We start from the raw sequence: 65,978 nt of genomic DNA on the forward strand, positions 1-65,978 counted from the left end.
CTGCTATTACATGCCTACTTGTTATTCGTTTAATTCAATCATTAATCATGAAATTAAAGGGGCATTCAGAGATCTTATAAAACATATTGACTTACCATGCAAGACCTTTCAGGTCGTTACAGAAAGCTTACAAATTAATATCGCATCTGCACAATAAAGATACATAACACATAACAATTTTTTAAGTTAATGATATGATAAAGTTTCAATCAGTATCTTTTACAAAGTTTCAACGTTTTTTGGTGGATATTATTAACACTGATTAATCAATACATATCTTTCTCAACAACAGACTCGCGAATACGGAAAATACCTAACGTCCTACTCTTAAGCTTTGGTTTCTGCTTTTGTGTCTCCTATTGCCGAGCCCGAGAATGTCTTTGCAAACCTCATAAGGGACCGTTCACAAACACTTGTAAGGGGGCCTGGTGCAAAAGGGGGCCCTGAAATTTTTGACCCTCCTAAGGGGGGAGGCCTGAAAAAAAAAAAAATTCCTGGAAAAATTGAGTTTATATGCTTTTCTATGGGGTTGACCCATAATTTTCATGTCAAAAAGGGGGGCCTTGAAATTTTCGATGTCTGTAAAGGGGGGCCCCCGAAAAATGTTCGTGATAAAATTTGTTTGCATCAGCCCCCCCCTTACAAGTGTTTGTGAACGGTCCCTAATGTGGAGGTTTTCGTTATTGGATGGCAAATTATTTCGCTTAATTGGCAAATTATGATACAGCTGAATACAAACAGAGAAATTGAGGCAAGTTACATTTAGGCCTAATGATCAATCGAGGCTGACTTATCAAAAATTTGTTAATTCACTTCAAAACATCCATTTAGAATAGCCATTTTTCTCAGTTGCGTAGCCATGGGAAAGGAGGACAACTGTCCCGCTCCTATGGAAAACCTTGAGTCCACTGGGATGGTGGCCGCCGTATTGTTTGTTGACAAGGCATACCAGCGAGTGTAAAACGTACTCTCCATTTTGAGAAAAAAAGTTTCACAATTTTTGAACAAAAAAGAAAAATCACACTAATAACAATTGAATATATTTATGGTTATAAATTAAAGTCAAAAGTACTCTCAAAATTCTGATGATTTATATCTCAAGTGCAAAGAAAATACGTCCTTGCACTCTGCTGTTTATGGTCACAAGATGTTATTACTTCGCTTAATTCCTGGTTTACAAAATTCGCCTGACGAAAAAGCTAACAGATTACGTTACATCTAGGACGCTATCCCTGCTTACATACATATAACCTTATTTATATAGCGCTTTTACAAGATAGCAATATATCATTTAGAAACAACAACTATCCAAACATTTGGCTACAAATGAGTCTTGAGATTAGATTTGAAAACAGTTTATTCCCGAACACCTATAAATATTAATCTGGCGGCACGGTTTTGGACTTTTTGTTGTTGACATTTTTGTATATCCTGTAACTAAACACCATAGAGCAGACTAGAATACAAGTAGTCCAATCATGAAATGATATAAAGCGACCTGATACCCCGCCTGATACCATGATTTCAGGTGTCCTTGTTGTTGTATGGATTCTTCTCATGTTGCGAAATTGAAAATTAAGTATTAAAGCGGCAGAGAGGTGTGATATGGTATGACATATGTTTTAAAACAAATGTTTTACTGTCTCAGTGCAGACGTGATGCTGCTGCCACATTATGTCAAGAGAAATAGTGTCGAGGAGCTTAAGAATGCGCTAATGCTTTTTGAGCAAGCAATGAATAAAGAATTCTATTCTTCCGTAGTTTTTTCAACTATCCACTGTTTAATTATAGGCTTTGGTGAATGATTTCGATGCACCTCTTGAGTTTGAATAGAATAAAGCACATTCATAACCTCATTAATATACGCGATACATGTGATCCAAGCATTCTTATTTATTTGCCAAAACGCAAACGCTAAACGCGGTTACTAATATTTGACAGTGGACCTACGCGCCGTCAGCGTAGATATTAATAACCACAGCGTGCGCCGTGTTGTGTGTCGAACAAATTGCGAGAGCGCTGGCCGCCATATTTGGATTGCGCGCTACCATATTTGCACAGATTGTTTTAGCCTGATCGATTTTTGGAAAGGCAAATGTAAAAATTGTTTATTTTAAAATCTAAACATTTTGCTTTGGACCTCGGAATATCCCTCGGGGCTGCGATGCCCTCCAACATGTCCAAATAAGCGCGATGCGCAGTTATTAAGCTCTAAGTAATACCCCAGGCTCTCGGGTTTGGATTAATGTTATGCTTAAACACAATTACATTATAGCCTTTGGTTAATCAAAGATATTCTCCTGTGATATTCCAAGCGAGACACTGTCCCAGGGCTAGGATTGTGATTTCATAATCGTTTGACGGCCGATTGCAGTAAGCAACCACTCAACATAAATACAATGATATAACACCAAATGCCCCAGAAAACACCAAATGAAAATTTGTTACTGTCACTACATTTTCATAGAAAATAAGTATTTTGAAAATAAGAAACCCCGTGATGTGGAGGTGGGAAATAGAAGCAGTTAGTTTTCTGTAGAAAACGGAAATGTACAATAGACCTACAGAGTCCATTGGTTTGGTGTTTGGTGTATAAAAATGATGTTACAAAAGAAGTTGTTTTCTTGCTGTGGTGGTTGAATATAGCAACTGCTTTACCATTCTGACAAGGAGAAACACTAGTTTTCTGACGGCTGTAACTAAGCTGTTTGGGGATCACATAAAAGATCGTAGGTAATTCCAGGCAAATATTTCATTTGGTATTGTTACGGTTCACAATGACCCAATGCAAAATACACTGTTTGTGTAAGATTGTAAGAACTGTTTATTTCTAAATATGGTATTAATGGACAATGGGTGTACATAAATCACAGATCTTATTACAACAGATATTACCAGCTTCTTGTTCTTATAATAAAAGTGTTTTTTAATGTTACGAAAACGTTTTATACACTTTATATACCCTTTATATAACCCGACATTTAAACGTTTTCTGACAACCTTTTATAACCTTTTGGGAATGATGTTTGTGTTTGCTCGGTCTGGACAAGCTTTTACCCAGTCATAAACTGGTCGAGCTGGCTTGAATAGCTTAAAGTAAGACCGACTAGGGGAAAAGCTAGTCGAGTGACTAGCCTAAGCTAGTCGACCGACCAGCTTTAACTAGTCCATCTTGCTTGACTAGGTAAAAGCTAGTCCAAATAGGCACCAACTTGAATAGGTTTTACCTAGTAGGGCTTTCTAGTTTAGGTTTTCAGTGAGTAATGGTTCTTCAAACTGTTCTATCCGTCATACAATTCTTGGATACTGATATTGGACTCATTTTTGACATATGCTTTAAAAGTTTTCATTCAGCGTAGTGATGTTTACAATCCTCCGGTCATATGACCACCCGATGATCTTCCCTATCATCGATACTGATATCATGCCTATGATTAGCTTTGTGGTCACCGACTGCTGTTCGGGGTGGTGGTTCTTGTGCTCTTACATTCGAGGCAGCTAATGTTGTAAATTACACCGCATTTGTTGAAGAAAGATCTGATGCGTATTGATCGGTTTGTGGTAAGCCTTGACCCCGTGGTCACGGAAGATCTTTGTTTTTGGAGTTTTAAATATACAGGACTTCTAGTCGCTTACCTCGCGCAGTTGAGTGCAGATTTAACATAGATCGTTTCCTGTTGTTTGTCCTCTTCTGTGGTGACCAATTTGTCCACTCTGTCCGTAAGCGTTCCCGGGAAGCGTTCTGACCACTGACCTTTTCACTTGCTCCAGATGGGGCTGGGGGCAAAATTCAGGTATTGCTCAGCGTGCGTTTGCTTTCTGTATTATGGTGACTTTGATGCTACCGTCATCCTCAACATGGATACATGTGTCTAAGAAAGAGATTACTCCTTCTTCAGATTCGTTGATGAACATGTTCTTGTCAAGACTTTTGATGTGCGCTGTAAAACTATCAATGTAATATTCGTGGATGAGGACGAACGTATCGTCAACATAACGAAACCATTTCGACGGGGGCGAGGGGCCGTAACAAGTGCCCTGGCCTCGAAACTCTCCATGTGCAGATTGGCCACAATAGGAAACTGGTGAACACATCGCCTCACCACAGGTTTGCTTGAAGTATTGTCCTTTGGGATGTTCAGGATATGCTTAATTTGGAGAAGAGTGCGATCATTTAGCGCTGCGTCCTTCGCCAAGTTATTATTAACTGCTTCAATCGCGTCCGGTACGGGAATGCACTGTTCACATCTTTGTCCCGGTGGTATTTCCAAGCTCTTAATTTCTTCCACGAACTCATACGCATACTTTCCAAGTTAGTAGGGTTTTAGCTTTCTGATGTTAATTTTCTTCTCACTATTGGCAGTCCATGTACCTAGATATTTTACACTATGTTTATTTAAAAATAGAGTTTCCTTTTACGGCGTTACTTTGGTCTTCTAAGTATTCATCCCTAGTCTGTGTAGCAACTTCAACAGGATGAAACATTTCTACTGCATCTGCAATTATTTTTAAAAATACTTTTTAGGCACAAATTTTACAATTTGAGTTTCTGTGGTGTTGAATATGTATGTATTTCATAAATTGGCAAAAATAGAAAATATTGACAAGTTGCATGGAATTCAAGAATCCGTTGTGTATAACATATAGTTAGGACGCTGGACTACCAATTCTTTAGAAATGCTTAGTCGCGCTAGTATTAGCCTAAGATTTCACGCGTGGATTTGAAAAATTTTCAGCTGGTAGTCAAAAATTATGGAATCAAAACGGAAATTCTGACAAAACTATGATATATCGCTCACGGTGATGTGCGTTAGAAAGTTGGAAAAAATCCTTCTTTAGCGAACTATATTACTTTGAAAAGATAAAAAATTGATCCAAAAAGGCTCGCGGGCAGAGTTGAAGCCTATCAAAATCGAAAATCTTACACTAAATGACTGAATTTCACGACTAAGTTTAACACTAAGATTTGAAAAAAAATACAGTATCAAGCATTACAGTTTTTCCTGACATTTACTGAAAAATGAAAATTATTGCTTTTCATTTGGCCGAGAAAAAATTTTTACACTGAAAAGGTGTAACTCAAAATTTTGTTCATTTGAATACCAAATTCGATCGTTTGTATTGCCTTATTAAATGACTGAGTGAGCCTTGCAGAACAATAACAATCGGTAGTCCAGCGTCCTAACTGATAGTTGTGTTTGAAATATTTTCATGTTCAGAAAAAAAAGCGAATGGTAAGGATTCGTCGCAGAAATGAATCTATCAAAGCTCTCTGTTTATCCCCGGTGTTTATCCACCTACTCTACAGCTTTGGGTTGCATAATATCGTATTAGGTGTACATTGTCTGGTTGTAGTACATTGTTATCATCCATTGATCCTCATAGTTATCATGTGCCATCGGAAGTCGTCAATGACTTTATATAACCTTTTCAGTCAATAGAAGCCAAATCTAACATGAACGTAAACATAATGCAACATTCGAAAATAGCTTAATACTTGAAAAAGTTTTGTATTCGTGGCATAAAAATGTAAATACATAGGTCTGAGGTTGTGTTTGCTCAGAGACGTAATACTATAGTCCCGGACTACATGTATAGTACAACCTGATATCGACAATCAAAACTCTATAGACGTAATCCAACCTGACAGAGACAATCCAAAAGATTATGACCAAGTTTCGTGTTTGAATGTCAGCAGTCAAATTGAGATATAAACTTGGGAAATGTAAGGATTTCAAAGTTTTTTGTCACCGGCCGGTGTAAAAGACAGAATTCAGAAACGACATAATTGACAGAAACGAGATAAACGGTTAGAATATGTTGCCAGAAAACGTTTAAATGTCGAGTTATATATGAAGAAACAAAGCGTTTTGGAAAAGGAAAAATGCAAGAGGGAGGAAACATTAGGCAGAGTCACGAATGTGGGATGACAAGTCATTCCATAAAACAGGCAAATGCTCTGTCACCAGCCAGCTTGTGGAATCTGAAATGAAAAGGCAAGTGGCAGCATTAGAGCGCAATGAGTACCCGGAATGAGGAGTGTGGAGGATTTGATTTGATTTGATTTGATTTGATTTGATTTGATTTGATTTGATTTGATTTGATTTGATTTGAATTTATTCAGCATACATATCATCATACAGCCAATAAACATATTGCACAGAACATACAAAAACACAATTCTTCTAAAATACAAATTGAAAACATACAAAATATTGACACTAGTAACGGTTGCCTTTCCAAAGGTCTGTATTTCTACGCTCACCTGTAATAGGTTTGAGCACTCTTAATTCCAAAGGTAGTCACCTGTGAAATAATAATTGTTATATTACGCCCCCACTATTTATAGTGGTTGGGCTGGTTAGATTGCTTTGTCATGTTTTTGACACGACAGAATGTATATACATGTATATGCATTTCTGTTAAGTTGAAATAATGACAAATTTATCCGTCTGATGATCGGTATACCCAATGATCGTAAGTGAGGGTATGCCGTGAAACTATTAGTAGGTATGTCACAGTGGCTGCACAATAATTCTGCTACACTGTGCATGCAAGCATAACAGTGAATTGAAAAGGGCGCGCTTCAAATTTGGCCAGTTTTAGAAAACATCCATGTCGATAAATGAATTTCCTCATCATGCTTCATTTATCCAAATTGTTTAAATTTTTAATATATGGTGTGTGAAGCCTTTCCGAGGCTAACAGCGGGTCCTCAAAAATTAAAAATTGTTTTGTTTAAGAGCTACTGCCTGTTTTTATTGATTTTTGAAGATCGCTCATAAATCAGTAAATATAGGCCTATTGAAGTAAAGGAACTACCACCATTTAGCTGAAATACTAATCTTTCTTAGCATGTAAATTATTTCCGTAGACAACGAAGGAAGCACTTCCCTAAAACTAGTTGAAGCAAAACATTAAAGGCCCTTTCAGTGATTTCACAGGAACATTAAAAAAATGGAAATTTGTCAGAGTTGCTTAGAAATAAAGAATAAGTCTACAGAATTTCATTAAACCACTTTTCCCTGAATACATCGACAAATTAGTCAAAAAACAGAAGTTTTAGAAAGGTTTTCTACTTCAACTCAGATCGACTCGAGAAAATCGAGATTTTCGTACAGTGCGCCACCAATCGACTGGAAAAACTTCCTAGTCCAGTGTTTCTAACACGGGGAAGTAGAGTCTAAATTGATTTAAAACAGACGCTTAATTTTTGTAGTAGAAAACAAAATAAGCAATTAAAGGTCACCGAGGCAAACTAACGGTCAATTCAAATATGAAAAACAGTTAAAATTGTGTATTTTGTTTAAAATAGTAGCTACTGATGTAATAAGTAGTAGAAACAATACGCAACGCGTGTTGGTACGTGGAGAGTGAGCTTCTTTCGATCTCGAGTCGGACTTTTTGTACTGTCAGTATCAAAAGTCCAGAATCATGCAAATGCTTTATTTTGTCTAAAAATACACGGCTTTCGACCGAACCACTAGCAGGCTATGTTAGCACATCTATGCCAATTACAAAGGTACCAAAATCTGAATTTTGATGATTTTTACGATCGTCCGGATGAGCAAATCACTGAATGGGCCTTTAATAAATGCTATTTTTAGGGAGTAATTTTCCAAACCACAATAGCTCTAAGCCATTGTGTGTGTCCAAGGCCATACTATTTTTGTATACGCGGTGCAGTAGAGTGGGTGTTCATTTTACCGATTGTCCTCCCTTGTTAATCCAGATGACAAAATGTTAATTTAAAGTCTCATTGCAACTGAATTTTTATTTTTACTTTTCGGACTTGGCTTTGAGTAATGGTGACACATACCATGTTTACAGTAAAATGAAAATTATATTCAGACACCGTCAAAATGTCAAACTTTTTATTTTTTTGCATTGTTTTAAATAATTAACTGCAGTTCATTTATTCAACCTCATAACAGGATCATACTTAAAAAAATTATGATGAATGAACAGACGTTCATTAAATATAGAAAACAAAACAAAATTACTCATGCCTAATTTGCATAATAATATCATAAATACATAATTAGCAGTAATTACCTAATTTGCATAATTAATTACTTTTTGTGTATTTTTAGTTATCAATTGAAAGAACTTTGTATACATATGTGTGCAAAAAAACCGCACCTTTATATCATGTACGGTTTTCTATTGGCATCAATTTTGCATATTAATTAGCTGAACTTGGTCATTTTTTGAGATTTAATTTGTCTGCAGATTGGCCGAAATTGCTAAAATAGTATATTTGGTTAATTTATTATAATTATTCAATGACAGATTTTTAAATTTTGTTTTCTGTAACGATGTCGGGAAAGATAGGCATTTAACATGTGATATTTAAATTAACGCTGCTTTTTCAAGCAAGCGTCCAAATAAACCTTCAAAATCTCAAAATTTGCCAATTTTGTCATTACAGCCATTTGTGGCAGGATTTCATTCCATCTACGAGCATCTTTAAATTGACACTACATCACAATGCATTGACCGATTTCAATTCTGTTTTTTGATTTTTGATGCTTTAATAAAGCTTAATAATGTAGGAACATTAAATAACGTGTTTCTGCTGCGATTATTTTTGAGGTGATATGCCTACTATTAGTAACGGTTGCCTTTCCAGAGGTCTATACTTTGACATTTATTTTACGCTCACCTGTAATGCATTTAAGATAGTCAGCTTGTTATTTATATATTTATACAGTTTATGAATTAAGAAGAGGGAGGGTTAGCTGGGGGATGAGGGACACGTCCCCTCCCCCTAAATGTTTCCATGGGGAGGTCTTAATTGATAAAAAGAATTAAAGCGGTATTATTGTCCTGTGCATTTTCTTTTTAAGCCAAACAAATTCCAACAGTTTGCGCGCTTTGGCCCATCAGATGCCAAAAATAAATCCACGCACTCAAACTTTATTCTGATGATTTATATATCCAGTGCAAGGAAACACGTCTTTACATTGTGCTGCTTGTTTCATTTCAATCCTAGTTTCCAACATTCGCCTTACGAAAAGCTAACGGATTATGTTTATGCAAAAACATTATTACATTATAGCCTTTTTCAAAAAATATGTTCTCTTGTAATATTTCACCATGGAAACTGTCCCAGGGCTAGGGCTGTAATTTCATCAAGCAAAGACCAATGACCTTGGTCACCCCGGGCTTGGACATTGCAATGTGAAATGAACATTTTCAAGTGGTGCCTTTAATTTTATAAAGAAGTGCAAGTATTTTAAAACTATGCTCTCACGGTAAATATATTTTACTTAAGAGTTAAAGTAGCTTTGTGGTCTTACGCACATAACAAAATAGCATACTATAAACCATGCTAACTGTAGGGCCTGTCTTAATTTTTAATTTATGGTAAATATAGAAACACTCGTACTTATATATAGAATAAATAAAGTACGTTGTTTGAAAGCAAACTGTCCCCTCTCTTTCGCTCTTCTTCTCCCCCCGGCCCACCCTCTGTTTGTCTCTCCTACTCTCTTCCCTATCTCGTTTCCCCTTTCCCCCCTATCTCATGTATCTCCCACCATTATCTTTTTCTCCCTGGAAGATACACAAAAATGTCTTTTCTCTTAATTTTTCTTCTCTTCTATTTCCATTCCAAGATACCATTTTCTTTAAGAGACATTGAAAGTATTTATGTTTTTGTTGCTTTGTTGTATGGTTGGTAACAAATATCATGAACTTTATTTATATTTGTATCAATATGATATGTAAGTATGTAAATCAAAATTGCGTTTTAAAGGTTAATCAATACCTTTTTCATTGGTTGAACCATACCTACTTCAAAGATGACTTAACATATAAAGTCATTGCCTGTGCAAATACCGATAGTAATCCAATGATATATGTATTACACCCTGAAAATCCATTCAAATACTCTCTTTCTCTTATCTTGTTGCAGTCAGCGACATCGCATCTTAAATTTGGATTAATAGATTCTTTTTAGTAAAAGATGGCATTTCTATTAACTATTAAGTTGAATTTTAGCACAATAGACGACTGCAACCAGGAGGGGTTCAGACTATTCTCCTACACAGCCAGCTTGTGTCGGTCTGACACTCGTCGATCCTAACTAGGTTCAAGCTTCAGCTTATAATCTAGCCTTTACGACCCGTACAGGATGAATCAAAATGATTGGTACCCATCAGTTTTTGGTGTTTGCTGACAGGCCTGCTCCAATATGCAATATTGATCCTCTTGAAATGACCAGGATTTGTTGTTTTATGACCTTTTATATAACATTCATCAACAAAATAAGGTAGTTCCGATGTTGCATTTTGAAGTGGTAGTCTTGTAATATAACACACGTTTTTGTGTTTGCTGGGAAGGTTCAGTGTCCAGATTGCACCATCTAGGGAAGAATTTGATGATTTTAGGGAAGTCAGAATAGAACAATTCCCAATTAGTTTTCGGTTATATAAAAAAAAGTTTCCGGGTTTGACATATACCTATATTCCGTCAGAGAAGGGAGGAAACAAGAAGCAATAAGGGCAAGAAGGGTACATAATATGTAGATAGCAACCTGGGTCAAATTCTCCCTTTTGGGTCCATTTCTGTGGGAGTCGAGATGGGAGAGAATCTAGGGAGCATGCGACTACAGTGCAGTAGCGTGAGAGATTTTTCTGAAGAAATTTTCTGGAGAAACAGACACCCCTGTTTTTGAAGTCAGCTACTTCACCATGTTTGTTTGATTCAGAGATACACTACATTATTTTGCTTAAGTATCAATTAAGCATGGTGAAGACGGTGTACAATATTTCTTGTAAAGGATGCGACAAGTCTTTAGGGGAGACTGGAAGACAGTTCGGGACAAAGCTAAAAGAACATGAAAAAGACTCTGAAACAAAGTTGAAAGAAAGTTCACGAGACTACATAGCTCAAGAAAACCACATCACACATCGTCTACACCAGGTGAATAATTATTTTGTACGGGCAGTAAACGAGCCAATATGAATACGCCCTGCAGCAAAGCATGTGGGTCTATAAAATGTACCGCCCGGCTGCTGATAGTGCCTGCTGTTACAAAATAAGCTAAGCAGTGAGCGATTGATATTTGGTAGCTCGCTTTTCCCGGAGCTCTATCTCTTGGCCAAAAACCATATATCTGTATAGAATTGAAAACTTAAGAGGGTACTACACCCGTTGCTAAAATTTGTGACTATTTTTGCATTTTTCTCACAAAATAATAACACACTGGTAACAAATGTATATTATAGGGGCCCAGTTACTACACTGGAATTCCAGTGACTCAAGACAAGCGGTACGTTATTTATGATAAGAAAAGAGGTACTGCTAGAATGTAGCTCATTTCTTATTCATATATAATGAATCACTTGTCTTGAATCACTGAAATTTCAGTGAAATAATTGGATTCCTTGCCCCTATATAATATACATAACATTTGAGAAATATGCAGAAAAATGCAAAATTAGTCACAGCATTTATCAGGGGGTATAGTATTACCTTAGAGCACATACCTAACCACATATGGCATTAAAAAAATGAATTGAGTGACCGCCACTTTAAATCATTTTTGGCAGTGGCGTAGCCAACACTGTTTCAGATGGTGGGCAAATGGGGGGGGCGAGGCAACTTTCAAGGGGAAAATTTGACTAAAAAGTACAAAAAGCATCCAGCAGGGGGGGCATCTCACAGTGGGGGCAGCTTCCCCCACCCCCTTGCCCCCCCCTTTGCCCCATCCCCACAACACCCCACCCACCCACCCACCCGCATCCCTGGCTAGGCCACTGATTTCTGGTATTCATTCCTAGCTAAAAAGAAATTAAAGTGACATGTATGTATGGTTGTGTATTTTTTTATTGATATTCAATGTATGATTACATCTCGACCTGGTTAGAAATCCTTCAATTTCTCCCGTTATTATTGGTATTTGTACAAACCTATTGTTAGACTTGTAGTTGAATATAAATATGGTAAGCTTCTGCCTGTGCTTTGAACTTCCAGTCTGATCAAAGATGACAAAAATAGCGGAAGATGCGTAATTACTATGCGCAGAACAAACAAATGAGTCCTTCAAGCCGATGGGTGGAAAAGAAAGGTACCAAACTAAGCCTATATTCCTCGACTTCAGTGGAACAAATTCGCCATGCAATGGCTGTTGAAGAACTAGTGGATTCGTTCTATAACGGAACACGAAGATATCGGAATGATGACGCTGTCCATCATAGAATTGGAAGGGGCAGCAATCCTCGATAAGGACTCAAATACATTATTCAGAAGAATAAGGAAAGCAATCTACATTCACAAAAAGGGGGCCGAATCAAACAACCGTGATGAAGGTATCGTTTCTCTTGATCACGTATACGATCCACTGCTCAAAACAAAAACATCGTCACTTCCGGGAAATGTCAACAAGCCGGGAAGAGCAGTGGACTAAGTCACTTGTGATAAAGCCATCAGCCCTGATGGTGAAACAGTGGCATAGATTTCTTTTTGACATTTGGGATGGGGTTGAAAAAAATTCTTGAAGTATAGTGAATCCAGCACCTTTTGGCGACAGAATAAGTTTACGATACAAATTTGAAATATTGAAGCTAAACTGATGAAATATTGTGCAACAGTGGAATAAACTTGCGCGAATCGCGCAAATTTTGCACTTTAGGAGCTAAAATGGCCAAGAGGTTAATTTGGTCAAAATTTCAAATGCAGGCGTCAATATTGTATCCCCAACTTAAGCTTTCGCCTCATAGGCGTAGATCTAAATCCCCCCCACCCCATCCCCGGGATTTACGCCTATGTCGCGAAAGCTTAATTCGATTTAATGGATTTGTCAAGCAAAATGTTTGAATTATTTATCTACAATCCTACAAATGCATCTATTTACTTAAAGATTTACTTACAGATTATTGAAATAATTTAGAACATTTGTTGAAGCCCGAATTTTTCTGGGGCACTTTGTATAGCAAAGAAAATAATATCAGTTATACACAGCATAGTTCTTTATCCATTCATTTCCATTAGTTGTGATTATTTCAGGTTTACATTATAGCTGAGAACCTTTCAGGGCGGTTTGGTAACCATTCAGCAATTTGAGGTACTTCCTGCACTCGTTGTCGCAAAGCTGCTAATTTAGGCGTATCCTTGAAACAAGACGGGTTCTTTGCCAAGAAAGGTTCTGTCACGACGAATAAATAAATGTCAGCCATGGTTAGCTGCAAAAAAATACATTTCCATTAGTTGTGATTATTTCAGGTTTACATTATACAGACTTGACATTTAATATGGAATATTTTTTCGCAAAATTCCACGACTGGTCTGGTAGGGGTCTACATAAACCGCACGGGCTAAATACTAATTGGGGTGTGTCAGGTTTTGGTGTAAAAAAAATGTTTGACAGAAAATATACTTTCCATTAGTTTTAATTATGGCGCTCATAATGTAATGAATTAGCCTTAAATGGCGGATTTAAGGAGACTGAATTTGATTTTTGTGGGGATAAAATTTCTGAATTTGAGCAACATTATTCTGATATTATCAAATTTATTGAGGTTTGATGCGATTTTACTAAACCTAAATACCAATAAGTGTTCGTCAGAACTGAAATGCACTTGTAATCTACCAGTTTTGAAAGTAGGAGGAGCTTTGAAAATATGGCTCTTAGAAGTGGTACGCACTCAGGAAGTCTGAATGGCCCCCTGGGGCCAAATGTTATAAACGTATTGTACACGAAGAAACAAGCATGACCCAGCAAACACAAAAACGTTTTAAAAACGTTTTAAATAAGTTATATTTTGGCTTTTGGTTTAGGTAAAAACGTTTTAATAACATTAAAATGTCGGGTTATATAAAGGTCATGATAACGTTTTAAAACGTTTTGTATGAAAACACACTACAACAATATTTTTAAATGTTTTAAAAAAATATTATTGCAAACTATTTTTGCAAACATTTTTGCGAAATATTGTGTCAATACTTAAATAACATTATGTTAAAATATTTGAACCCAGCAAACACAGAAATGTTCTTAAAATGTTTTTTTCAAAACCTTTTAATAACATTTAAATGTCGGGTTATATAAAGGTCATGAAAACGTTTTTAAAACGTTATTGAAAATATTTTGGGCAAACATTTTTCGCAAAATATTTTTCAACCCCAAAAGAACATTCTGTTTAGAATGTTTTGTATCAAGTTTTCAAGATTTTTTTTGGAATGTTATTAAAACGTTTTTATACCCTTTATATTACCCGACATTAAACGTTTTCTGTAAAACATTTTTGTTTGTTGAGCAGTAGATTATCAAATAATGTTTTTTAAGGTTATGAAAACGTTTTATACTCTTAATATACCCTTTATATAACCCGACATTTAAACGTTTTCTGACAACCTTTTATACCCTTTTGCGAATGATGTCGAAAACGTTTTGTGTTTGCTGGGGAGTTCATTGGACAACAAGGAATCCGCCCAGTTGTTTTGTACCGTAAGTTTATAACATTTGACCCCAGTGGGGCCATTGAAACTTTCTGAGTACGTACCACTTTTAAGAGCCCTATTTTAAAGCTCCTCCCATGTTAAAAAATTGGTACATTGCAAGTGTATTTCAGCTGTGATGAATGCCAATTGCTGACGAAGTTTAAGAAATATCACCTCAAACACCTATAAATTTGATAAGAACTGAAAAATGTTGCATAAAGTCCGAAATTGTGTCCCCCACAAAGCTGAAATTCAGCCTTCCTAAATCCGCCATTTTAGGCAAATTCACTGCATTATGAGAACCATTATGTAAACGTATGGAAAGCACATTATTTATCAAACAATTATTTTACACCATCTCCCGACACGGCCTAATTAATATTTAACCCGTGCGGTTTATGCAGACTACGTCCAGACCAGTCTTGGAATTTTGTGAAAAAATATTCCATATTAAATGTCAAGTCTGTAGGTATGTCAAGAATAACATTACTTCGTTTTACTGTTTTTCATCAAATTTTCATTTAAACATATAGCGGGGTTTTTTACGTGAGTGACAAGAACAAAGACAATGTTTGATCGAAGCACTAAGATGACCTTGACAAAACAAAGAGTAACGTTCGCAAATTCGACTATTGGTCGAGTCAAGTATCGACCCCACTTCGAAATTTTGATTTTAAAAATATTCCCGGCTTGCAAAATAACAGAAGCAACTTTACACCTTCTACTCACAATCTAGTGAAAAGTCGCTACCAACACTGATAAAGAAAAATATTTTATGTTATTTATTCAAAGGAAAGTATTACCTTGTCACCAACAAAGAAACCATCACCTCCATTATTTTCAACTAAGAACGTTTCAAGAAGCGCCAACGTTTTTAGGCTCTCTTGTTGGAAATGAGTTTTCATCATTTCGTCCTGAAATAAATGTTTGTAAACCGGTTAACTTCATTCTGGTTAATCTGCATTGTTCAACGTTACCTAATCACTTTTTTTAAGATTCAACAAATAAAAATAAATATATCGCTGAATGAAAAACAAAACACGTTTGAGAAGGAGAACATAATAATGTGGTGAAAACGTCGGCTTCTCTCGAATTGAAAAGCACCATTCATGTTGTATTAATCTCAAAAACCTGCTGTTTTATATAATGGATACGAGAATTGTACCTCCACGAAGTTTGGTGTACGTCATGTTTGTTCTGAAATTGAGAATATCCCAACAACACGAGGCAGTTCATTGAGAAAACTCGCAGAAATTATAGACAATGCAAGGCTCATTTGGAGTTTGTAATTACCTGATCACTTTGATTTTTCTGCCAGTATGCTTTCATGATTCCCATCATTAAATCATCTGCTACATCAGTAATCATGTCCACTCGGGCTTGCTCTATGTTGTCTTTTCCATATTGGTCTGAAAATAAAATTATTGGACTGTCACATGACACGAATTATACCCACATCGGTATTACCATAAGTAATGAAATATAAACATTGCACTAAAACCTATAAAATAATAAAGTAAATAAATGTTAACATTTATATAGCGCCTTTCACATGTATCAAAGCGCTTTACATTTATTCCGCCGTCGTATGTCAGCTGCCATACAATGCTCAAAAGGCATGCTCATACCTTTGGGCGGCGCTCAATGGACAATATCCCTAACAGCTCCCCATTTCACCCCTGGGTAGAGAGAGACGAGTGAGGTAACGTGCCTTGCCCAAGTGCACAACACAATGGCACCGCCGGGGTTCGAACTCGCACCCCTCCGATTGCGAGGTAGAACCCGTACGGCTGCGCCACCGTACCCCCATATAATAATGAATATTGCTGTTGTTTTCTTTAATTCTAAAATAAAATGTCATCTAACGTATCTATCTTTCCAACTTGTAGGCCTACATTTCATAGGAAATACAAATCATTAATTTCACATGTATTTATATAAACGCATTGCTGTCAAAAACAGTTGTCAAGAATGGCTTCATGTCGGAACAAAAACGCCAATTCGTACTTCTACTTTGTCATACAAGATTCCACATCGTTATATGTATTAAATATTAATGTATTATTGTGATATGCAGTAAAAGCAATGACACACAGCTTACTTGTTTCCTTTGCCACATAGCGTGCTATCGCTCGGCTTTCACTCAGAGTAGTACCGCCAAATTCTAAAATTGGCAAGCGGCCACACGGCGTCTCTGTATATTCAAATCATATAAAAAATACACATCTAATGCATCAATGCACAATATACAGCCTGTCTCAAGCAAGATTGTCCAAGTGAATCGCGCCCTCTTTGGAAATTAGAAAATACTGTTGTGATAATGGTGCTTACATCAACGTGAAGGACGTAGTCTTAGCTTTACTTGTTTTAATCTCGAGATTTGTTCAGTTAACAACGAAAGGGTCAAATCACAATTCTGCCACTTTTAGTAGGGAAATCAAAAGAATGCATCGATTACACAAAAATACAAATTAAACTAGTTTTTCCTGTTTGTACTGTTTTGTCATGATACACGTATAATGATTCTATTTTTCCACTTGAAATAGATATATATTTCACATTCTGCTGTAAAATGAAATATATGTACATGTTAATGATTTTATCATGGTAAATACTGTTCTGCTTGTCACTCAAGACATGTTAAAAGACAGACAAATATTACACACATTTCAACGAAATATTGCATATCGCATACGTTTGGAATTTGACTGAGCAATTGTTACATAATCATTTCTAATCTTACAAATGAATGTTCTTTTATTAACTGTACTGTACAGGTATTTGGATATAACATTCTATTCAATTTTCTAAAAAGTGGCACAAAAGGGTTTTTCGTACATGGTTATTAAGTGAAGCAAATCTTTGGATTGCCGAAACCAAAATGAATGAAACAAACGATATTTGAAAGCTAGGACTGCCCTTGACGTTGATGTAAGCATCATGTCACAACTGTGTTTTCTAATTGCCAAGATTGCACTTTCTACTTGCACAAATATTTTGAGACAGGCTGTAGATGCCATAAGCAAAATACATTATAAAAATGAATAAGGGTCGCGGTCTGTTTTTATTACTAAATACTAATATTTCATTTGAAAAGACATACGACTCTGCTGTCTCTGTGTTTGTGTGGTGATCTGTAACAACATTGATACAAATGAAGATTAATTATGGGAAACATTCAATATTCAAACCTTCAAATAATATTAATTGTGATTAACGTGGTGGATATAAGCCGTCATTCTTTTTATTATATGCAAACACGACCTTTTCTATTCTAGGAAATATATATCGTGAGCGGGGAAAGCAGAGCTAATTTACAAAACATAAGTGAGTTGAGCACAGACATGGCAAAAGATGCCATAAGCATGACAAACGTCAGTGATAAACATTTTTCAGATATAACCATACTGTCCTATGAAAGCTATGTTTCTTAAAACAAGCTCATAAAGCAATAGGTTGGCAAACTTGCCAGCTTTATCATACATGGAAAAGGATGCCGTCATAAACATGACAAACGTACGTCAGCATGGTCAGTGATAATCATCATTGTTATTATTCAGAATTACAATTTTCTAACCCTATTGTCCTTTGATCCTGTTTCTTAAAACACGATAATAAAGCAATGGGTTGGCGAACTTATTTTGAAGTCTTACCAAGAACTATTAGATTATTGATATTGCACTTTCACTTGTTAGTGAGGGCCGTTTAGAGGAGCTTAGAAGGCGCCTTCGGTTTCTTATTTTATTCGGCATAAAACAACCATATGCAGTATTAAAGGGGCATTTCGTGATCCACAGCCTCATCCCCCACTTTTCTCAAAAAAAGTTGAGATTTTTATATCACTGGAAACCTCTGGCTACATAATGTTTATGTACAAAATATTTCTTGCAGATTAATTCGTTTAGCAAAGATATCGTGAAATTTGAATTTCGTTCTGGTGCACCAGAACGAAATTACAACGTATTGTCTATGGAACAGTGTAATACACATAATCATGCATAACTCGCAAACGCAATATCGGAATCAACTGAAATTTTGGGAATATGCTTTTTTCGTTGATATCTACTGAAAAATGTCATAAAAAGAGGATACTAGGATCACGAAATACTCCTTTAAGCAATTGCCCTGATTTATCTAACAATGGTGTTGTCAAGTAATAAGGCTATACGTTCTCTTTCATCAACAAGTTGGCATTATTTACAAGGTTCTAAAACAAATCCAATAAAGAAGGTGATGTTCACATATACCTCAATGACGTTTCGTGCTGTAACACAGCACTTTCTCAAATTGAATGACCAGATTTGACCTTTTTCTCGTCTGTTGCTTCCTGTTAGTAGCTGACGTAGATGGCGCTGTTAGTAACTGGTCATATGTGCGGATGGAAGTAGTGCCACAATCCCTGTTGAGTGTATTAGCCTGTCTCCTCTTTCGTATCCAAAGCTCTTCGCTTTGTGGTTACCTCGAGTGGGTGTTCAAATCTGTTAATATTCCCAGCAAGCCACAGGCCAAAGATCAAACACAATCCAAAAGCCGGGGTTTTGTGTGCCTCCCATATAAGCAGGGCGTCTCAGAAACGACACAAGAAGCACGGCTATCAGACTAATTTCAAACCACACAAAACACTCAGAAATAATAATAATAATAATAATAATAATAATAAAGCATTTGATAAAGCGCTTGATGCCGAGAGGCCCCTAAGCGCTGTACAATAAAAAAAACATCAAAGCAAAATCAAATTATAAACATGCATAATTAATCAGAATGAAATACAAGCTTAAAAGTACGCTTTTAAAAAGATAACCTATAACAAACTACATCTTAAAAACATGTTAAAAACCAGTTGATACAAGAGTCTATAATACACAGTTGAGTTCAATGATAATACACAGTTGAGTTCAATGTTAATACACAGTTGAGTTCAATGTTAAAAATTCAACATATAAAATGGTACAGATCAGTAGCATATCTCATGTGCACCTTGTTCACCCCAAAGACAAACGGGATGTCAAAACTACTGCAGATTGTGTGTACGAAATCCCCTGTTTAGGCTGCTCAAAATCGTACATCGGTGAAACCTCAAGGCTCTTTGGCACGAGAATGAAAGAGCATAAATCTGAATCGGATGCAGCTTCGCTAAGACATCGGTTGAAAGCAGACTTGTACCGGAGTCCAGCTTGTCCGAGTCCGAGCCGAGCAGAGTCCATTAGTATCCGAGTCCGAGCCAAGTCCGAGTCCTTTTGTGTCCGAGTCCGGACTCGAGTCCAAGTCCGGGGGTGCCGAGTACGAGCCAAGTCCGAGTCCAACAAAAATAAGACCCGAGTCCGGACTCGAGTCCGGACCGAGTCCGGACTCGGTCAGAGTCCATGCCCAGAGGTAGAGGGGGGGGTCATTCAACTTTAATGTGACATGTATCTGCCTACTGGCATTGCTTAGTAGGAGCCTATTTGTACAAAAATGGGTCATTGGGTATAACACGATGAAAAAGGGGTAATTGGGTATAACATTTTTAAAGATGGGGGTCGTATAACTTTTTTTTTAAATGGGTCATTATTTCCAAAAAATGGAGCAAAATTTTATATTTTGTTTCTAATTTGAAAATTTACAATACAAATTTACTGAAAAAAAAGAAAATTTCAAAGATTCCGCATAATTTTATGACATTTTGATGATAAAATTGTAGAAAAAAAGAAGGTCAGTGGTCACCATAGCACACACCGCTTTCCCTATACATTGTACACACCCACCCTACCAAACCAAACCCACCCCCCACCTCACACAGTTGACATTTTAAAGACTCAATCCAAGCATGGAAGAAAGAGATAAGAAGGAACCACAACGAACGCATTCACTTTGTCCACTCCCTTTACCGACATTTAGTTGACATTGTTATTCATGAGGATTTACTTTGATCAATACCCCGCGTTAAATAGGTGATTGGTATTGTATTCCATGTATTTGCATGTCTTCTGGAGCGTGTGTGAAGGATGATTTGAACTAATGACCTTCCGTGCAAGCACCCTATAGGATTTTCTTTGGTGACGTGATCATCGGTCATTGATGGCCTACATCTTTTTCTTCCATTTTGCCCAATTTTTCCGAACTTTGATGACTTTTTTCTCAGAGTTGGCAGTCTTTGGCACTGAAACGAGTTAGCTAGTTACGATTATACACATATAAACTATTAAATTAAACAGGTTTTATGTACCGGACTCAACCGGAACATTGTGCATTATTTAAGAACATTTTACATCTATTTTTCATCGAAAAAGTCACCAAAATCTTACCTTATTTGCTAAAGATGAAACTCAGCAAAAAAACGGCCGATTTTGATTACCTTTTCGATGTTTTATAGGACATTTTCTACACAACACGATCAAGAAAACAGTTTGACTGTAGATCCCAAAACAAAGCTACTATACATGTTCAGAGCATCAGTGAAATTCCATAATCTTACTTCTGGGTAGCGTTTGTTTGTTCGTGGATGGGTTTGTTATAACTTTTTTCCAGTAATGATTTTGCCAAGCATCGATCGCGGTAAATGGATCATACATGAAAGTAAGTACCATCGATAGCTTTTCTTTTCATGCGTCAATAGATAAGCGGATTAAAACTTGGCCGATCGAAGTCGTTGTGGTTCCTTCTCATCTCTTTCTTCCATGATCCAAGTAAACCAACCAACCGTACACACAATACTACAAAGACCCATACATGTAACACCTGAACGTATGGGGAATATACGGTTTGACCCCAAAAAAATTGCAACAAAAGGTTTTTTAACTGATTTTGGTACTATGGGACCTCAGGAATAACAGAAAAAAAGTCCTGAAAAATCGGGCTACCGGAAAGGGGTTTTCCAAGATGGCGTCCAAAATGGCCGCCAAAAAATATTAAAACTACTATAATTCATTTATTTTTCACCACAGAGTTTGAATTTTGGTGTCTAAACCCATGTTTTGGGAGTCAATGATTTTATTATGATCAACAAAAATATTGCAGAGTGATCAGATAACCTAGAAATCCAAGATGGCGTCCAAAATGGCCACCGATACCCTTATAATTGCTACAAATCACTTATTTCTTGTCATAGAGCTATCATTTTGGTGTCTATTCCTATGTTTGTGGGTTCAACACATCCAATGAGACCATTAAAACTTTCATCAAGTGAGAGTATCCATCATGAATTTCAAAATGGCTGCCATTTCTGATATATTTTGCCAAAATTGCAATTTTTTGAAAATAACAGAAGCTATACATTATATTTTTAATGTTTTATAAAACTGTTTTATTAAACAATTAAAAAATAATACAAAACAAATAAAATGGAATCATTAATTTTATTAATAAATGATTTATTCAATATATTTCCATCAATAAGGATATTGATATCTTATGGGAGCTCTCAAGCAACTCCTAATTGGCCAGGAATGATGCACACTATCCATAGAGGAAACGAGCACCCGGGTCAGTCTTTGGTTGTGTTTTTACCTATGATAGACATGTATTCAGGGGATAAGACCTGTATTCTTTCCACATTGGAGTTCCTTTGCAGTTTGGCAATTTGTCACCAATAGTCATATTTGACCAGCCCCTATGCTGAGATCATCCATGATGCACTGGAGAACAGCCCATTGAAAAGGATCGTCTTGCTGCTGGGTTGTTTTCATACATTCATGAATTTACTTGGAGCAATAGGTACTCTAATGCAAAGGACAGGACTTCAAGACATCCTAGAATCTGTGTATGGTGAAAATGCTGTTGTGCTTATGTTCACTGGAAAGTCTGTCCAAAGAGCATTCCAGGACCACCTGCTGGTAGACAAGTGTCTAAACCAAATTGTATCAGATGTGCTGCATGATAATCCCCAATTTGTGACATTGATGGATGAATCTGAAGATGTGTACTCTTCTTTGATGGTAGGGAAACAACATTGGAGAGTATTGAGACATCTGATATATTGGGCAAGATCAAGCTAGAACTTGAAGATGTTGAGAGTGGCCAGAGCTTTGATCATGGCAGATCGCACCGGATGTTTGTCCATGTACCTAAGTGCTGTTGCTGACTGCCTTCCAATTTTTGCTGCAGCTGGACATTACAACTACTTGAAATCGGCATATCTCTACATTCAAGAGATGAGTGAGCTTGATACCAAACATCCAGACGTTTTCCAGAAATTCTCCAATGACTTTTATGTCATTCGCCGCAGTAATCAGTTTTGGGCAGGCCTAAGTTCAGATCTAGTAATCGAAGTAACACGTGAAGCGGTATGAACGAAGAGCAGCAATCACAGTGGATGATAACAATGCCATGCAGGAAATCAATCGCCTCTCCGACTCTATAAGTGAGCAGCATAAAGAGTCCGCTGAATCAAGGATCAATAGAGATACATTAGACTTATCCAAATTAAGTTCAAAGTTTGATACTTACTCACACTTCTCTTCAGACCCTTCCTTAAGAAATGTTGTGAATGGTGTAGTGGCCGATGCCGATGTTAATGTTCATGAGTATGAGTCAGTTGGAATGGAAATCGTAGCCAAAATGCATGACCAACCAGCCTTTAAAGTATCATTCAAGCTCAAAGACAAGCAAAATCCTTGGAGATTCGTCTGCTGTACCAATTGCTCCATATCAGACCATTGACCCCGCCCTCTTATTTCAACGGTTTGTAGTAGTGTAGCAAATAGGAGAGCTTTCAATGCAAGAGGTTATGGATTACGACCTCAGTACATTTCCTCCCACCTTGTTTGAGACTAGAAACATTTTCCGAGAAGCAGATGAGCCTCAAATAGCTACCACTATCACTGAACATTCAAGCAACATGACGTCAGTTGATTACGAAGTCCTCAAAGAGTCTTATCCAATTACTGATCATTACTGGAAACACCCGGGTGGAAACAGTTATGGGTTGATTGCACAGTCATATGCAGATTTCACTGTTTTCCATTATGGATTGGCAACTGTGGTCTTTGATGATGGGTATGGTGGAGGTCCGTCCATCAAAGACAATACACACCAACGACTCAAAAACCATTCTCCCAAACCAGTCAGGGCAAATCATTGTGGATTTTGGTAGCAAAGCTATGGCTGTTATGTTTGGCAGCAATGGGGAGAGTTCACTTGCAATCCTGCGCTACAACATATTTGTCAAGAAGATAACATCTGCAAAATCGTTTGTCACTCCTGAACGTTTGCCTCCTACTACATCCTCCACCAAATGTTACTGCCTCAGAGTTTACTACCAGATTATGGTCTGGATGGGGACTAACAATGGTATGGATGTCTTGGACTGGGAATAGACAGCAATCAGATGTTTCCGATCATGACTGACATGAAGGCTGCTCCTGATAACCCACTCAAAATGATCCACTGTAATTGCAAAAAGTGCCCACCTCGCTGCAACTGCCAAAGATATACGGACTACCATGTCATGCTGGATGTGGACCCTGCCAAACTGACTCATGTGACAATTCATAAAGCAATCAAATAGTTATGGAAGATGATTGTGATGGAGAGTGAAAATGATGTACTATAGCTAATTAACTCAATTAAAATGATCAGAATTTTAGTCCTGCCTGAGTAAGGGACGTCATATGATACTGAAAATAAAGGCTTCTAGTAAAACATCATTATCATTATGTGCCTATATGTATGACTGAGTATACAAAATATTGTATGAACTCTTTATGCCTATTATGTCTGAGTCTACATAATATTGTATGAACTCTCTATACCAATTATGTCCTAGTCTACATAATATTGTATGAACTCTTTTCCAAATTAGACTCTTTACAAGCCAATGGGATTACGCCTCTACCTAATTTTGACTAGCCAATTTATGACAGCCAACATTTGACCTGCCTATTGTGTCTCACCAATATTGACTTTTATCTTATCATTGCTGAAATTGGGCAATCTATTTCAGCTAAACTAGGAGACTTGTCTCAGTACTCCTGCATAGGGATGGTACTTTGGTAGGGATATCAGCCAACCAACCAACCAACCAACCAACCATCGCACTGCATTTTATTTCGACTCCATCAGTGCTGGCAACTTTGGCTGTTGTCTTTACCCACTGGGAAGTACTTTTAAGATAATATAAATACAGTTCAAGTCATTTTAAGGTTTTTCTCACTTGACCAACCAATCATAGTGAGACACGTCACTACCAACCTGAAACGACAGGTAATATATACAGTATAAAACAATTTTTTGGTTGGACCTCCAAACATGGGTGTAGATACTAAAATGTCAACTTTCAATAGATCATTATTGCGTTAAAAACTATCACCTAAATACTAGATTTTAGGCAGCCATTTTGGATTTATAGCTTATCTGATTAATCTGAAATATTTTTGTTAGTCAAAGAAGAATCCTTGACCCCCAAAACATGGGTGTAGACACCAAAATTGCAACTCATGGGTGACAAATAAGTATATTATAAGGTTGTTGTTTTTTGGCGGCCATTTTGGACGCCATCTTGGATTTCTAGGTTATCTGATCACTCTGCAATATTGGATGATCTCAGCATAGGGGCTGGTCAAATATGACTATTGGTGACAGGTTATATTCCATTGCCAAACTGCAAAGGAACTCCAATGCCCTGGCTCCAATGTGGAAAGAATACAGGTCTTATCCCCTGAATACATATCTATCATAGGCAAAAACACAACCAAAGACGTTTCCTCCATGGATAGTGTGCATCATTCCTGGCCAATTAGGAGTTGCTTGTTTGAAGTTGATCGAGAGCTCCCATAAGATATCAATATCCTTATTGATGGAAATATATTGAATAAATCATTTATTAATAAAATTAATGATTCCATTTTATTTGATTTGTATTATTTTTTTAATTGTTTAATAAAACAGTTTTATAAAACATTTAAAATATAATGTATAGCTTCTGTTATTTTCAAAAACTTGCCATTTTGGCAAAATATATCAGAAATGGCAGCCATTTTGAAATTCAAGATGGATGCTATCACTTGGTGAAAGTTTTAATGGTCTCAATGGATTTGTTGAACTCACAAACATAGGGATAGACACCAAAATTATAGCTCTATGACAAGAAATAAGTGATTTATAGCAATTTTAAGGGTATCGGCGGCCATTTTGGACGCCATCTTGGATTTCTAGGTTATCTGATCACTCTGCAATATTTTTGTTGATCATAATAAAATCATTGACCCCCAAGACATGGGTTTAGACACCAAAATTCCAACTCTGTGGTGAAAAATTAATGAATTATAGTAATTTTAAGATTTTTTGGCGGCCATTTTGGACGCCATCTTGGAAAACCACTTTCCGGTAGCCCGATTTTTTGGGACTTTTTTTCTGTTATTCCTGAGGTCCCATAGTACCAAAATCAGTTAAAAAACCTTTTGTTGCAATTTTTTTGACGTAACCCCCCCCCCCCCTTATTTTCATATATTCCCCCGCAGCAGTCATGTGGGGAAATTTGTGTGGGGTGTGTGTGTGGCACACTACATGTAAACTTTTGCGCCCAGGAACTAGAGAAGCATACATGTACATGTAAATGAATTGCATTGTATTCAAAATTTGAAATTTTACATTACAGAAATATAAGATCATCATCATCATCATCACCTTTTTACGTCATCATCGTTATCATCATTGTCATAATAATAATAATACTAACCAGGGCCGGATTTACCATAGGGCCAGATGGGCCCGGGCCCAGGGCCCCCAAATTGTGGAGGCCCCCAAAAGTGCCCTATGCAGTGTGCATCTTAATTTTAGCCGAAAAACACCATGTTTTGTGCCAAAATAGCCCACAAAAATTGTAAAATTTTGAGCGCTTCGCGCGCACTGGCCTGTTTTATAGAAAAATTCAGCTTCAATTCAGGCCAAAATAGTCTAAAATTTAATTTTTTTCGGCGGCGAACGCAGAGGGGCGCAAAAAGGGGCGAAAAAAGAAAAAAAAAACGGGAATGGAGAAAGAAAAGGAAAGAAAAAAATGAGGGCGGATAAAAAGAAAAAATGGGAGGGATAAAAAAATACAGAAAAGAAGGAAAGCGGTCGTGGGCAGCAGTGGCGTATATAGCGACGGGGGAGTTGGCAGGTGGGGGCACCATCCTTAGGGGCACGGAATTGACCAATTCAGCATCGATTCTGCGCCCCTCCAAGTCAAAATTTTCGCGCGCTTCGCACGCATTTCACTACAAGATCACTTTAAAGATCAATTAATAATTAATTACAGCCAAAATTTATTTGTGGTAGACCCTATTTAAAATCAATCAATTGACCAATTCAGCATCGATTCTGCGCCCTCCAAGCGATGAAAGTCAAAATTTTCGCTCGCTTCGCGCGCATTTCACTTCAAAATCATTTTAAAGATAATGAAGAATTAATTACAGCCAAAATTTATTAGTGGTAGGCACTATTTGTGGAAATTTTCGCGCGTTCAGCGCGCAAAAGTTTCAAGAATCGGGGTGAGGGGGGCGTCACAAGCCCTAACTACGCCTAGCATCCTCTTTTTATGACATTTTTCAGTAGATATTCACGAAAAAAGCTTATTCCCAAAATTTCAGTTGATTCTGATTATGCGTTTGGGAGTTATGCATGATTATATGTATTACACGGCTCCACAGGCCACTGTGTGTAATTTCGTTCTGGTATACCAGAACGAAATTCAAATTTGACGATATTTTTGCTAAACGAGTATAATCTGCAAGAATTTTTTGGTACAGGTTTCCAGTGAAAAAAGTGGGGGATGAGGCTGTAGATAACGAAATGCCCCTTTAAATAAGCACATATTTCCAAAATAGAACCAATCTACAAAAAAGCTTCGGATATGTTATAATTTTTGCTAGCATGTGTTCCTGTCCATGTCTAGAACGGAATTGGTTTGTAAGCTAATTCAAGTATTCAATTGATACACAGTTTTAACCCCTTTGCTTAAGAATTTCTCTCGGGAAATTTCTCTCATAAATTATAAATAATGCATTTTTGGTCAAATAATTACACGTCCACAATAAACTTACTCAGTTTCAATGCTGGCCATTCGTCTAATGATATTCTGATGTCCTCAAATTCAATTCCAGCGGATACAAAAAGAAGACGAATTAAATCAGCACGGCCTCGAAAATCAAAATAAGTCAACTTATAACCTGCCATGGTGGTGGTTGTTAGATCACGAACAGAACACATATAGAGATATGTTCAGATCACACAGCTCTGTTCTTGAACTCTGTACTGTGACCGGATTAAGCAAATAAGCTCCGAAGCACGCAATTCTCTACCAAGCCCCGTGTACAGCAACATACGCCATAGGTTAAGTGTTTTTAAAATGCGTAAAAAAAGCAACTTGATTTTAGTTTATTGCACAAGCTAAGGAAGCTTGATTACCTTTTTCAATTAAATATTTTTTGTGTATATTGATACTGAAGCATCCTATGTATACAAGAATATATAAATTTTAACTGCACATCATATATAATGATTCGTGATACCCAATAAGCTTTCTCGAGATATGGCGGACACAATAGGACACAAAAAGTCTTTTGAATTTGTCAAATTTTACCCAGATTGAAGACTGTCCTCCTTTTGTGTACGCCATACTTCGAAAAGGCTAATTGTGGTACAGTTGATGTCGTTTAGGAGGCAGAGAATTTTATTTCAATTTTATATACGCCAAAGTATTTTTTGAATTTAGTGATATAATGAATACTGAAAATAAGGTGACAAATTTATGCAAAAATCACAGGTTATCCGCCAAAGATTACTGTTTCATTTTTATGGCAATCTAATCTATTATTTTCTGAAATTAACTTTGGGGTTCTATGTAGAATGTATATAAATGGTAAAACCCAGAACGTCTATACAAGAAAAACGGTTGGCTCCATACAGGCCTACTGATCTATACAGTCACGTACAGTCAGGCGAGTCAAAATCGATAATGTATTGTGCATGTATGTGATGCGCCATATCAAAAGGAGACAGACACCTTTGGGCAGGTTATCATTTTTTTTATCATAATCGTATAAAATATTGACAAATATTGAGGGCTTCCTCCTCAGCAAAGGTTCTGTATGGTTTTATGCATGTTAGTCAGAAACTACGCTCAAACTCCAAAATCATGTCTAGGCCCGGGGTCCACTGGGCTTAAAATTTTTACTATCATTGATATGATTAGAATATCTTCCAACTGCAAACAGTCGTTGACGTCACGAATGTGATTGGCAAACCAACACGATTTACAGATTTGATTAAACTTTGAATTAAAGATCAAAAGCGATTCACCTAACATCAGTTAATACAAATGAATTCTTTCAACAGGTGTACATGTGTTTACTTCAATACATGTTATCTGTAAAAACATCGCGGCTTTACGCAGGTTGCACTATTGGTTTGATCATTCTCTGAAATAGTAATCTCAAATCACAGACCCTCTTTTTCTAGGGTCTGTGCTCAAATTGAACGTCCCGGGGTGAACATCCGCGATCCGTTCTTTATGATATGAATAAAAAATGCTCTCCAAATGTCAACATACGGTAAATAACCGTGTTACAGTTATAACACGTTTCGCACAATTCCTATAATGTCTTTGATTACATAAAGTAACTTTTGAGTCCTTTAGTAGTTACTCTGCATGACCTTAAATTAATATCATTGTTAACATAGCATCCAGGCACATTCTCCGCCAAAGTGTTCAAAATGTCATTTCAATGTCGACCGTCAGCAGTTTAGTACTTCAAGGTGTGACATACCAGAAAGTAATATTAAAAGCAATCAAGCTGATCATACACATCTATTGGCCCCATGTCTAGATGACATCAGTAGTCAAATTTTGAAGTTGACCAAACCTGCTATTTTGAGCAGCCTTGTCTTTGCGATTTTTCCCGATTTATGTAAAGTTGCTCAAGTAATAACTACAGACCAATCGCCATCCTTCCTGTTGTGAGCCGGGGTTGTGAGTATTAAAACTGAAAGGCTGTTCATCAACATGTGTATGATGAACAACATTTTTCACCAGGTTCGCCGTCGCAAATAATAAAGGAGACAAGTAGAAAAAAGTGATCCCGCCTGGGAATCGAACCCAGGACTAATTTTAAATCAGGCCCGCTATCACTAATTAGTGATAGCGAACCTTAGAGATAGCGGTCCTTAGAGATAAAGGGATGTTGTGGTGCTCTCGGGTCCCACAATAATACTGTGCAAAGGTGGGTAACCGAGACCTTGCCATTTTAAGAGTTCTTGGTTGAGAACACATTATTCACTACACTACATACTCGCTGTTATTATTTTAAAGCAATAATGTATATAAATCTCTTAATGGCCTGGCGCCACATTATCTTACAAAATTGTACAACTCATAATGAAAACACAAGACATGCAACTGCTGGTCAATTGACTCATTCAGTTAATGGTCATCGTTCAGATGTAGTGTGTGCAATTTATGGAACAATATTGACTGAACGGCATAATGATAAAAGTGGTTATTTTCACTGGTCTTAATCAATAGTGAAGTTTATATTCTACCCAAGTTCAAGTTCTTTACGGTTAAACACCCCATGAGGGGAAAATAAACTGGACTTCTATTCTGCTGGCTTATGATATTCGTATTGTATTCGTAATACTAACCTTTTGGTCTGAAATTGACAATATCGAAATGCCACGAAGGTATGACCCCCCCCCCTCCCCCTCCCCCGAGTGGTGTAAAATGCGCGTGATATAAGCAATATCTATTCATGTGCTTATCGCATGCAGGAGGATCGATAGAAGGTTATATGACTTCCAATATAGGCTATTTGACTTTTTTTATTCAAATTATTTATTACTCGAGTGTGTGTGGAGAGGTATGGGAGGGAGAAAGAAAAACAGATAGCATTGGAAGTAGAGAGGGAAGGAGGGGAAGAGGCGAGCTCGAAAGTGGAGTGGAATAGTGTGTAGGGGAGAGGGAGAGGAGAAGGAGACAATGGGGAAAGGGAATTTTATTACAAATCTGTAAAATGCTTTGGAAGTAGAATTAATTTCTGCGCATTTTGACATCTCATTTGATACGATAGCCCCGGGACGATAGCCCCAAAAAAACAATAAAACACCGGTCAATTTAATGTAGCGAGTTCCAGATTTGAAAGTTGAAAATTATTCATACTTATGTGACTTCGTGTATTTGTTATAAATATGCAGTTCTGATGCCTTCCGCTAGGAATGTGACGAACACCATTCGAACCTAATACCTATAGATTTATATCTTCCGCTCTTCTCCAGCGTGCTTCCTTAGCACAGTTGGTTAGAGCGTCGTGCCGGTTATACGAAGGTCGCCGGTTCGAATCCGGCCGGATGCACTGTTTATGTGCACTGGCCTACTCTGGGGAAAGATAAAATTTGTTCAAATTTGAAAGTTACATACAATACATGGATGGAACAAGCTTAACAAGAGTAAATAAAAGCAAATTTCTTGGAGTTCAAATTGATGAAAACTTAACATGGAAGGACCAAATAGGGGAGTTTCAATGACAATATCCAGAAATATTGGAATTATTAATAAACTGAAACATTTTGTACCAAGATATGTATTGTATACCCTTTATTGTACACTTGTTCTACCATATGTAAACTATGGCATTATAGCGTGGGGAAACGCATGTAAAACACATTTGGATCGAATTTGTAAACTTCAAAAACGTGCTGTTAGGAATATACGAGGGTCATTCAAAAAGTTCTACCTGTTGGGTCATAACTTTTGTTTTGGTAAAGGTAGTTACTTAAAAATTTGCATACATATAGTTTGTAATGTCACCTACAGGTGGTGAAAAAATAATGTCAAGACCATTTTCAGATTTTTGTAGGTGACCTGAAAAACACAGTAAGATATGGTTCACCGAAAACGGTCAAAATATGTATAATATTTACAAAGGCGTCTCAAGTACAGTGTGATGAAGATCCCATAATTATTCCATTTGGTCATGTTATACAGTAAAAACTTTATAAAACACAAGAATTATCATAAAATTATATGTACTGGCTAAAAGGTTGCCACAAATTGAAAATGATGGACATTAATATGCACAAAACTAATAGAACAAATAGCCAGTGTAATAAAATTAGTATAAATGACCACAAACACAGTTTATGAAGATATGGACTTTCATAAACATGGTGTAAAATGGTGGCATTATGTCGCTTTCTGTGGAATAAAATACCACAATAGATCACAAAGGGAATTAAATTTACTTTTGTGACTGAAAAATGTGTTGTAGTAGCTCTAACTTTTGTATTTTATCTAAAAGCGCAGCTAGAAAATCACGCTGTAGAGATGGACACAACACAGCAAAAAATAAGGAGTAAAGTGCTACCGACTAAAGTATGTTGATTAAAAATAGACCAATTATTTACTCATCAACGAGTAAAAGACGATATTTGACACAACTCTTTGCCAGAGTAAAAATGGTCAATGGAAAGAAGTAAAATATTTTAATCGCCACATTGTATTTTACTCAAATCGCGTAGTAAATTCAACACGCGGAGTAAGTTTAATTCGACGACGTATTAAAATTCATGTCATCATGGCGTATAAAAGCGGAGCCGGGATGCGGGTGCAGTGTCTGCTGGTGGAATGGAGTTTGTCAGCAGTACAACCAATGTTTGAAGGTACTAATTTCATTACTATTATTCATAACTTTATGTCCATATACCTGTTACACAATTTAGAAATCTTATTGTATGATTTGAACCGGATATAGACAGGTTTTTAAGTTAGTTAAGCTTATCAGTAATTGTCATCGGCTCACCATGCTAGCTGTGTATTTGCGATCGTAACTAATGTACTAGTCTGAGCAACCTCGAAGTACATACGCTGATGTGGACCAGGCCCGGGGACCAGGGGCGTACATGTAGCAAGCGGATAGGGTGGACAAAGTCCATGGGCCCCGAGCAAAAGCGAAAATGAAGTGGATAGGGATCAGGGCTGAAAGGAGATGTTTAGAAGGCCTCACACTACTCCTTGTCCATATGCCCCAAAGCTCTTGCTACGTCCCTGATCCTGATGTTGACTCGTGCCACATAACTTATTTTGCAGTTATATGGAGTAGGAGAGTGAAACCATTGCAAAATATCACTTGAAATTGTTTTCCATAGGCAGTTTTCTTTTTCAGTGCATTTATAATATTGATCTATATTTTATTTACAGATCAGATGTGACTTTGGGATTTTTGTGCTGCCCTACCTCTTTCCAGGAAAGGTATTGAAGAAAGATGCACGAACGTCAGTCAACAGGTAAATTTCTATCAATAATGTTGCATTTAACTTGCCAATTTCTTTGTGCATTTCAGAATACATGTAGTTCATTGAATGTGTAGTTCATGAAACCTCAAATGCGAAGGGGAAAACCCCCTATATAACCCCTTATCCTCACCGACAGGTGTTGGCTATCGTGAACTTATCGCGAATCTTATAATTATCTTGTTTACCATTTCTGTAAATTCTTGTCTCCTAAAGTTTGTGTCCCCTTGAAAATAGCATTGCCCGCTATCACAGGAATAATAATATAATAATTATAAAGATATTTTAAATATTTGCAAAATCGCATGAAAGTAGAAATGCCAATGCAATGGGTGATTACCATGTAAATTACATGTAAATATGTCATATTTGCTTTAATATTTCAAGAATTTCAGCAAGAGTTTTCATTTTTGGTTATATACCATCTGACCAATTATAGACAGTTTAAAAATAAGACATGCATAAATTTAGTTGTTTGTGTTTTAAACCTTCCATCTGCTTCATCACTTTCGAGTACCAAACAAATTTTGATTTATGGTTGATACAATGAAAAGGTGGTGGATTTTCTATTTTAAGGCAGCTTTATTTCACTTGAATAGTCCCAATCCATGAAATTAATGTCCTTTATTACATTTTATTTTATTTTACATGTTTCAGGAAGGCACAGCTTTGGACTGGTTCCTCGCCAACTTTACTGGACGCACGCTGCCATTTATATACTTGTGAAGCAAGTTGAATCCAGAACTGTGTTTTTATATAGATGGATAGGCAAGCTTTTTCAATGCGCAACAGTGATGAAAGTTGTAGAACTTGTGGACAAGATATACCAAATCCTTCACATATAAGACTTAGCATATCCAGTACAGGCTGATCACTGCTATTTGGCAGTTCCTGGACACTATATCAGCTACTAAAGAACCTGGTAACATTGGACAATTCTTGAGTGATAAAACATAATGAAGTGAAGACTTAATTTCTGTCCCATTTAAAACACTCAGCATCTATAACATTAATTTTCAAATGACTTTTTCACATCAAAAGTTTTGGGAGAGGTGACCGGCTTCTATTCTATGTTTGCTCACATTGGGTAATGAGACAATAGACATGCTATATTGTGATTTATTTGATACCTATTTTGAAAATAAAACCAGGAAAAATGCAGAATATTATATTTAATTTTGTATTCTTTTCATTCTTTTAGTTTAAAATACTGCTTTGTTCCAGCTGCAGATGGAGACCCAATACAACTCGAAAGTGTTTTTTGCTTAATATTTGTTTAGTAAAATACGTTTCACGTTTCATGTTGCTCAAAATGTTGAGTAACACTTTACTATTCATCATTTTGCAAATCTTTTCACTTAAGTTTTACTCAAATAATGAGTAATCGTTTTAATCAACACTTGCGTAAACCTTTACTCAAGGTTAAACGAGTAAATGTTTCCTTGTTTCAGAGCAAAAAAGGGAGCTACTCAATATTGGGTAAAATTTAATCAACAAACGTTGAGCAAATATTACTCCATAGTCAATGAGTAAAATTTACTCTCATCTTTGAGTAAAAAAGGGAGCTACTCAATATTGAGTAAATTTTACTCAACAAAAGTTGAGCAAATATTACTCCAAGTGAAAGAGTAAATTTTACTCTCATCTTTGAGTAAAAAAGGGAGCTACTCAATATTGAGTAAAGTTTAATCAACATGTGCTGAGTAAACAATTAATCAACCGAAGCTGAGTAAGAATTACTCAAAATTCGACTAGCTCCCTTTTTACTATCGTGATGAGTAATATTTTACTCAATATTGAGCTTTTATTTTTTGCTGTGTATGCTGATTATCATTACCAGAGATGTTACAAGATATCCCTCCATAAATGGAATTCTGGGTAATTTCTGTCCATCAAAATTTTAATTTTCAGCCACAGATGATGTTTTGGACTGTAAGGTGTATGTTCATTCAAAATTTTTATTGTTACTAATATGATTTTTTTGTATAAAGAGGAAAGTTCGTACATTGGCTGCATGCATGTTCTCAAGTGCAATATCCAAAGATGCATCACCGTTTCCGTTGTACCATATCTTACTGTGTTTTTCAATAGGTTGCACTATTGGTTTGATCATTCTCTGAAATAGTAATCTCAAATCACAGACCCTCTTTTTCTAGGGTCTGTGCTCAAATTGAACGTCCCGGGGTGAACATCCGCGATCCGTTCTTTATGATATGAATAAAAAATGCTCTCCAAAATGTCAACATACGGTAAATAACCGTGTTACAGTTATAACACGTTTCGCACAATTCCTATAATGTCTTTGATTACATAAAGTAACTTTTGAGTCCTTTAGTAGTTACTCTGCATGACCTTAAATTAATATCATTGTTAACATAGCATCCAGGCACATTCTCCGCCAAAGTGTTCAAAATGTCATTTCAATGTCGACCGTCAGCAGTTTAGTACTTCAAGGTGTGACATACCAGAAAGTAATACTAAAAGCAATCAAGCTGATCATACACATCTATTGGCCCCATGTCTAGATGACATCAGTAGTCAAATTTTGAAGTTGACCAAACCTGCTATTTTGAGCAGCCTTGTCTTTGCGATTTTTTCCCGATTTATGTAAAGTTGCTCAAGTAATAACTTCAGAACAATTACCATCCTTCCTGTTGTGAGTATTAAAACTGAAAGGCTGTTCATCAACATGTGTATGATGAACATAATTTTTCACCAGGTTCGCCGTCGCAAATAATAAATGAGACAAGTAGAAAAAAGTGATCCCGCCTGGGAATTGAACCCAGAACTAATTTTAAATCAGGCCCGCTATCACTAATTAGTGATAGCGAACCTTAGAGATAGCGGTCCTTAGAGATAGAGGGATGTTGTGGTGCTCTCGGGTCCCACAAAAATACTGTGCAAATGTGGGTGACCGAGCCCTTGTCATGTTAAGAGTTCTTGGTAGAGAACACATTATTCACTACACTACATACTCCTTATTATTATTTTAAAGCAATAATGTATATAAATCTCTTAATTGCCTGGCGCCACATTATCTTGCAAAATTGTACAACTCATAATGAAAACACAAGACATGCAACTGCTGGTCAATTGACTCATTCAGTTAATGGTCATCGTTCAGATGTATTGTGTGCAATTTATGGAACAATATTGACTGAACGGCATAATGATAAAAGTGTATATTTTCACTGGTCTTAATCAATAGTGAAGTTTATATTCTACCCAAGTTCAAGTTCTTTACGGTTAAACACCCCAGGTGGGGAAAATAAACCGGACTTATGATATTCGTATATTCTAATGACTATATTCGTATTGTATTCGTAAGTAACTGACTAACCTTTTCTGAAATTGACAATATCGAAATTATGATGGTGTCATATGCAAAAGAAAAAAATAAAAGAATATAATAAAATAATACAGGGGTTCTATTCCTAATAGTTTTAAAAGTTTTAAAGTTGTGGTCCACTTTGATCTTTAAAATCTTCAGAAGTCGCCCAATTGGGCTACTGCATTGTAAATCACTGTTTTGGCAACTTTCTAGATAAGGCTATAAACAAAGTTAAATTATTTAATTAATATATAATCAAATCAGCCTACGTTTACACAGTATATTCAGATGTCATTACAGATGACAAACACGTTATTAAGAAAGCCGTTTATCAATATTGGAATACACTTGGCAAGATGTCTTTGAATTTGGAAGGGGATGAACTTTTAGAAACTAAAGAAATTGTTAACAAGCTTAAAATGAGTCACTCAACTGATCACGGTAATAAAGAAATCCTTGATAAGATTAATATAACCATTGACGACATAACCTTAATTATATCACAAAGTAAAAATAACAAATCCCCTGGTATAGATAGCATAACAAATGAATTAGTTAAGAATGGTGGTATGATAGTAATCAATACACTCTTTGATATGTTTAAACGTTTCATAGAACTTGAATCTATACCAGATGAATGGAATAAAGGTGTCATTATACCAATTTATAAAAAAGGTGATAAGACAGACCTAAATAATTATAGGGGTATCACTCTTAACTCATGCATCTCAAAAATGTACACAAAATTGATTACTAAAAACATCTCAAATTTTCTGGAATGCAATGATATTGTATCTGAAATTCAAGGTGGCTTTCGTTCAGATAGGCGCTGCGATGATCATTTGAAAATTTGCATACATATAGTTTGTAATGTCACCTACAGGTGGTGAAAAAATAATGTCAAGACCATTTTCAGATTTTTGTAGGTGACCTGAAAAACACAGTAAGATATGGTTCACCGAAAACGGTCAAAATATGTATAATATTTACAAAGGCGTCTCAAGTACAGTGTGATGAAGATCCCATAATTATTCCATTTGGTCATGTTATACAGTAAAAACTTTATAAAACACAAGAATTATCATAAAATTATATGTACTGGCTAAAAGGTTGCCACAAATTGAAAATGATGGACATTAATATGCACAAAACTAATAGAACAAATAGCCAGTGTAATAAAATTAGTATAAATGACCACAAACACAGTTTATGAAGATATGGACTTTCATAAACATGGTGTAAAATGGTGGCATTATGTCGCTTTCTGTGGAATAAAATACCACAATAGATCACAAAGGGAATTAAATTTACTTTTGTGACTGAAAAATGTGTTGTAGTAGCTCTAACTTTTGTATTTTATCTAAAAGCGCAGCTAGAAAATCACGCTGTAGAGATGGACACTACACAGCAAAAAATAAGGAGTAAAGTGCTACCGACTAAAGTATGTTGATTAAAAAATAGACCAATTATTTACTCATCAACGAGTAAAAGACGATATTTGACACAACTCTTTGCCAGAGTAAAAATGGTCAATGGAAAGAAGTAAAATATTTTAATCGCCACATTGTATTTTACTCAAATCGCGTAGTAAATTCAACACGCGGAGTAAGTTTAATTCGACGACGTATTAAAATTCATGTCATCATGGCGTATAAAAGCGGAGCCGGGATGCGGGTGCAGTGTCTGCTGGTGGAATGGAGTTTGTCAGCAGTACAACCAATGTTTGAAGGTACTAATTTCATTACTATTATTCATAACTTTATGTCCATATACCTGTTACACAATTTAGAAATCTTATTGTATGATTTGAACCGGATATAGACAGGTTTTTAAGTTAGTTAAGCTTATCAGTAATTGTCATCGGCTCACCATGCTAGCTGTGTATTTGCGATCGTAACTAATGTACTAGTCTGAGCAACCTCGAAGTACATACGCTGATGTGGACCAGGCCCGGGGACCAGGGGCGTACATGTAGCAAGCGGATAGGGTGGACAAAGTCCATGGGCCCCGAGCAAAAGCGAAAATGAAGTGGATAGGGATCAGGGCTGAAAGGAGATGTTTAGAAGGCCTCACACTACTCCTTGTCCATATGCCCCAAAGCTCTTGCTACGTCCCTGATCCTGATGTTGACTCGTGCCACATAACTTTTTTTGCAGTTATATGGAGTAGGAGAGTGAAACCATTTCAAAATATCACTTGAAATTGTTTTCCATAGGCAGTTTTCTTTTTCAGTGCATTTATAATATTGACCTATATTTTATTTACAGATCAGATGTGACTTTGGGATTTTTGTGCTGCCCTACCTCTTTCCAGGAAAGGTATTGAAGAAAGATGCACGAACGTCAGTCAACAGGTAAATTTCTATCAATAATGTTGCATTTAACTTGCCAATTTCTTTGTGCATTTCAGAATACATGTAGTTCATTGAATGTGTAGTTCATGAAACCTCAAATGCCAAGGGGAAACCCCCTATATAACCCCTTATCCTCACCGACAGGTGTTGGCTATCGTGAACTTATCGCGAATCTTATAATTATCTTGTTTACCATTTCTGTAAATTCTTGTCTCCTAAAGTTTGTGTCCCCTTGAAAATAGCATTGCCCGCTATCACAGGAATAATAATATAATAATTATAAAGATATTTTAAATATTTGCAAAATCGCATGAAAGTAGAAATGCCAATGCAATGGGTGATTACCATGTAAATTACATGTAAATATGTCATATTTGCTTTAATATTTCAAGAATTTCAGCAAGAGTTTTCATTTTTCGTTATATACCATCTGACCAATTATAGACAGTTTAAAAATAAGACATGCATAAATTTAGTTGTTTGTGTTTTAAACCTTCCATCTGCTTCATCACTTTCGAGTACCAAACAAATTTTGATTTATGGTTGATACAATGAAAAGGTGGTGGATTTTCTATTTTAAGGCAGCTTTATTTCACTTGAATAGTCCCAATCCATGAAATTAATGTCCTTTATTACATTTTATTTTATTTTACATGTTTCAGGAAGGCACAGCTTTGGACTGGTTCCTCGCCAACTTTACTGGACGCACGCTGCCATTTATATACTTGTGAAGCAAGTTGAATCCAGAACTGTGTTTTTATATAGATGGATAGGCAAGCTTTTTCAATGCGCAACAGTGATGAAAGTTGTAGAACTTGTGGACAAGATATACCAAATCCTTCACATATAAGACTTAGCATATCCAGTACAGGCTGATCACTGCTATTTGGCAGTTCCTGGACACTATATCAGCTACTAAAGAACCTGGTAACATTGGACAATTCTTGAGTGATAAAACATAATGAAGTGAAGACTTAATTTCTGTCCCATTTAAAACACTCAGCATCTATAACATTAATTTTCAAATGACTTTTTCACATCAAAAGTTTTGGGAGAGGTGACCGGCTTCTATTCTATGTTTGCTCACATTGGGTAATGAGACAATAGACATGCTATATTGTGATTTATTTGATACCTATTTTGAAAATAAAACCAGGAAAAATGCAGAATATTATATTTAATTTTGTATTCTTTTCATTCTTTTAGTTTAAAATACTGCTTTGTTCCAGCTGCAGATGGAGACCCAATACAACTCGAAAGTGTTTTTTGCTTAATATTTGTTTAGTAAAATACGTTTCATGTTGCTCAAAATGTTGAGTAACACTTTACTATTCATCATTTTGCAAATCTTTTCACTTAAGTTTTACTCAAATAATGAGTAATCGTTTTAATCAACACTTGCGTAAACCTTTACTCAAGGTTAAACGAGTAAATGTTTCCTTGTTTCAGAGCAAAAAGGAGCTACTCAATATTGGGTAAAATTTAATCAACAAACGTTGAGCAAATATTACTCCATAGTCAATGAGTAAAATTTACTCTCATCTTTGAGTAAAAAGGAGCTACTCAATATTGAGTAAATTTTACTCAACAAAAGTTGAGCAAATATTACTCCAAGTGAAAGAGTAAATTTTACTCTCATCTTTGAGTAAAAAGGGAGCTACTCAATATTGAGTAAAGTTTAATCAACATGTGCTGAGTAAACAATTAATCAACCGAAGCTGAGTAAAATTACTCAAAATTCGACTAGCTCCTTTTTACTATCGTGATGAGTAATATTTTACTCAATATTGAGCTTTTATTTTTTGCTGTGTATGCTGATTATCATTACCAGAGATGTTACAAGATATCCCTCCAAAAATGGAATTCTGGGTAATTTCTGTCCATCAAAATTTTAATTTTCAGCCACAGATGATGTTTTGGACTGTAAGGTGTATGTTCATTCAAAATTTTTATTGTTACTAATATGATTTTTTTTGTTTTAGAGGTAGTTCGTACATTTGCTGCATGCATTTTCTCAAGTGCAATATCCACAGATGCATCACCGTTTCCGTTGTACCATATCTTACTGTGTTTTCAATAGGTTGCACTATTGGTTTGATCATTCTCTGAAATAGTAATCTCAAATCACAGACCCTCTTTTTCTAGGGTCTGTGCTCAAATTGAACGTCCCGGGGTGAACATCCGCGATCCGTTCTTTATGATATGAATAAAAAATGCTCTCCAAAATGTCAACATACGGTAAATAACCGTGTTACAGTTATAACACGTTTCGCACAATTCCTATAATGTCTTTGATTACATAAAGTAACTTTTGAGTCCTTTAGTAGTTACTCTGCATGACCTTAAATTAATATCATTGTTAACATAGCATCCAGGCACATTCTCCGCCAAAGTGTTCAAAATGTCATTTCAATGTCGACCGTCAGCAGTTTAGTACTTCAAGGTGTGACATACCAGAAAGTAATACTAAAAGCAATCAAGCTGATCATACACATCTATTGGCCCCATGTCTAGATGACATCAGTAGTCAAATTTTGAAGTTGACCAAACCTGCTATTTTGAGCAGCCTTGTCTTTGCGATTTTTTCCCGATTTATGTAAAGTTGCTCAAGTAATAACTTCAGAACAATTGCCATCCTTCCTGTTGTGAGTATTAAAACTGAAAGGCTGTTCATCAACATGTGTATGATGAACATAATTTTTCACCAGGTTCGCCGTCGCAAATAATAAATGAGACAAGTAGAAAAAAGTGATCCCGCCTGGGAATTGAACCCAGAACTAATTTTAAATCAGGCCCGCTATCACTAATTAGTGATAGCGAACCTTAGAGATAGCGGTCCTTAGAGATAGAGGGATGTTGTGGTGCTCTCGGGTCCCACAAAAATACTGTGCAAATGTGGGTGACCGAGCCCTTGTCATGTTAAGAGTTCTTGGTAGAGAACACATTATTCACTACACTACATACTCCTTATTATTATTTTAAAGCAATAATGTATATAAATCTCTTAATTGCCTGGCGCCACATTATCTTGCAAAATTGTACAACTCATAATGAAAACACAAGACATGCAACTGCTGGTCAATTGACTCATTCAGTTAATGGTCATCGTTCAGATGTATTGTGTGCAATTTATGGAACAATATTGACTGAACGGCATAATGATAAAAGTGTATATTTTCACTGGTCTTAATCAATAGTGAAGTTTATATTCTACCCAAGTTCAAGTTCTTTACGGTTAAACACCCCAGGTGGGGAAAATAAACCGGACTTATGATATTCGTATATTCTAATGACTATATTCGTATTGTATTCGTAAGTAACTGACTAACCTTTTCTGAAATTGACAATATCGAAATTATGATGGTGTCATATGCAAAAGAAAAAATAAAAGAATATAATAAAATAATACAGGGTTCTATTCCTAATAGTTTTAAAAGTTTTAAAGTTGTGGTCCACTTTGATCTTTAAAATCTTCAGAAGTCGCCCAATTGGGCTACTGCATTGTAAATCACTGTTTTTTTTTTCTTTCTTTCGTATTTTATTCCCTGTACTTGGGTTTGATGGGGGGGGAAAAAACATACAAAATAAACCATCAAACCCTACACACATAAACAAGCAAGATACATACATGTAATCAGTAAAGCACTTTATAATATAAAGGAAACAAACTTTAACTATAGACTGTATTCATAAAATGTAATTACAAATCAAGAGTTTCATAATTCATACAATGTACATGTACCTTGCAACAAAATAACACAACACATGACAAAAAGCCCAAAAAATATATTTTTTTTAAATGTACAGTTCCTGAATTAATAAAATAAAGGGTTACAGCTCCAAAATCAAATTATCAAAGGCTCCCATTTTTTTGTGTGCTTAGCAAACTTATTATTTCTAACAGCAATAAACCTCTCTGACTTCTCAAAAGTTTTGACCCACGATGTAAACACAAAAATGCTCAAAGGCTTTTCCTCGACCCGGCACCTATAAATGTAGCGCTTGGCCAAAAGAATAATTAAATTTTGAAACAATCAAATTCCTCGTTAAGCAAACCAAAACAAACTATTTTGAAAGTAAGGTTTATGAAAAGATGAAGATCATTTTTATCCAGGAAATAATTTCCTTCCAGAAAAGGTTGGAGAAATTGCAATCCCACATCAGATGTTTAGTGGTTTCAATACTTGTCTTGCAAAAACTGCACAAATTTGTTTCTTTTAATCCTATCTTGTAAAGAAAATTGTTTGTCGCTAAAATATTATGAATAAATCTAAATTGAAAATATCTTGTGTATGTGTCGATACTGCTAGTAAAAGCCATAGTATATATCTCATTCCAATTTTCAATAGGTACTGGTACAACAAAATCATTTACCCTGGCATTCCAGTATGCCTGTGATGTGGGGCATGCCTGCTGTCTTAGCTTTTCATATGCAAATTTGCAAACTCTTTGTGTATTCCAAAGTTCAGTCAACAGACAGTCACTCATCTCATTATCATTCATTGAAAAAACCTTGCACTGTGCATTCTGGATGCTCCTAATTATACCATAATACTGAATAAAGTTACACTTCACATTGGGATGCTTTTTTAAAACCCTCAAAAGTCATAAATTGATTATTTTCAATTAAATCTGATAACAAGTTCACACCATCTAAACTCCAACTACGGTAATAAACACACTTCCGGTTCACCTTAAATTTAGAATTAAACCAAATAACTTTGTTTGTAACATCATATTCTGCACGCAATTTAAACCAGCCTTCCAAAATATTTTTCAAAAAGTCATTACTTGTGTGACATTTAAAATCAGAAATCTTAGATGGCTCGCACTGCCATAACCAGTTACTTGTTCCGGACCCACCAATTTTGTCAAGTTCTCTAGCAAAAAGTAATTTCCACTTGCCATTATTATCTGGGTTCATGAACCTTTTAACCCAAGATATTTTAACTGCCTCTTTAAAAAGAAATATATTAGTCATGTTCAAACCACCATCTTCAATTTTATTATACATTGTTTCTCTTTTAATCTTATCTTGTTTACCATTCCAAATAAATTTTTTTATAGTTTCTCGACTCTCTTAAGAAAAGTATCAGGGGGGGTTAGATAACACTGAAAGAAGGTAAGTAAGCTGGGACATTGCAAGCGACTTAATAATGGCAACTTTGCCAATTGGGGTGAGACCCTTTGTGACCAAATATTCAAAACTGTGTTCATTTTATGCAATTGACTTTCATAGTTTAAATTAAACATCTCTTGTTTATCCAAAGAAATATTCACACCAAGAAATTTTATTGGGCCTTTGGTCCAAGTAAATTTTGTGCCAGGAATCAAGATATCGTCTTCATTCTTTGAAGAACCAATTTTAAAATGGACGATTTTGAATAATTAACAACCAAACCGGAAATTTTGCCAAATTTTTGATGGTCTCCACTGAACTCAGAAGGAGTTTTCAGATCCGTCCAAAATTAAGGTAGTATCATCTGCGAATTGGGTTAATTTGACAGAAATAGAATCCTTAACTTCAATCCCTTTTATATTATCATTTTTACGAATGGCAATTGCAAGAATTTCTGCACAAAGAATAAAAACATAACAACTCAAGGGACATCCTTGACGCAGACCACGTGTTAATTCAAAATATGGTGAAACAAAACCCTTATTAATAACACAGCTTTGAATATTTTTATAAAAAGAGAAATCCATTTTTCAAACTCTCACCAAACCCAAACATGTTAATACATTTTTCAACAAAATTCCACTCCAACTTATCATATGCCTTTTCAAAATCTAAAAATAAGAGTAGGCCTGGAATATTTTTAATATCAGCATAATCAATAATATCTAACACCAGCCTGATATTCTCACCTATGTACCTATTTGCTAAAAAGCCTGTCTGATCATTAGAGATTACAGAAGGAAGTACTTTCTTCAACCTATTTGCAATTGTTTTGGTTGCTATTTTATAGTCTACATTGAGAAGACTAATCGGCCTCCAATTTTTCAACTGATCATGATTTTTACCGTCTTTAGGAATTAATGAGATGACTCCTCTACACTGCTCATCAGTCATACATCCCTTTTCAAAACAGTAATTGAAACAGTTAACGACAATTTGGCCGATGTCATTCCAAAAATACTTAAAGAATTCAATTGAAAACCATCAGAGCCTGGGCTCTTACCATTCTGCATATCATTCAACACTTCAGAACATTCATGCAGAGAAAGAATACCTTCACATAAATTACACTGGTCATCACTGATTTTAGGAATGTCCTCAGGCTGTATTCCCAACTCTAAGATACCTGTATCAATATAGTTTTCATCCTCACACTCTGTCGAGAACAGGTTTGAATAAAAAAATTTTAATTCATCAAGAATGTTTTTATCATCCATAATAATGGAACCATCATCCAACACAATTTTTTCGACAGATTTCCTCTTAACACGTGATTTTTCAAGATTGAAAAAGAACTTCGAACTTTTCTCACCATATTCAATACAATCTGCTTTACTTCTGACCATTGCACCTTTAACTCTTTCTTCGTAGATGAATTCCAGGTTATGTTTCTTGGTCTCAATTTTATTTCTAAGATCAACACTTGGATTATTAACATATGCATGCTCAAGATCATTTATTTCACCTTCAAGACTTTTTTCAGCTTGATTCATATTTTTGTACTTCTGACTTGCATATTTAATTGTTTCACCTCTAATAACACATTTCATAGTTTCCCATAGAATATCAGGACATGCCTCTGAATTGTTTGAACAAATATCCTTAATTACGTCATGTATCAAATTAGTATACTCAGTGTCCTGTAAGAGGGAGGTGTTAAACTTCCACATTCCTTTACCATGATTGCTTTCGTTACCATATAAAGAAAGCGTAACCAAAGAATGATCTGATCTTAGACCATGTTGAATCCCAGACTCTTTAACTTTATTCTTTAAACCTGTACTAATCAGGAAAAAATCCAATCTACACATGATAGGTGGTTGGTGATTTGATTTCCAAGTAAACATCATCTTACCAGGGTTATTTAAACGCCAAATATCAACCAGATCCCTTTTGGCCATACACTTGTGAATCTCTTCTTGAGATTTAAAATTTGTTTGTTTGCGACCACCTTTCTTATCAAAAGCCACATTTAAAACAAGATTAAAATCACCGGCATAAATTATATTGTCACAACAAAAATTATCAAGTTCATTGTCCACTTCTCTGTAAAAAGCGGCAAGTCTCTATTTGGCCCATAAACAGTGACCAATGTATATATAACATCAAAAATTTTAACATCCACAATTATATAACGCCCATCTTGGTCGACAAGTTTTTTTATAATGTCACAGTCATAATTTTCATCAAATAAAATGGCAGTACCTCTGCTATTTGAAGTTCCATGACTCCATATTGATGTGCCTTTCCATTGTGCACTCCACGCATTAACATCAAAACGAGTGCTATGCGTTTCTTGCAAAAAGTAAACATTAAGTTTTTTGTTCTTCAGCCACGAAAACACAGTGGAACGTTTCTTACCATCTCTTAAGCCTTTGGCATTATATGTACAAAATCTTAGATTAATCATGAAAAAAATTCAGAAAATATTTTTAAATAAACATATATCAGGTAACGATTTTTAATCTTGAAATTTTTGGGTTGAAAAAAAAACAAAAAACACACAGATAAGGATTCTTAAACAGAAGTTTCACTGAAAATCACTGTTTTGGCAACTTTCTAGATAAGGCTATAAACAAAGTTAAATTATTTAATTAATATATAATCAAATCAGCCTACGTTTACACAGTATATTCAGATGTCATTACAGATGACAAACACGTTATTAAGAAAGCCGTTTATCAATATTGGAATACACTTGGCAAGATGTCTTTGAATTTGGAAGGGGATGAACTTTTAGAAACTAAAGAAATTGTTAACAAGCTTAAAATGAGTCACTCAACTGATCACGGTAATAAAGAAATCCTTGATAAGATTAATATAACCATTGACGACATAACCTTAATTATATCACAAAGTAACAATAACAAATCCCCTGGTATAGATAGCATAACAAATGAATTAGTTAAGAATGGTGGTATGATAGTAATCAATACACTCTTTGATATGTTTAAACGTTTCATAGAACTTGAATCTATACCAGATGAATGGAATAAAGGTGTCATTATACCAATTTATAAAAAAGGTGATAAGACAGACCTAAATAATTATAGGGGTATCACTCTTAACTCATGCATCTCAAAAATGTACACAAAATTGATTACTAAAAACATCTCAAATTTTCTGGAATGCAATGATATTGTATCTGAAATTCAAGGTGGCTTTCGTTCAGATAGGCGCTGCGATGATCATATTTTCACAATAAAAAGTATTACTTCAATTAGAAAAATGGAAGGTAAGCAGACATACTTGGCGTTTTTAGATTTCAAAAAAGCTTTTGACAGTGTATGGCGCGATAAGTTATTAATCACTGCATGGGAAATTGGAATAAGAGGAAATGTATTTAATGTAATTAAAAATATCTATGAGAATGTACAAAGTAAAGTAAGATTCGCAAATATTGAAACTGATATGTTCGATATCGATGAAGGCCTAAAACAGGGTTGTGGGCTATCTCCGGTCCTCTTCTGCATCTATATTAATGAACTCGCACGAATGATAAGGGAAAAGAATATTGGTATTAAGATAAAGGACCTCCAAATTGGATGTTTATTTTGGGCTGATGATGTTGTATTAATGGGTGATAATGAAAAAGACCTAAACAAGTTACTGGAGGTGGCTAGTGAATTTTCTGAGAAGTACAAACTAAGGTTTAATTATGAGAAATCAAATGTTTTAATAATTGGTAAGAGAATCGATCACAACAAAAATTGGAAGCTGGGTGATAGTTATATTAAAGAAACAAATGAATATAAATATCTTGGAATGTACGTAAGTAGAAATTTATCAGAGCATGTACACATTGATGATGTTATTCGTAAAGGAAATAGACTTATAGGTTACATAAAATCAATAATCAATAATCAAGACGACTTTAATCGGGTGTATTATGGCGATCTCTTATGGAAAACTATTGCGCTACCAACCATCAATTACGCATGCTCAGTCTGGACCTTTGCTAGTGCATCTGATCTTAAAAAGATTGAAAGCCTCCAACTACAGATGGCAAGATCGATACTACGCGCAAGCAGAAATACCGCAAAAGAGGCGTTATATGGTGAATTAGGCTGGGACTCAATTTCATCAATACAGACTAATTATAGAATTAAGTATTTTGATCGACTTCTGAACATGAGTAACGATAGATTTCCAAAAGTAATGTTTAACACTCTCTTCTCGATGTATGATACTACAGGTAAAACTACTCAATGGAAATGGTTTACACATATCCAAGAGGCACTCACTTACTGTGGTCTAGATCATATGTTCTCAAACAGAGAACCTTTTAACAGTAACTGGGTGAACTCGTTATACTAATTATATTAAAAAAGAACTAGATGATAAATTATGGTTAGAGATGGCTTCAACGAAGAAAACTCTGGTAAATTACTATAAATATAAGGAAAAACCAAGCCTAGAAGATTATCTTCTTGATTCCACAGATTTTTATGGAAGTTCGCTTAAGTTTAAAGCTCGTACTAATACGCTTCCACTTGAATATAACATTAAGTCTTGGCATGAACATAACACGGGTATATGTAAATTATGTAATATCGATCTTGAAAGTACCAATCATTTCCTCTTCACATGTCAGAAATTAAATCACATAAGAAACGAAGAATATGATAAACTTAAAATGAACTGAGCACGCACAACTTTTCTTCTTTCTGGCAATGGTTCTACTTTCAAAGTAATGATAATTACGATGTTAAATATTTCCTAATGATGGATAAATATATATTGTTGATAGATAGTTAAGTTACCTTTTGAATAAATTCAGTAAAAGTTATATCAAGCGCGCTTGGAGATTAAGAACAGAAATAATTAACTCAAGCAAGTAATCACTATTATGAAGTTGACACTTATTCATGAATGGCCTAAATGTACATAAATATGACATGTTTAATTTAATATCTGTAAATAATTCTTATGTTTTTGATGGAGACCTTGTACTTCCACTTATTTTGTGATGGTTATTATCTTTTATATGTTTAAACTTTTTATGTACTGTAATATTGATGTGGACGCACCATCGGGTAGATGAGTGCCACTGTAGTAAAAGTGAAGATTCCAAATAAATCTATCTATCTATCTATCTAGAGTAACCTCTATTTATTTTAGAATGTCCACTCAGTCGTTTCAAATATTGAGTTTCAGTATTGGTTTTGGTTACGTGGTTTTCTATTATCCTGCCTAAGCTCTTGACTGATGTCATTATCGATATCTTTGTTTGTACCCTTTGTTAGAAACCAAGATAAAACTGGTAGCAAGGAGTTTCGGTTTTCATTTCAGTTCGTTACATAATCGTGTGAATGCATAATCGCTTGGTTTGAAGTTACCTGATCTAAATATTAAATATTCACGAACAGAGCGTGCTTTAGAAAATCCAATTAGTCTAGGCTCAAGTATAGACCATCGAAATATTTGCTCTCGAGATTACAAAGGGTGACTCGCATGATATAAACAATATCTATTCATGTACTTGTTGCATGCAGGAGGATCGATAGAAAGCTATATGACTTCCAATATAGGCTATTTGACTTTTATTTATTACTCGAGTGTGTGTATGTGGGGAGGTATGGGGAGCGAGAAAGCGAATCAGATGGGAGAGAGCATTGGAAGTAGAGAGGGAAGGAGGGGGAGAGGCGAGCTCGAGAGTGGAGTGGAATAGTGTGTAGGGGAGAGGATATATCGAATATAGAGGGAGGGGAGGGGAAGAAGGAGTATTGGTATTGGTATTGGTACTTGACGAGAGGTTTGTGTATCTAAATAAACTGGCCAACTGACACAACAGCAAAATGCACTGACATGGAACACCTTCATAGCCCAACAGATTTCTTTTGCTGGGTTCCAATTATTCGCATGTGAATGTGGTCCCGGAAGCTGTTCCGTGTCAGTGCATTTTACTGGTGTGTCAGTTGGACAACTGTTTAGTTACTGACATGTGTTTAGAGTAGAGTATTGAAGTAATCCTGTGTGCAATTTTTGTTCATTTCTATGGAGAGGATTTTAAGATATGACCTTGTGAAAAGTTTATTTTTGAGGCCAGTTTATAATGAATGTCTCCCATATATTTTACTTCATTATTATGTGCTGCTATTATGATCATGCAATTAGGGAAACCCTCTACCAATCATGCAAGAGAAGAAAATTCACCTTCTGTACAATTTCATCATCACCTGAGGGTTTTTTTTTCACACGTATGATATAAATCAGTGCATTGTTCAATCTGTAATTGAAATGTATGAAGTTAATTCTAGAACATGATACATGTCTGTAATAAAAGATATTGCATGAGTGGAATGCCATAAGATTGTTGACTCTAAAATTGGTAGAATTGACATGATTGAAGGGATTCAGGGAAGTCCTGTTTATACTTATTAAATTATATTATTATTATGTCATTACGCCAATAGTGCACGGTTTTCCAAAGGCGGGATTGATGTTGGATCTTCTTCGTACAAGCTGAGCTCTAGTGACTGACATGTGGAACAGATTGTACAAACTGTACAAACATTGGATATCAGTTTAATATCCCCATTGTAATTTATTATTGCCTCACACAAATAACAAGTCCATATTTCTTGTATGCGTTTGTATTCCATCATGCTTTATTCATAAAATCTCAGTAACATCAAAAGACATTAATTGCTTTTAGATCTGTTACAGCTATGGTACATTTATATATTTATTAGAATATACATTTTCTTCAAAATAAAACTTAAGGAAATATATGGTTAGGTGTCAAAATTACAACATGATACAATTTAGAAATATTTTAAATATATAGAATATTTTTTCTTGCATCTCACAATTTTGTTACTGTAGTAACCTCTGTGTTACTGGTTGACAATGAACAAGATCAACAAATTTATTCTTCTCAAACACTATCAGGGGCTCCCAGAGATTCTGCGAGAAAATCAAATGAGAATTTGGCCCTATTTTTTTTTCTTTCATTTCACAATTTTGTTCTGTATAGTAACCATGGTAACCTATGTGTTACTGGTTGACAATGAACAAGAATTTTGCGAGAAAATCAAATGAGAGAATTTAGCCATATTTTGATAGATTGAATTCTCAGAAACCTACTGAGCAGTAATTTAGAGATAAGAATCTATAAAATAGAAAACATATTTTCATGAAAGACGCTGATTTAAATTTACCTATTTCAGATACTGATTATGTTAAAAGCTGGAGGGCGTAAGTTTTATGAAATCACAGAGCCCCTTTAAGCTAAAACAGTCTCATCTCCGATGACATAGTTCAATAACCTCAATCTATCCTGTCATATGTCGTTACATGAGTGTACAAGCATATTGGGGTTCAAGAACTGTGTCATGGCAGATGAGAATTCTTAAAATCCTAGTTTTAATTTTTGCTTCCAAATATGATAATCATATCACAGCATAAATGCAAGTTTCAGATGCAAGGATACAACGTAATTATTTTGGGAAGATGAAGTATTTGCAATTTCAAAAAAATAGAAACACTGTAAAACTACAAAAGTATTTTTTTTTATTTATATAGATTTGCAGATAAATAACTATAATTTTATTCACTATAAGTTCGATGTGCGTATTGCGCTGGCCACAATATTGAATCACTCACATAAAGTTAATCACACAGATCAAAAAATGCGAAAAAACATGACATCACTACCAAACTTGAAGCGAACAAATATATATACAACAGTAAAAGGTTAATTATCTTGGTGTAGGTTATAAGAAATCAAAAGTTGCATCTTATTTGTAATGCGATCAAGCAAAATCAGTCGGAACTCGGAAATATACAATTTTCAGTTTCTTATAGGATAGTAAAAAGCATTTACAAAGCTGTATTTTGCAGAAAACCGCATTAAAATTGAACAAACAGTTCCAAAGATATGAGCAATTAAAAGAGTTTCCAAAACAACAGGAAACAAAAGGAAATATTTCCTTTATTTTGGCTATATCTCAAAATCGATATTACTCGATATTAGTTCCGACTGATTTTGCTTGATTGCATCACATTTTCCTTTTTTTTTTTTGTATCAATGAAACCCATCGGGCATCTGCTTCATAATATGATAGGTCTGAGCCAACGCAACTAATAGACTAGAATCCCTCAAATGGCACCAAATGAGTGACTCCAACACAATGAAGTACTATTATTGATACGTCAGTCAGTATCTGAAGTGGATGATGCGGACATTATACAACAGTTTATGAGTGCATTGAACGAGATGAGTACACAAAGATATGTTGAGTGTGCAGTCACCTATGCAAATAAAGTCAATAAACCCTAGTCCAAGTTCAAGTATGCGTTGAGGAAAGCCAACATGTTAATGACAATTAACTACAGGATTGTCCGGGAGGCGATATTTTTTTACTGGTCAACATTTACATCACATAATACATTTACATGAAATACTTTAGTATATGAGGCTGGATTGTGCTGTGTTCAGTTTTATACAACATATTTATTACCCTAATTATTACCTCTTACTTAACAAAAAAAAGCAAATTTATTACAATTAAAATTCAACCAGGGTTTGAACCCATAACCTTTGGATTAACAGTAGAGAGCATATACCACTACGCTATGAGTCGTTCTGCCAGAAATGTGTTTGTTCATCATACTTATTGATTACGGAAAAAACGCATACACACGATATACTATTACTTGTCTATTACTAATAAATACATATATATAATCTGCGATCAATAATGAACCTTGCCTCCGACTATGTGGTTCCTATGCAAATGTTTATCAGTAAAAAAATATCTCGTCCGGGAGGATTGTGGGACAACATCTTAAAGTCTGTGGCAACTAGAAGCAAAGTACCTTTCTTATTGCTTTCCTGTGAACAAAGAAACATTTCTGCAGAATTATCCAGAAAACATATCAAGCAAGATTGATTCACATCTGTTATGCCCTGGTTTATACTACATGTAGCTTTATCAATTTCACAGAAACAAAGCACATTTGACATATAATAAATCAGAATTTAAGATTGACTATCAGCAGAAAAATAACTCGCATGTGGATCATAACACTTCATTTATACTGGGATACAAAGTATGCAAAAAGGGGGGCCCTGAAAATTTGACCCTCCTAAGGGGGGGGCCCCTGAAAAAAATGACCACACATTTTCCTGGAAAAATTAAGTTTATATGCTTTTCTATGGGGTTGACCCATAATTTTCATGTCAAAAAGGGGGGCCCAGAAATTTTTGAGGTCTGTAAAGGAGGGCCCCGAAAAAGTTTTCGTGATGAAATTTTTTGCATCAGGCCCCCCCCCTTACAACTTCTTTGTCTCAAACTTTGGGTTGGTAAACTGTTCTTTCTTTCTTATTAATTATTTTCAGTTTCCTCTTGTAGCGAGCAATCATTGCCCATTGTGTTTAATTGTTCTTGTGCAGGATGCGTATCCCCATTACCTACTTTGCTTGTACTTGTTATGTGTGTAAATACCCAATTTTGACTTAAATTTCATTGCTTTAATAAGCGCCCTCTGAAAGTGACTTTAGCACCTGGACCCCAGGGGCTAATTAGAATGAATACGGTAATCAAGAGTGAGTTGCGATTTACACAGTCATAATTATTGTTCTTTCAATATTTTCACATTTCATGTTAACAATTGAGGATGTTAGTTCTAAAAGGGGCTAAGTCACACTGAATGCATTCCGAGATACATGACAAAGAAGGTTGTTATGTTCATGTAGTTTCAATGCATGGTGGTAGCTTTGTCCACACAGTTTCAATGCTCTGGCACATTATTTCACTATGAAACTTGCAGAGGGTGACCTCTCCCTTGTAGCAGAAACTGATGCTAGTTCCATTTTCATGATTTTGTGACTTTACCCCCTTTTAGAACTAGCATCCTCAATTTATTCACAACTTAATTTACTTTGTGCAATTTAATCATTTACACTGTTAACATTTTATTTCTACAATTATTACTAACAATATACAAGTAATACTTCTTGAACACTGGGTAAGGCGAGTCTGAGTAAATAACAAAAATAAGTAATCTTTTTACGTACTACCCAAACTTAAATTAATAAATGTACAAAACAAAAATATGAGTTTATTGCATAGATCCTGTATATTCCAATTCAATTTCAATCCTTCAGAGCCATCTTAAAATGTTTCAAGACAACAGTATGAACTGTTGTCCACATCAAGTTGTGTGGAAAAGTATCATATCTGCCAAAAGTGCTTTTGGATATGCCACAGGCAATTACAACCTACAACATAAGCTGATGATAGAAAGCTCTGCTTTGTTGTTCTTCAATATTTGCATACTTCCTTTTTAAAAGACAATATGCTTCATCTTGAGCAGAATACTATCTCAAATTTAGCTCTTCAAGTAAAACCTTTCCAAAAAGGGTCACTTGCAACTTATTGAACAGAACACTACATTATCTCATATTTAACTGTTTCAAGGCCACTTTCAACTTATCTAGAGTATTTGCTTTGAATCTGTCGAGCTGTCTGTTATCTGAAAAATATCAGTTTCAATGTCCATCCTCAAAAGAGTCTATGTTTATCTGTGCTTTTAAACCGTATCATGATTCAGGAGCCATCTCAAACAGACAAATTTGCATAGTATAAAAATACAAAATCTCTCCATGTCATCATATTAAAAGGTATTTTAACCTAAATTAAAAAACTTGGTAAATCTTAATGGTACTTCATGTTTTGTAATGTCATATGTCCTATTACGTTTTAACATAAAAGTGATTATATTATGTTACCTTAAAAATACCTCAGACATAAAGTCTATACCACTTTCATCAATTATTCATTTTCAATAAATAAAATCTCAGCGCTATTAAAAATATAATAAGTAAAATAGAATCTTCTACTTTTTTTGTACAGAAATCTGTTAGAAGTGTTACATACCAGAAGAGATTGGGTCATAAATATTGAAAACTGTTTACAACTGTTGATTTGGTAATCATTCATTTTTCTGATTTTGATTATGCATAATCCATGAACCAATTATATTTCCATATGAACCAATTATATTTCCATAATCATTAAACATCTCACCAAATCGTTAACATCTTTCAGAGAGTGTGCTGCCGTTAATTTTATATTATGTCCATGAATAATGTAATATACTTCTGGAATTGAGGTTTGATGAATACTGACATTTCATGAAAAGATTGATTATTTTGAGATGGATGTCAATAAGTAGGTCATCACAACTAGATTCCTCTATAGATGAGTTGACTTCTGATGTCAATGCCTGGCAGTATGCGCACGCATCATCACAATATCCATATGTGCGCGCGTCATATTTTGTTCAGGGCTCGTGTTTTTAAAACTCCCGCCACATCACAATAAGGCTATTGAACAGTGTAGTGATTGCATGAGGTTCCCTCAAGCATATTGATATACCAGTCCCTTGCCTTTGCTGATAAACATTGAGGTCAACTCATCTATAGATTACTTGTTTAGACTCTTTAAACACCCATTGGAAATGTTTACCTTTGTAGGATGTTTCATCTATGAACTTCAAACACTGTTCACTTCCCTTTGAATAGGGTGTATTGGATCACAAACAACTGTACCAGTCAGAAAAATAAAGTGTTTCCTAGTGTTAGGGCGAGGTTTAGGGATACTTGCAAATTTGCGACCTTAGGGCAATTACGAACCTAACGGGCTACAGTCCATTTGATTTCCTCGAGATGGTAGTGTGTAATTTACACATGCGATCAAAGGCAGTGCATCTGTAGTGCACAATGTGATCTGTGCCCTACAGATACACCACCTTTGGTTATGCTTGTATCACACACGTTACCGTCTTGTGGAAGCCAAAAGGACAATAGTGGATGAAGACCTTTGGAATATATATGTATCTATTATCACAAACACTGTACATTTGATACCCCCAATGGCTCCAATACCACAATTAAATTATGACTTTCTTATTTGAAATCTGCTATACTCTTTAAAAGCAGTCAGTGGAAAAAAGCCAGCTGCTCTTTAAAATGTATATTTTATTTCCTCCCCACTAAAATAATACCTCCTGTATATATCAGTCTGAAGCTGAAGAATTACCAGACAAAATATGAATATCTTAACACTTATACATGCTTACACATGTGTATTAAGACATTTCCAAATACTCAGCATTCCCATACATTGGTAATCAGACGTCTCTTGGGACACTCGACCATCCCAAAGACGTCAGTAAGTCAATACTTGATTGATTGTTATTCAGCGTTTAACAGATTCCATAAGCAAGCTGGAACAAAATGAAAAACAAATGGCTGATTATTATTTCATAAAATGCAGTTGTGGCCAGTCCCAGAGGTATTGAGTGATAGTCACAGCCAGGTAATAGTTGGAATTGACTTGTTTGGTATTAACCATCCACCTCCCTACTCCTTGTTAATAATCTGTTCTACATATCTGTTGTTAAAGGTGACTAGCGATTGGACAATTTAGCAATCAACGTGGTCAAGAGCTTGACATTTTAACTCCCTGAGCACTACCTGCCGATCTAACTTTGCCTCTGATTGGTCAATTACGTGATATCTTCACCATTCACCAATCAGAATGGAGCTTTGCTAATAATTCACCCCAATTTTGTGTGTGGTAAAATTATTCTAACAATGTTGCTCATAGGTCAAATTGATAATGAAAACTTCTTTTTGGCCAATCGGCAGGTAGTTCTCATGGGGTTAACTTTGTTGTTGATAAGCAGTTCTACGTCATCTGTTTTGCTGAAAATAAGTATGATATTCATATTGAAAATAAATATGTACCCATTATTTCTATACTTGCCATACACTTATTAAACTATACTACAATAAAATATAGCATCTATGTCAGATTCTTTTCAAATATTTCCTGGAAAAGTAAATCATTCAACAATTTTTACATATATTTTTGACATTAAAAGAAACATTGTCTACGAGAATATATCATTCTGATTTTTCATAAATAATGTTCCTGCTAATGCCTGATACGACTTGACATTCATATTTAACATTACGTACTTTGTACCAAATTAACTGCTGATATCAATAATAAAATCTACTATGTCTGAACACCATTAAATGGCATAAATACTTGATTCAAAAGTCTTTTTACAAATCTAATGCACAAGATCAAGTTAGTCCCTGTTCTTATTTCCCGTTACAAATGGATACATACACTTTCTTGGATAATAAAATGATGTAGCTATAATTCATCCCATATTTTGACAATTTTAATACCATTTTAATGAGATTTTAAATTAAAACGAAGGCCCCGTGGAAAGTTTGCACTCATCAATGTTTTTCCTTGTTGAGGATGTCATAAATATGTAAATCTTATAGGTACAAATGTACATCTGTTAAGTTTTTGTACTTATTGTTTCATGTTTGATTAAACTATTCCAGTTGATATCCAGGACCCCCTGTGGAAGACATTCTTCCACACTAGTGGTGTGAGTTTCAAATGGGGTTACCTGAATGGGTGACTCAATTTGTGATTCTCAGCCAATTGTAGCTAAATGCAAATCATTGATGACTTATTTTGTTTGTTTACATACGTTGCTATAGGCATTTATCCTTTGATCCTTTTCTAACGGTTATTCTCAGAATTCTGAGAGATAAACTTATTCAATAAAGCAACAAAAAAAACCCTGTTCTACGAGCCCAACTGACCCATAATCTGTTTTTGAGATTTTTTTTTACATTTGCTGTTGCATATGTAAAATCAGCTGTTTTGGCTTGAAGTGGACTGAATTTGGCTTTTTTGACTTGAGTTTTGGAAAAATAAGATTTATTTTGACTGAAAAAAAAACCTGGCGCAAAACAATGGAAAAACTGCTAAAAAATAGCAATTACTTTACAGATTTTTGTGATTTTTAGAGTCATTTGCTGGAAAAAAACACCCAACCGTCCAACCTTTCCTGAAAGGTCTCCCCCATAGAACATGTTGTGGGTTGTTTTTTGTCCACAGTGCTCTGAATACAGGTAGTGTTACCTGAATTCAATTGTACCATGTTGTTTAATTCCCTTGGATGAACCCAAAATTAAGATGCAGGCAAGATCCATTTGTAGTAGATGACACATATTTATAACAAAATACATTAAAAAGTAACAAAATATCAAAAGTGTTTATTATAATTAATTGATTAATGAAACTGATTTTATATGAGGTATTTTACTCAAGTATTTTTACATGAGGATATGATTTCGATGAACTTCTGGAATATAAATGTGCAAATATACCATAACGAAATCTGGATTTAGAAGCACATCTCCTTGCAATTATTGTCTCTTGCTTTCTTTCAAGTGGTCAAAACAAATCAATCAGCTATTGTAAAGGACACTGCAAAAGCTTTGAGAAGAACACATTTCAATTCCATCAATAGTTTTTCATCTCATCTCAGATGCATATCACTAGGGATAACCTTGTTTACAATGCCCACTAATCCCAGAGATTTGTAGTAAGCTTATACATGTGTCAAAACATGGGTAAATGAAAGCCAGTGACCATCAGTGAATTCTGCAGTCAAGTAGCCTTGACCAGCCAAATCCAAGGGGTTAGTGAAAGCACAGATATTGGAGGCCCTATCTCCAATAGCTGCCAGGTGTTACATATGTACAATATACTATACAGAAATAATGTCTATAGGGCAGCTATTCCAGATAGGGGCTTTTTATACTAGGCCCTCAAAATTTGTTTCAGTATAGACCTTTTCTGTAATTGCCCACCTTTTGCCGTAGATGAGGTAAACATCGATCTCACGTGACAAAAAATATTTAAAGCGAGGGCAAATTTCGCGTAAATGGGGTAAATATTAATGTCATGTGACAAAAAATATCGAAAGCGAGGAAAATTCCATGTTTACCCCATCTACGGCGAAAGTTGGGCAATTACGGAAAAGGTCTATGGAGAGTTGACAGTGGAGTTAACATTTTCAATTAGGAAAAGGAATACCTACTTGTTTTTCACTAAACAAATGTTTTAACTTCTTCAATATTTGAGTGTGTGTTATGGCCGGGGTTTTATGCGTATGAACATGTTAATAATCATAATGTACACATATTCAACCACTATGTTAATATCTGGGATGTTTATATCACACCCTCATTAACTTGCCAATAATAAGAACCCTGCATCGGGTTTTTGGCTGAGATAAACCATGAAGTCAAGACAATTACAGAAAATCCTGAGAGACTTTGCAATACCCTTCATATGTCATGCTGATGTGCACATCACATTAGGTTTCATTGCCTGAACAACCAAATCGACGGTAATAACTCTTATAGTGAGGGATCAACATTTAACCACAAATTGCCTCAGGCAAAACTCACTTTCTGGGAACTAAATACCACACAAGGTCATTTTTATGTAACTCATTGATCCATCTGTGTCATATACTGCCTCTAGCTATAAAGACAGCATGGTGATGTTGTCAATTCATTGACAGATACCAACCTCAGGTGAGAATTCGGTTTTTGATCAATTCTCTTCAGGTAGTGAAACGTAATATGATGATTAGCTACCAATGTTACTGTACACAGTGACCTGCACAGTAACGATGTCCACATCGGTGTGACATCGACATGATGTATAAACAAAGGGTTACTAAAGGTTTCAGGATTCTCTCAAATCATCTGTTTTTCAGTGATAGTTGAAACATCTCAAGTCAGTAGCTGCAATTATCTTATGGTTTAAAAAAATATATCAACTAGAATATATTGCAGATTGTTGAACTATCAAAATGATGTCCATATTAAAAACCTGTAGCTTCCCTCTCCTTGAAGCTCCTATTTGGATAATTCGGTCAAAAAGCACGGGGCAGTATGACCCTGATGGGGAATGAATTACAGAAGATGTCCTTGTACAATGTAACATAATGATGGTGTGCTATACAATTACTAGAAATATACCTTCACTTACAAGGCATGATTATCTTATGCGTACAGGCAGCAACGGGCAATATGCTATGGGTACTGTTTAACAAGAACATGGTATATGATGCTATAATGATTTATGACCCAGATATTGCATTGTTTTTAAAGATTGCTTGCTACATAATTGGCTTGTTCAGATGGTTGTGAGTCAACAGTAACTACATTCAAAAGTAAACTTAACAGTAGTGCCTGTGTAAACGCACTTATACATGCAATTTACTTTCGACGATTTTTAAACAAATTAAATAGATCTTTCGATCGACCATCAATGCTTGGTCAATACTTATTATTTATTAAATCGATCAATTTATTAATAATTGTGATAAAATAGTAATTTGTACATGCTGGGATATTGACCAAGTCCAATATATATTTAGCATTAAATGTAATTAATTGATAGTTCATTAATAACAAGCATCGAAGCAGCATCGACGATCGATCCAAAGATTAAACACATTTGTTTTTTCTGGTGCCCAAGATATCTTATATGTAACGATCTACTTTCAAAATTAAGGCCCATGTGAACAAGATTCGCAAGTAACTCGCAAGTAAGCATGACCTTATGTTGACCATAACAGGACGGGATGTCCTCTCCTATTCTCTCCTATTGATTGTGCATAATTTACCATTAAAGACACGCTTACATGTGAGTTGGCTTTCAAGTAAATCCAAATGGACACACACTTGTAAGTAGTGTATTTAGTTGTTGGGTCGAAAGTAAGTTACTTTCAAGGTAGGCTACCATCTAAACACACTTACATGTAGCAAGCTCACACATGTAGCAAGCTCAATTACTTGGATGTTATGTTCATTTAACATATCCTTATCCTGTTTTTGCTATCGAAACATTGTTATCTGCTGTCTGTAGTGTTGTTGTCTTAGGGCTTTATATAACTAGGACAGTTGAACTTAATTGTGTTTTGTGAACTCGATACATTGATATGATGACAATCTTATTTATCTGTCTGCAGCATTATAGGATGACAACAAATTTACTGCTGAAGTGCTAACACTAGTCTTACTATCTGTTGTCTGTTTGTGGTGGCACTCTACGAGGTCTTGGCTGAGGCCTTGGCTGTGGTCTTGGCTTCTGTGGAGGAGGACTCGTCGGATCGCTGCTCCGTCTTACATCCCTGATAGACGCAAAGATAAAAACAATGGTTAATAAAAGTAGCATCAAAATCAATATAGTCGCCTTGCTCAAAAGGGTGACAACTTTAATCATGGCCTTAAATGTGTGTCAAGGTGAATTTGAACTACTACAGATCCAGACAAAATACAGCACTTATTTTTTAGATTACAAAAAATATTACCCTGTTTTGCGAAATGAAATGGCTAAATCTGAATCCTTGAGATTTTAAAATTTTGCCAATTTTGGGAAATAAAAGGGCCAAGACATGTTTGGTCATAAACAGTGAGTTTGCTTAAGATGATATTTTATGTTAATTTTGATCATTTGGTTATAAAAGAGATTCAAAACTGTCTTTTCCAAAAATTAAAATACATAACCTGAAATTAGTCTTTGTACAATTCTTTGGGCTTAATTGTCACAGCATATGAAAAAAAAACCTAAATGCATCTTTTTCCTTATTTTCAAAAATTGACCAAATAATTAAATTTGACTTTTATTACCAGTTAATTCTAACTAAAAGATTACACTCGAGCTATGTTTCATTTGGCAAAACAGGATAATACTTTTTTGATTGAACTTTTCGGTAAATCCCATAAGCCTTTGCGAGTACACCTGAGATGTCTTCATTTGACATCAGTACGCGTCAAGCCAATGCGCACATCGTTACTGCACATTGCAAGTCAGCGTGACGTCAAATGACAACATCTTAGGTGTACTCACAAAGGCTTAGGGATTTACCGAAAAGTTCAATCCTCAAAAATTAGTGCTGTATTTTCTGTAAATGGGAGTAGCTGCTGAGTAGCGATGAGCGACTAATTTTTTACCAAAGAGGAAGAGCACTTTGTTGTGCTGTGGAAAGCACTCTTCTTCATTGGTTAAAAGTCAATCCATCATCATTCCGCTACCTACCTAATTGGTAAGATCCTTATCATGTTATTTGTCCTCACTTTAACAACATGGGAAAACTTTCATAATATGGAAAAAATGTAGGCATGTCAAAAAAGTTCAATTTACTCCATATTTTGTCATCTTCAAAAGTGTTTGAAAATGTTAATCTGAGGGAATGATAACTGTATTTGTGTTAGAATATATCAAAATTGAGTCCTGGATATCAAGTTAGCATGTATGTGGGAATACCGGCCAATATTAATGATTGATGGCTTTCATGATTTCCGTCCAATGTTGATATATTGTGTGGCATATATAAGGTTGATTTTTGCTGTTGTCATACAGCCCTTAAATTAAGAATATGAAAAGGCAGCCAATTCAAGGCAATTTGACAAATTTGAAAAGGGCACCAAGGCAATTACATGCTTTTCAATGACTTGAAAACAGACAGAAATGTAGGGCACCAAGGCAACGAAGGCAATTGCCTTTGATTCGTTTTAGAGGCTACCTAAGACTCTCCTAGTTGTATTCACAAAAAGCACACTGACCCTACACCCTGTTTATAATGTATTTTTATGCAACAGTATTTGCGATCTTTTCACCAGCAAGTCCGGCAAGTGTTTTTTGAAGTGTGTGTTTGCAAAAGCACACCCACACAAAATTCATGCAAAATAATATCATGCTTTATTTACAGCAAATATACATGTAGAATAAACAGATTCAGTTTCCTAACTGGCATGTCCTTAATCCCTCAATTATACAACAATCATAAGGGAATGAACCAAGTTTGTTGTTGTCCTACAAACCATGTCCCTTTGTTAAGAGGGGGTCAAAAATTAGGTTTGTAAAAACATCAGTCAAAGGTGATCTTTTGGCCTTTGGGTTGGAATTTTCTACATTTCAAACTTACGCTGAAGGGGACAGGGAGGGAGGGGTCAGCCTCCTAACAAAAGCACTTTCATTTATAGGATGTAACTGAATTCTTGGTTTTGTTCCCTTAGTGAGAACTTGTATTAGTGCACCTAGCAAGTCACAGCACTTTGAATTGTTTGCTTGGGCATGCATAACCTAACAAGATACACAACTTCTAGGACAAACAGTAAAAGTGCAGATTCACTAGTAGAATAATATTAATATCATTATTGTATCATACTTTGATAGCTGTAAATATAACTAAAAGCTGTTTTCCATTTTTTCTCTCAAAAGGTCTTCATCCTTCATTTTGCAATAAACTGAAGATCCACTACTTTTCTCATGTAGATCCAGGAATGAGTCATATGGTGTGCATGATCAATGCAATGAAGACAGAGACCCTTTAAAAAGGATAAATATCACACATTTTGGCATTGAACCTATTTTCTTAGCATAAAGTTCACACAATATAAAAAGAACAGCATAGTTGTCTTTTACTCTCAACCAAATATCACAGTTGACTTTACCATTACTACTCCAGCTTTGACATTTATTGAATACCTTTCAAGCCCTCAAACCATCCTCAAGTATCATATTGAATTTCTCTATGGGATCAATGTACCAATTTACAACATGTGTTAAGGGTATATATCTCATTTGGAGAGTCTCCGTCCACACTTAAGGCTACAAAGTACAGCTCTAAACGCTGATGTTTTGAATACTTACGTATATATGACCAAATAGCTTAGAGGAAACACTAATTTAGTGATAAATACTTTACCAACTCTATCCCTCTCACTGAAAACCAGTGCAGTCAACATGGGAGAAAAATGTGAATTTATATAACAGAAATGTGATTCAAATGAATACAAACAAGTCTAGCAAAACAAAATTGAGTAAGTCAATTTTTTTCTTAGTTGTGTGACCAGTTTGAATTTACCTCAACAAGCCTAGCAATGTATGTAATGCTTCAATTCTTCTTGAGATAAAAATAACATTTGATGAGTTATATCTAGGTAATTGAAACCCATATATCAAGAGTGAAATTAAACAACAAGGGTCATCAATGCCCAATGGGAAAAGGCTAGGAGTAATGGCCAGTTAAGTTTAATACGTTCTGTGCAGATATGCGTATCCTTCAAAAATAAATAAATGATACATATTTCACAAATCCTTTCTGAGAAGACAATGTCCATCTCATCCATAAACCACTAGACCAATACTACGCGATTTGATAGGACAAACTTTGTTTCTAGTTTTCAAATATATTTATGAAAAGTATAATTTCTTGGAAGGAAAATAATGTACAATGTTTGTACCATACAGAGTGACATCATTGTTGATGAGATAAAGATAAGAAGATTCAAAACAAGTGTAGCCCAATGGCCATATTATACTCTCTCTCCCTGGTACTGTATTCAACTTAATAAGTGCTCCCTTCCCACGGTTGTTTGATGTATATAGAATTGGCTTCATTATTAACTAAATGCAAACTATAGATGGCGCTATTTATCCTAAATCATATTTCTTTATTTTGCAAGGGTTAGGTGATTAATACTGCCATTAAAACAGCTGGAATAGCTGAAACAAGCAAAAAGGAAATTTTATAAATATATTTCATCAAACAATAAAAGGAATTATCTGTATTAAAAGCTATTTCCAGTAACTAAATAGCGCCACCAATTTTGTTTCATTAATAGATCCATTTTATATCCGAAAAAGGTATAAAAGTGGATAATTTTGTAAAAGAGGGGAAATCAAAGTTGAGAATGACTCAAAAGCTTCTGTATACATTAGCATGATATCACATTTAGCTGTTTAAGCCTAAAATTTGGTTGTACATGATGTTTTGTTTGAAAAACTTATAAATGGTCCCATCAAACCACCGTGTTCCCTTATAAGGACAAAGACAGATTTTACAGGTAATATCTGATCAATCTTCCCTTTTCACCTGTACAACTAAATTCTGCCAAATGTCTAAATTAATATAAATTACCATCAAAACCTTTCTGCTCAGAATTATGATTTTGATTTTTCATTTACTGTATTTTTAATGTTTATGTGTGTAAATTCTGAATTTTGACTTTTAATTCATCATTTTAATAGGCTTTTCAAAAGTGACTGATTCAAGCAAAATATGGTACATATTGAATGTTTCATGTGATATTACAGGATTATTCTATCAAGACGAGAAACTAATTAATTTTCATTCAAAAGTTATGTATAATGTTTCTCTAGACATTATATGATCTTTCCATATTTCATGCAGACAGACACATGATTCTTTCTCACTTTGTTAAAAAGAAGTGAAGCAACTTCTATAAATCAGTTAAAAATAGACAAATCTTGTTGTTCATAATAGCTAAAAAGGGCTCGCATTGGAGGCAGATAATAATGTTCAAGATATGAATATGATAGCAGCCATATAGAGGATGAATATGCTATGAATACGTACATTACCGAGGTACATTACATGTTAAATGAATTGTTACTAATTCATTGTTTTGTACAAGTGGTGAATCTCATTCTAGGTATTTCCATAACTTCACTTAAACCTCCAAATTGGGCTTTTGAAAGGAGTTAGGTGCATTATTATTTTACTGTTATATTCGCATGATGAGACCCTTTCAAGATCAAAAGCCACCCCTTTAAGAATATAATGTCCTGTACAAAGCAGAGTTCAAGTGTACAATTGGGTGTCTTTTCAGTGATGTAAGCCTCAAATTGACAAATGCTGGCAACAGTGAATGTATACAATGGTACCGGCTGGTACTCGATCTAGAAATAGAAAAAGACGAATCCATGTTTTGTCTACAAGATTGCTATTATGGTACCGGATGGTACTCGTTCTAGAAATAGAAAAAGACGAATCCATGTTTTGTCTACAAGATTGCTATTATGGTACCGGATGGTACTCGTTCTAGAAATAGAAAAAAGACGAATCCATGTTTTGTCTACAAGATTGCTATCACCTGTACAAAGTGCACACTCATAAATGTGGCTCACAGTTCCCTTAACGCGGCTGTGTACTCTAGACATTGTTTCTTTCGCAAAATTTAGTTTTTTTGATATGTTTGTACTTTGTTGTGTTTTTTATATATACAAGGAATGAAAATCCAGATTTGTAAACTCCAACTGCAATATTTTAAGGATTTTATTTCACTATTCCACTCGTGTTTGAAATTGAAAAGGAAAGAAAATCTTTGTTGTACCAGCAGGGTACACGCGCGCATGTCTTGCGCGAATAATTACAAAGTTATTGCACTTTTACTACATGCATGTCTGAGAGTACACAGCCTCCTTAAGTAACATCTGTTTGTGTCAAATAGCCACTGTTTTAAACTACCACTTAAGGGTAGACACGGTATTGCTGGTCGGTCGAAGCAGCCAAAAAAATTGATTTTCATAATCTAAATCAATATATTATTGAAAAATAACACCTGATGTTTTGCAAAACAATGTAAATGTTTTTTTCTATCCTATAAGAAACTGAAATTTAATATTTCAGAGTTCTGACTGATTTTGCTTGATTGCATCACATAATGCAAGGCAACTTGTAAAAATACTTAAAACTTGAAAATTGTTAGG

General features: G+C 35.3%; 1 protein-coding gene and 2 long non-coding RNA genes across 3 annotated transcripts; 2 read left to right on the plus strand and 1 right to left on the minus strand.

The window, feature by feature from the left end:
* Positions 1 to 11,817: 11,817 nt before the first annotated feature.
* LOC140158199 (glutathione S-transferase-like) lies at positions 11,818 to 27,636 on the minus strand. The gene is made up of 5 exons (XM_072181328.1): positions 27,447 to 27,636; positions 16,550 to 16,642; positions 15,742 to 15,857; positions 15,252 to 15,362; positions 11,818 to 13,190 (listed from the first exon to the last, which is right to left on the minus strand). The coding sequence occupies exons 1-5, from the start codon at positions 27,610 to 27,612 to the stop codon at positions 13,017 to 13,019; spliced, it is 660 nt and encodes a 219-aa protein (XP_072037429.1). The 5' UTR covers positions 27,613 to 27,636; the 3' UTR covers positions 11,818 to 13,016.
* Positions 27,637 to 31,857: 4,221 nt separating this feature from the next.
* On the plus strand, positions 31,858 to 33,445 carry LOC140158200 (uncharacterized). The gene is made up of 3 exons (XR_011859721.1): positions 31,858 to 32,058; positions 32,597 to 32,682; positions 33,346 to 33,445. It is a non-coding gene; the product is annotated as an uncharacterized lncRNA (long non-coding RNA).
* Positions 33,446 to 37,424: 3,979 nt separating this feature from the next.
* Positions 37,425 to 39,153, plus strand: LOC140158201 (uncharacterized). Its single transcript, XR_011859722.1, has 3 exons — positions 37,425 to 37,748; positions 38,287 to 38,372; positions 39,035 to 39,153. It is a non-coding gene; the product is annotated as an uncharacterized lncRNA (long non-coding RNA).
* The last annotated feature ends 26,825 nt before the right edge of the window (positions 39,154 to 65,978 follow it).

The sequence above is a fragment of the Amphiura filiformis genome, chromosome 8 (assembly GCF_039555335.1).
Source record: "Amphiura filiformis chromosome 8, Afil_fr2py, whole genome shotgun sequence".
Classification (NCBI taxonomy): Eukaryota; Metazoa; Echinodermata; class Ophiuroidea; order Amphilepidida; family Amphiuridae; genus Amphiura; species Amphiura filiformis.

Coding starts and splice junctions, on each gene's coding strand:
- LOC140158199 (XM_072181328.1), bottom strand. CDS start 27,612: ATGTGTTCTGTTCGTGATCTAACAACCACCACCATGGCAGGTTATAAG. Junction 15,858..16,549: donor CTATGTGGCAAAGGAAACAA/GTAAGCTGTGTG, acceptor TTTTATTTTCAG/ACCAATATGGAAAAGACAAC. Junction 13,191..15,251: donor GTTTCTTTGTTGGTGACAAG/GTAATACTTTCC, acceptor ATTTTTTTGCAG/CTAACCATGGCTGACATTTA.